This window comes from Notothenia rossii (genome assembly GCF_949606895.1).
Source record: "Notothenia rossii genome assembly, chromosome: 9".
Lineage (NCBI taxonomy): Eukaryota > Metazoa > Chordata > Actinopteri > Perciformes > Nototheniidae > Notothenia > Notothenia rossii.
Window position 1 is genome coordinate 59378808 of NC_136907.1, and position 56065 is coordinate 59434872.

Consider the following 56065-nt stretch of genomic DNA (forward strand, 5'->3'; position numbering starts at 1 on the left):
CTTGACTCTACATCCAATGGTTGTGAGCCAGCTGTGGGTGCGTTACGGCCGAGCCGCGGTAGATCTGTTCGCATCAAAAGAAAATGCTCACTGTCAGCTTTTCTTTTCAATGCGCGATCAAAACGCACCATTAGGCGTGGACGCGCTCGCGCACATTTGGCCTCCGGTCCTCCTGCTTCCTCCACTAGGTCTCTTTATGACTGTAAGTGGAGGGTGTTTGAGGACTGGTGCCTTCAAAAAGGGCACACCTCTTTTCAATGCCCTGTGGGAGTGATTTTATCATTTCTACAGGACCTAATTGATAAACACAGAGCTTTCTCCACGATCAAAGTCTACCTGGCTGCTATTGCTGCATGCCATGTGGGTTTTGAGGGTAAGACGGCCGGCCAACATCCTCTGGTCTGCCGTTTTATGAAGGGAGCTCGCAGGCTCCTCCCTGTTTCCAGGTCACTGGTGCCCTTATGGGACTTGGCAGTGGTTTTAGATGGGCTCACTCGAGCCCCATTTGAGCCCCTGGAAGAAGCTGACATGAAGCACCTGTCACTCAAGACAGTGCTGTTACTGGCCCTGGCATCCGCCAAGCGAGTCAGTGACATTCATGCGCTATCTGTACATCCTTCGTGCACTCAGTTCGCCCGAGGGTTAACGAGAGTGTTGCTGAAGCCCAACCCTGCCTTTATACCTAAGGTGGTTGGTTCATGTACCCCCATTGACATTGAGGCATTTCCTCCGCCGCTGTGTCCCTCCGGGGAACAGCAGCCGAATTTGCTCTGTCCAGTCCGTGCTTTACGCACCTATATGGACAGATCAAAAGAGTTTCGTCATAATGACCAACTCTTTGTGTCCTGGGCTAACCCTCAGAAGGGCAAGCCTGTTACTAAGCAACGGCTCTCTCACTGGATTGTGGAGGCAATTGCTTTGGCTTACGCGAGTCAGGGTCTGCAGGCACCTTCGGGTTTGCCTGCTCATTCGACTCGTGGTCTGGCTACATCCTGGGCTTTGTTCAGGGGTGTTTCCATCCAAGACATTTGTGCAGCGGCGAGCTGGTCCTCGCCGCTCACTTTTGTCCGCTTTTACAGATTAGACGTCTCTGCTCCCAGTGTGGCCCATGCAGTGCTGGGCCCCCTGCTGAGTTAGAGCTCTAACTGTTAAATTCTGGTTGGGTTTGGTGATTTTCGAGATAAGCTCGTCTGGCAATACGGGAGCTACAATATCCCATAGTGAGACATCGAACGGAGTGTTACGAATGAGAACTATAGGTTACTTACGTAACCCCAGTTCTCAGAGTAACATGAAGTGAGATGTCTCACCAGACGGCCCTCCTTGCTATGGTGAAGCGAGAAGAGGTGCTTATTTTGAATGATGCATGCGGCGTAGCGCAAGCTACTTATAGGGGTTAGATTCCCTGACGCTGACGTCAAGATCACCAGCCAATCAGGATTGGCGTAATGAGATTGATGCTTCTGTTTGCTCCGCGATGAGGCGCATCCCATAGTGAGACATCTCACTTCATGTTACTCTGAGAACTGGGGTTACGTAAGTAACCTATAGTTTTCTTGTAATGCACTCTATACGTAATGCACTGTTAACATACGCAGACACAGTTAAGTATTAAATGCAACAGCTGAAAACCGAATAATTTCTCACCACAGATCTGTCCTGATGGAGCCAGCAAGTTATCCAGAGAAGAATCTGATGAAAGATGAAAACAATCAAAATCCTGCTACCTCCAACAGTGCAAAGAGAGGCCAGTGGGCCAACAAGAGGGAGTACATTTTATCTGTTGCCGGACAAATTATTGGTCTGGGCAATGTTTGGAGATTTCCATATCTGTGCTTCAAAAATGGAGGCGGTAAGAACAGTTAAAACTATTGTATTGTATTGTATAAGAATGTAAGAAAAGAAAATACTAGAAAACTGGTATTAAATTAGTAACATTTTGTGTCATTTTTCTGACTAGAATCCCTTACTTTTCTCAATTTGTCTTTTCAGGAGCTTTCCTGATCCCCTATGTGGTGTTCCTGTCCACGTGTGGAATCCCCATCTTCTTTCTAGAGGTATCTCTTGGGCAGTTAACGGCTCAGGGTGGGATCACATGTTGGAGGAAAATATGTCCCATATTTGGAGGTACTATTAACATAACTACATATTCCACAGAGTGCCAAAGTATTTGAAATATGTGTATATTGTTACATTACTTTTGTTTATCAAATGTTAAAATGCAGTTCTATTTTTTCCAAAGGTTTAGGCTACGGCAGTCAAGTTACATTGTTATACAGTGTGGTGTATTACATTGTCATCCTGGCTTGGGCCTTCCTCTACCTCTTCTCCTCCTTCCACACTGTACTCCCCTGGGCCAGCTGCAACAACACCTGGAACACAGGTAAACATCGCACTGATGTTAGTGCAAAGGCCTTATGTAGGTACAGAATGACTGTGAGTGGCCATATGAAGGCAATCAATTAATCATAGGCATGCTCAATTATGTATGGAGAACCCTTGATATCAACATGGTTGCAAATTCTGAAAATGTCAATTTGTTTCATTTTACTCTTTTGCTTCAAGATAACTGCATTGATTGTGGACAGAATTATTCAGTTTATCGCCACATCAATGAAAATGCAACATCATCAGTGAAAGAATTCTGGCAGTAAGTACTCACATTAGCAAAACCGTTTTTAGAGTCACTAAAATGTCTTGACATAACTTTCTTCTTGCACTCAGGAGGAGAGTCTTGGGTTTGTCTGGAGGAATTGAAGAGATGGGCAATATCCGCTGGGACCTGGCTGGATGTCTTCTGCTAAGCTGGATCATCTGTTACTTCTCTATCTGGAAAGGAGTCAAGGCGACAGGAAAGGTGAGATGTATACACTTATTATTAAATGGGTAATTTAAACCTAAAATTATAATTAAAACCTAAAAATTAATGGGCTTATTGACCACAATTAATAACAGTATGTATTGGTGCTCCTCTTTCAGGTTGTGTATGTCACAGCCACTTTTCCAGTTTTGATGTTGATTGTGATGCTGATCCGTGGGCTGACATTGCCAGGAGCTGTAACTGGAATTAGATATTACCTTTATCCTGATCTGACTCGTCTGAGTGATCCTCAGGTGAGGTCTATGTGTGACTAATGAGTGATGTGTAAGTGACACACTGCACAGAACACTACTTGGCTAACACTTGCAATACTAAAATGTATGGACTTTAACTTAGACCAAAACTAAATATTGGTTAATCATACTAGCAAATGTTACTTGTGAAGCCAAAGGCTGATATTAAATAGCTACAGTTTTACACTTGGATTAGAGACACTAGATGGAAGATAAGCATGCCACTTTCAGATGGCTCTAGGTGATCAGTTCAAAAGGAAGGTCTTCATACAAGTGTGCAAGCCGTTTTTGTACTAAGTTGTGCCATTTATTTTAAATTCACTTTGCAAAGTTGAATTCACGTCAAAGCCCACCAGAGCTCAACAAACTTTTGGTCCCTTAAAGACACAGTACAAAGGTGTGGGCAGAGCAGCCATGAATTGTTTTTTTTTTCAACCAATCTGTGTAATTCAGCCTCTCACCTAATCGCATGGCCAAGTCATTGTAATTCTGGACATTAGCGCAGCATTTGACACAAGAGGTTCGTTGTTTCTGGGAAAAACATTGTATTTTGTTAGGTTTGGTGTACCTCAGGGGTTGTTTTTGGTAGCAATTATGTTTTCTTTATACTAGCTTTCCCCCGTTGGCACACTATGTATAAATATATATTTTTTAATTATATTTGATGCTGATTATATGCAGATGTACCTGCCCTAAGATTCACAAACCCTGGAATGCTGTATTCAACGAATGACTTTCCTTGTGATGTCAAAACAGAGATCTTCTGAAATATGCTGTTTTCCCATTGGATCATGACAAACATTTTAAGTTTTAAATCATGTTTTTAGGAATTTATTAGGAATATGTATCTTAGATTTTAAAGACACAGAGACTATTTAAAACGCCTTCATCTGGTCACATCTGCAACGGGAAAAATATTTTTTCCTTGCCCAGACAAAAAATGTATCTATTGACTGCAGGACTCGGATCAATCCTGTTTTTCCGTCTTTGATGGCTCCAAATATATTAAAGAAAATATTTTAGAATATTGCTGATGCTTTTATCTTTGACGTCTTAGCATTCACCATTACGCGCTGTACCCATACATTAATGACCAGAAGCGTTTTTGTCTATTATAAAGGCTTGGCTGAAAACAAAAGGGAACAGGGTATTTCCTGTCAGGCCCCAGAGGCGGAGAATTGAGCAATCACACATTAACAGGAATAAAAGCAGGTACAAGTTAGGTTTCAGGTCTACCAGAGGAAAAAAAGCTAAATTGATGATCTGCAAATGAGAAGGTGGAGAAGGTGAAACTATTGGGAGTAATAGGGAAAGAGGAACATGTGAGCAGGAGGATGTAAGAGTCAGATGGGACATGTGGGAAAGTCTGAGGACATCCGGAGGAAAGATACAAATTGTGTTAGAGAGTTTCTAAGACATGCATGGAAGTGGAAATGTGGCTTAAGAGAGGGACAGAAAGGTAGAATTCTAGATGCCTGAACCAAGTACACAGTATAACAAAGTATAGTTATATATTATACAAGTATAAACATCATATGTATCAATATTTAAAAGCATTTAAAAATCACTGGCACTGCACATTTAACTGATTTAAGGTGTGGATGGATGCTGGGAGCCAGGTATTGTTCTCCTATTGCATTTGCATAGGCAGTTTGCAAGCGATGGGAAGCTACAACAAATACAATAACAACTGCTACAAGTAAGGATAACATTATATCCTATGTTTGTACATTATATGCATTTAACGGTTTATCTCATTCAGGATAAAATAGATAATCGTCCTTTTTAATTTCCAGAGACACTTTCGCCTTGTGCGCACTGAACAGTTTAACCAGCTTTTTTGCTGGCTTTACAGTCTTCTCTGTTCTCGGCTTCATGTCGCATGAATTGGGTGTTGACATCTCAACAGTAGCTGAATCAGGTATGGGATCATTTGAGGAAAAACATTGTGGTGTATATTAGCTTTGTTGTGTTCCTATGAAAAATATTAAGTGATGAATAAATTGTATTGTTTTTTTCAGTTGAAGAGAAAAAATATATAATTCACAACTTAACACATTCAAGTCTCACAATAACATGTGAGAAGAAACACTTGGATGTTGGTCCCCATATATCATGTGGGACCTCACATCAATGTGTGCTGCAGGGTTCTTTCAATTATAATTCACAAGAACATCATTCTTTTACCTGTAAAGTACTTATGAGGACCCTCTACTCTCTAAATGTATTCCTTATTTCCTAAACACAATCCAAGACAAAATCAATTAATCAATCAATTCCTGCAGCACCTGCTATTTTGACCCATTGGCGGGAGCAGAAACTTGCTGTAAACACAACACAGAAATATTATCACCTTTTTTACGACCAGTGTGTAAGATAGTGCCATCTCGTGGTTAGATTGCATATTGCAACCTACTGAATACCAGCTGGTGTACATGGGGCCAGAAATAAAAGATTTAGTTTGAATAACTCATCATCACTGGACACAAACTAAGCAGGTTCTGGTCTAATTCCAACCCTAAAAGCAGGTGCTATATATAGAAATGATAAGTGTACTAATTTCTAAGATATTTGGCTTTCTACTTGCAGGTCCTGGCCTGGCATTCATTGCTTACCCTCTGGCTTTATCCATGATGCCTTTACCTCAACTCTGGGCTGCCTTCTTCTTCATCATGATTATCCTTCTTGGATTGGACAGTGAGGTAAAGTTTTCAAATTCAGCTGTATTTAAAATATACTGTACATAAGAATTGTCCCCCTGATACTTTAATTATAATCAAATCCCTGCATGAAAAGACAACATCAGTATATCTCTATTTCCTTTTACTTTTGATTGATTTGTATTGCTTTTAATGTGCAAATATTCCATAAGATATTTTCAATGGTTGTGTCTTGTGATATCTAGATCTAGAGATATTAAGTATCCAAATACATAAAAGATATAAGCAATCAGGCTTAAGTTACAGTAAATGTTTGGACAGAATATGCACTGCCTTGTTGGTTGAAGGTAATATTCATGAAGACTAAAACATTTCCAAAAGTCTTAAAGGTCTCCTATCATGCAAAATGCACTTTTTGATGTATTTCATACATGAATATGTGTCCCCGGTGTGTAAAGGAACTCACCAAGCGTCAGACAACCAGCAGCTACTGACCCAGAATCAGCACTTCTGATCAACAGAACGGAAAAAGAGGGTTATGAGGGATGTCTAAAATGCATGATCTGTTTGGTATTTTGAGAAAAACACATCATAGACATGTTTTTTATATATTTGTATATATCTGAGAACCATAATATATGCCTAAAAATAGCATAATAGGAGACCTTTAAGACTTGAGAATGGCTAGAAACTTAATTGTTATAATCAGTGTAGAAAAGGTGACATTCATCTTTTACCCACAGTTTGTGTGTCTGGAAGGCCTGGTGACAGCCATATCAGACAGGTTTCCATCCTCCTTTCTCATTGGTCATCGACGTAAACTACTTCTGCTGATCATCTGTGGTGTTTCCTTTATTATTGGCCTGTTTATGGTGACTGAGGTGAGAGTCTACATTTTTTATCTATAAGATTAAGAGTAAAAGACAGCACCATTAAGTCTCTCTTTCCGTGCTAAATATGTTGTGCATTTAACAAAACAATCTCGTTTGTGTTCCTGTTTCTGTCTTCTCTGTCATTTGCTGTAGGGAGGACTGTATGTATTTCTGCTGTTTGATTACTATGCTTGCAGTGGAATACCATTCATGATTTTTGCCATTTTGGAGTGCGTCTGTGTGGGATGGATATATGGTAAGCAACAAGATCATTTTAAGCAAGGAAAATTAGCAGTCCAGCAGACATACAGTATAGATATGTTAAGAAATGTTAGCCCCTAAAACTATGCCATTATGAATAACAGTGATACTGTAAAATATTAAAAAACATTGTATTGATATTTGCTCATTTTACTCACTTATCAAACATTTTTTCATCTGCACTGCATAAGTAACCAGAGGGCACTGCTAAAGCCATTAAAACATTTGAACAACTGCCTGGAGGGCAGAACATTTCCCGCCTATCTGTGAGGCCAGTACTATCTTACACATTAACTTAGCTTTCATTCCTCTTGGACCAAAAGAAGAAAGACTTGAGACTGTTCTCAGGAATGTAATGGACTCAGTAGTAGTGCTGAAATTCTGCCCCCTTTTCCTTATGAGCACGTGGCCAGGCATCAGACCTTTCCCTTTTATATCTTAATGTAGATGAATCCCAGTGTTTGATCATATTCTTGAATGACTCCCTGACTACAAGGTGCTGATCGTTATTATGACAATATAAAGGAAATGATTGGCTACTACCCCTCATCGCTTATGAAATATTGTTGGAAGTTCATCACACCATGCCTCTGTTTTGTAAGTAAATGTATTGAGTATTGGTCTATCTATTTTATAAAAGGTCCCATGTCATGCTTTTCTGGTTATTACCCATCCCCTTGTGTGTTATGTAGCTTTTTCTGCATGTAAACGGTCTGCAAAGTCACAAACCCTCCAAGTACACCCTGTAACGAGCAAAACTCTAACACAGAAAATACCTGTCTATGCTGCCCCAGAACACCTCGTTGGAGATTTTTCTTTTTCCATTTTTTTCTTCCTGAGTTTAGTGACGTAACGGTCATAGTGACGTAACGCAGCTCCGCGGATTTCCGCAGGCTGTGAGTGTGTGTGTGTTCAGGCTGAGTTCCACGGTGTCTCGCTGTCTCGCAGACCCCACACAGCAACCAGAAAACTAGACCAGTAATCCACCTCAGACCGTCCGCTCCTCGAGCCTCAAAGGGCGCAGCAGCGAGCCCCGCAATGTCCTGCCAACACGGCACCCAGACCCCATGCAGCATTCTCATCTGTTTGTCATTACTGGTGTCTATTTCTGGTTGATAACAAACGCCATTGTAACACATAACACTGATGTTACGCTGTAACGGTGATGGACTCATCAGAACAGAGTGGGCGAGCTGACCAATCAGAGCACAGTAGGCTCATAGGAAGGGGGGGGGGGGCAGGAGCTCCAACAAGCCGTTTAGGACAGAGAGTGAATACACATAGCCTACTATACAGAGATGCTGTATGAACAATGTAAATCTATTCTAGTAGACCTCAACAATGGAATTATGATCAGTATAAATGGCCATGTCATGGGACCTTCATTCACCGGAAAAATATCAGAATGAAAATAAGAAAAATATATTTATATATCAATTGATGAAAATGTAAGCTGCTCCTCTGATTTTCTTTTTATTCAACTTATTTTGTCATAGGGAACACTGATATTCTCTCTGGTCAAGTTCACCCCGCTGAAATACAACAACACCTACGAGTACCCCTGGTGGGGCTTTGCCATTGGGATGGTTCTTGCTTTATCTTCAGTTCTCCTGACTCCTCTGTGGATTATCTATTGTATGGCTGTAACCCCGGGAACACTGAGACAGGTAAGGTTAAGGTTAGTTTATTTATATAGCACATTTTCAGACACAAAGGCACGTAAAAACTAAATGCAGCTTCGACATGTTTGGTTCTGATCCAGGGAACAATTAGTAAGCCCGTCCCCAAACATCTGAGAGCTCATGGTGGCTCGTAAAAGAGCAGCATGTCCGACTTATATTAGGGTCCCAAACCAATTAGTGCTTTATAAGTTAGTAATACAATTTTAAAATCGATTCTGTAAGTTATTGGTAGCCAGTGCAGAGATCTAAGAACTGAGGTGATGTGTTCTACTCTTCTGGTTTTTGTCAGGACTCTGGTCGCAGTGTTCTGGATCAGTTGCAGTTTTCTGAGTGATTTATTACAGAGACCTGCTTAACAGTCTAGGTTTAGGTTTATTTCATTTAGGTCTACTTCGATACTCTGTCGATATATACAGTATGTTATATGTGAATGGACTGAACAAAATTGGAATCATCACAGAAGCTAACTTGGTGGATTTCAGTGGGGTACTGTTATGTTGTAGTTTATGCTTTGTATGCAATTATCTGGCAATTGTTTTTCTTTCCATAGAGACTGAAAACGTTATGCACTCCTGCATCCGATCTGCAATCTTCTCCACCAAAGAAGAATCTTTACCCTGAAACCCCTACTCCTGATACAGAGCTGCATGCTTTAACTTAAAAACTAAAACATGGCATGAAGGTAAGCCACCTTTAATCAGAGTCAACAGTGATTGATGTTCTCAGATTAAAACACCATGGTGTTGCTAAACATTGCTTTTCTGTTTCAGGACCTTCATTGTTTCTTAGTACACTTACGCTTCAAATGTACTATGCACTCATCTAAACACAACTTGGGACAGTAAAATAACCATCCTGCAATTTGAGTTGATCCACACAGGATGATTGAATTTCATATGATATTGAATGCCAATGTTATGTCTTACAGTATATATTTATTGACGCTTAAGCATAGAGCTAGTGAAAGAAAACCAGAATTATTTTGTTCCTACCCTGGGATTAGTGTTATATAATTTGGTTCTGATTATTAAATACCCTGAAACTGAAATTCCAGTACATGTAGTAAATTAATTGACCAGTGTAGTAACAATTGCTTTGTATCTCCATCCTCACAGAAACTGATTGGGTTTTTAATCCTTTATTAACTGATGAATGCATCACCAAAGAAGAGTCTACAGCCAGTTACAAACTCAACGCAGGAGATCTTTACATCCTTGGTGTCTGAATGTTCTTGTTTTAAAAAGTCCAACTCTTGACTTAAAATGAATACTATGTGGACAGCCGTGTTAAAAAGTTACAATTGTAAAAATACCTTATCATCTTATATAACTTTTGGTGGTGAATATTATTAGTTTAATTGTTCCTTTTAAACTACATGGGTTTTGGTTGTGCAAATAAATGAATCTTGATTGAAACTCCATGTTAACTTTGCCATCGACTTCTATGTAATCAATAACCCCTCAGTATACCCATGCTGTTTTTTTATCCAAAGTGTTACCCAAAATGATTGTATACTGCGTTTAATAAGTGACCAATAAAGGAAATACAACATGGTGCAGTAAACAAATCAATCCCAAATTGATTTGGTGTAGAAATGATCATAATACATCATAAAGTAGACACCTACAAAGCATGCTTAACGAGAGGGTCTCCATGTTTAAAGACGGTCGGGTGGTTTGAGGACATCGCCTCAGCCCCCTGGCACTGAGGACAGCTCGCTACGGAAAGCAGTGAGGTCTGGGCGGCAGGGGGTGGGTGCTGTAAATGGACGAGGCAGAAAGCCACATTCACCAACCCTACCAACCATAGAAGGCTCATGTTATAGGCATTGGAGCCAAAAGGAAATGCTTGGAGGGTATTGCAAGCCTTTTCTTTAATGTTAAAACTGTTTAAAAAGCAACTAATCATGTTTGAGGTAAGACATTACAGGTGAATATAGTAAGGTTTAAAGAATACATTTCACCAAAAAGCTAAAGGATCATTTACAATTACACAAATATTTCTTTATATTATAATACGTTTTATAAAATGTGATGTTTGAATATTCAAATAAGGCATTAGCTCATTGAATGTGTGCTAATTAGCATATATTTCCATAACTGAAATCTGAACATTTAATAAAGCCAAGATCAAAATTGCTGTATCAATCCATTGAGACGATTACTTAATACACTGCTGGTAGTAATGAATCATAGAGTATATTTGATTCGTTCATAAAATGTTTATATTTGTTGATAAAATGCTGATATTCTAAATCTGCTATATTCTAAAAGTAACTAGTGATGTTTTCAAGGCAAATGCTTGTAAATCATGCCAAAGGGGAAATTTATCACAGTATGTTTTCCTGTTTTATTTTGACATGTATTTTCTCTTGGTGTCTTACTTCCTGTGATTTGCTTCCTGTCCCCGATTGTCTCATTATGTCCACTTGCTGCCCCTGTGTTTTCCACCATTTTTCAAGAGGGCAGCCACTGATGGCTTATCATTTATTTGCTATAAAATCTCTTTCACTTGCCCTATATAAATGATTTTGGGGTCAAATCACACTTTTTGGACCACGTAGAAACTGGATTAAAAACACAAATGGTATTATTATTAAAGACAGCAACAGAGTTGACAAAGTTTCACCCCCTCATATTTTTTTATTTATATGAGTCTTAAAAAATAATTAAAATACCAATTTCATTGTAACTATATTGTGCGATATGCAGAGTGATCACTAGAGGGCGATAGCGCTCGGGTGGAACCAAAAACTATAAAGGCAGGCGCTGCAGAATAAACACAAGCTCAACACAAAGAAACATCTACTGCCTCTTCGTGTTCTTAAACAGGTAGGTTTAAGGTCCTTAAAATCTCACAATTGTAGCCCAGTATAATGAATAAGAGTGTTACGAACATATTGTGATAGAGTGCATTGTTTAGGATGGGCGGTTATTTTCAGTTATGTATGTAGATTGAAAACTGCAATGTCATTCTAGCAGCTAGCCGCCAGCGGTTAGCGGATAGGATGCTTATGTTAAAGGTCACCTATCATGCTATTTTTAGGCAATAACATAGGTCTCAGATATATATATTAAAAAAAACATGTCTATGAAGTGTTTTGCTCAAGATACCAAACAGATCACCAATTCTAGCCATGCCTCATTATCCCTCTATTTTACTTCCTGTTTCAAACTGTTGATTTTATGTATAAAGCTTTAAAAAAAAAAAAGATTTGATGAAAAACAGGGGCGGAGCTTATGCCTGCTCGTGCGGAGATTCTACCAGTAGATACTGCGGTGATGAAACGCCATATCATGGATTATCAAGGATTATTTCTGAAACAGTATGGAGCTCAAAGGCTTTCTCGCTTGCCGGTTATACCACAAGGTGAGTTCCTTTTTATTTCCTGCTTCTTCACACACATGCTCTCTCCAGTACAGGTTAGCTCTGAGTGTTAGCGATGCTAATGTAAACACCGACCATATTACGTCCAAAAATAGTCAGGCATTGTTTCTGATAGCCAAGTTTCTGATAGTGCTGTGGGTCCGCATTGCCGATATGACGTCAAATCGCCGCAAATCTGGATCAGCTCCGTTTTCGGACGCTGCGTGAGTTCCCTGACACACCGGGGACCAGTGTTGGGACTAACGCGTTACAAAGTAACGCCGTTATTTTTGGCAGTAACTAGTACTCTAACGCATTATTTTTTTAATTCAGTAACTCTGTATACCGTTACTACATGGTACGTTACTCTGTTATTTTTTTTATATAGTCTCGGCTCCCAGACGTTGGTGAGCGGCGCCAATAGCGAGGCGAACAGAGATGAGAACTGTACTTAAGTACAGTACTTGAGTAAATGTACTTAGATACTTCCTGTGTCACATGCGGAGACGCGCTGTGGGCGTGTTTGTGTTTACTAACAAGACTCATGGCGGCGGAGGTGCTCAAGTCGAGTTTCTCCGCCTGGAGATATTCTCACTATTTCACTTTTGTCGAGCACAAAGAAAAGAACGTTTTAGTTAAATGTAAGTTGTGTCTTGGCGGGTCAAAGATCCTATCTACTGCCCAAAACAGCAATTCAAATCGGTTGAAACATCTGCAGAAACAACATGCTGGGACGAAGCTAGTAGCTAAGACCACAGACCCAGACTGCTCCGACGCCATTCCATCTCCACCTAAGCAACAGCGGCTGGATTTTAACCAAGGAACTGCTAGCCAGGGAAAAGCTGATAAAGCCATTGTATGTTGTAGAACACATGCAGGCTATTTCTACTATTTCTATTGCTATTTCTTGATCAACAGATTGTATTATTCTCCAATGCAATAACAGTACTGAAATGATAAGGGCATTAATGGGAGCCCTTTTTTTAAGTAACTAATGCGTTGCTGTTCACAGTAACGCATTTTGGGTGCAAGTAATCAGTAAAGTAACTGAGTTACTTTTTAAATGAAGTAACTAGTAATGGTAACTAGTTACTGGTTTTCAGTAACTAGCACAACACTGCCGGGGACACATATTTATGTATAAAAGACATAAAAGAGTGCATTTTGCATGATAGGTCCCCTTTAAGGTAACACAGTACAATGAAAATGCTAATTAGATACATGTGTGCTTATTGTGTTATGTTAATTGACTGTGAGAAATAGTGTTTATGCATATGGTATATGTTACATTTGATTTAAATATCTTGGAAAAGGCGCACACACAGTACTTTTGACAAGGCAATGGATTTAGCTAGGAATAATATGAGTCCTAAATTCAATGGTTACTCAAGGTAAATTTGTATTTTATCTTAGAAGACTTTTACATATTTGAAAATGCTGTTGCCTGATGCTGTAATGAGCATAGTTTTGAGTTTTGCTTTTGTTTTGGAGTGACTTGTGGAGCTCAACATAAAGCTAACGTTTTCTGCCTCTTTTCTAATAGAGAGAGGTGGAGAGCCGGAGGCTTGCAAAAATCATACAGGACTTAATTGGCACTCTGACAAGACCGCAAATTCAGTTCCAGTTTCATCTCAATGTTAAACTGACGAAGAAATGTTGTTTATGCCGAAAAAAAGAAAATGAAGATCTCAAATCAACACAAATCATACTCATGAATATGATGCCTACAAAATGATTGCAACCAATGTTCCTCTGTTTTACGCCCTGATTGACCTACCCATTGTTCTGGATCTGGCAAGACTGGATGAGGGTGGTGGAATAGAGGAAACACTGAGAAGGAACAAGGCCAAGTAATACCAGAGCTGTCGCCTTCAGTTCAATAACACCAAACTTGAAAGGGTGAGAAAGAGAATCAATCAATCAATGTTTATTTATATAGCCCAATATCACAAATGTTACATTTGTCTCAGTGGACTTCACAGTTTGTACAGAATATCAGTATGACAATACGAGAGAGAAGAGTTGATGCAAAGAGTATTGAGACAGTAGGAGGCCAAACTAAGCTGTGAAGAACCAGCCATGAAGGTCAAGAGTCTAATGCTGCGTACACACAGCGGCTGTCAGCTGTGTTTACTCAAGTCCGTCAAACAAGACGCGCTGGCAAGGGGGCTGGGCTTATCTCCATGTTGTTAATATCCGTGTAGTCATTGATAGATACCAATGACAACACGGATGAACATATTTTAACGTTTTAACGTTTCAAAATGATGCCGAAATAGCAACATAGTGATACCGGTTTGTAAAATATATATGAGTTAATGCTTTGATAAATGTGCAGACAAGACGACAGGCAAAACACTTTTAAAATGTGTGTTTTCAGCCGCGTCATGCGTCAGCCGCGTCATGCATATGCCGCGTCATGCGTGCGCCCCGTCATGCTCGCCACCTGGAGCCAATTCACGTCTCGCCGTGTCTTTGCATTGACTTTACAATACATTTAATCGCGATGCGCCCCAAGATCGCATCGCATCCGGTGTGAACAAACCCTAAGTGCTTTCTCTGTGAAAAAGAAGCTCCAGTATCTGAATTCAGACAAGTCATGACCATGTTTCTGAACGAAAGGTTGAATGAGCTTTGTGATGGAAAACTTATTTCAAAGCTAAGTGCTGGACATGCCATTGCACTGGAATGTAGGTACCATTAATGCTTAGCAGACCTGTACAACAGAGAGAGAATATATAGCAGAACAATCCAAAGAAAGGAACGGGAACAGACACCAGGACACAATGCATACCAACAAGCATTTTCTGAACTAATAATTTACTTAGTGGAGACAAAATCAAGCACAGAAGGTCCTGCAGTCTTTCGACGTAAACTTCCCCGGCAACGGTTGCAGTAGCTAGGGGTTGAAGTACCTGAGGTCAATTCCACCAGACTAAAGGACAAGCTGCTTGCTGAAATACCAGAACTGGAAGCTCACAAGCAGGAAGCTCACAAGCAGGATAGAGATGTACTTCTGGCTTTCAATAACAATGTCGGCTTAGAATTATCACAAGCCTCTGACTACAGTGACGCAATCATCCTTGGTAAGGCAGCCAAAATATTGCGAAGGCAAATGCTTAACCACAGATCCACATTTGATGGGACTTTTCATGAGGGATGTATTGAGGAGGCCATTCCATCAAGTCTGCTACAGTTTGTGGGCATGGTTGAACATGGGGCTGATATCAAATCTCAGATGAGATTTGGTGCATCAAAAATGGACCTTGCAATTGCTAGTGCTCTCTGTGAGTTTGTCGTCGTTGGTCCCTGGGCAGGGTTCCTGATCTCTTGCCTCATGTTCTGGATCTCCCTCATCTGCCCTCCTGTTTCTTTTAAGTGTTCCTGGTTTGTTCTAGTTTTCCTTTTGTTCAACATCGCCTGCTCCTGCAGTTTGTGTGTTTTGTTTTGTACTAGCTTATAATTTAATAAAAGCTTGATTTAAGTTTATATTCCTATATCCACCTCCCCTGTTGTTGTACTGCATTTGGGTCCTGCATCCTTACCCTCACCAGTGCGAACTTACCACAATGGACCCAACAGTACTTTTTGAAGAGGAACCGTCTGGGTTCCGTTCTATCAGGGGTACCCCAGATGCCGGCTCCTTCTGCCCCTCCTGTTGTGTCAGGGTTCCTGCAGACGCTGGATCCCGCTTCCTCTCCAATCCAGTCGGCGCCCTGGTCGACTCCTGCCCCCTCTCTGCTCTTGAGGCTGCTCGGCTCTTGTTTCCTCTCTGCTCCCGAGGCTGTCCCTGCATCCCCCAGGAAGGTTTCCCCGCCATCCTCAAGATAGGCACCACTGTGCTCCAGGCCGTCCTCTAGAGGGGCCCCGCCAACCTCCAAGCCGCCCCCAAAGTTTGCCTGCCGCGGCCTTCGCCTTTTGAGCTTCCCCAAAGCGGGCATGGGCGCCCTTTTGCCCAGCCCCCAGAGTTTCCCCGCTACGTTTAGATCCCCTTCTCTGCCTCTGCCTTGCCCCCGGGCTGTCTGACCGAGACCCCCTTCTCAGCCTTTCCCCCGGGCCGTCCGCCCGAAACCACCTTCTCCGGCCATCCGCCTGAATAAAAGCTCGCTTTTTGTTTATATTCCTATATCCAATATTTTTGTCCTGCATCCTTTCCCTCACTGTGACATAATTGGTTGAATGTTTTTAAAGTATCAAATCGCACACAGCCAAGCAAGTGGACTCGGAAGCATTTTAAACATTAAATAATCTCAAGCCAGTGTCCCAGATGAAATCATTAGTATCAACTGCCAGCTTTTCAGAAAAAAGGCTTAAGATGATGAAGTAAATATTGTAAATCAGACTTTGAAATGCATGATTGCTTCAGGAGGAGGTGTCAATTCTGCTCTCTACATTACCATTTATAACCATAATCTTAACCTTGGCATGAAAAGTTTCAGTAGAAATGTGCTGAGACACGTGAAAACTTTCTGTTACAGATCCAGTGGATATTTGCTGTCATTATTTCAGTTCTGTGAGTATTCTGACATCAGCTTCACTGCTACATATCTCCAGCTTAACCGTTACAATAACTGGTACAATTTGTATGTATTGGGAATGTATGTATCTATACTAGAAATTACTCAAATTAATACATGTGTAGCCTTCTGCTAATACTCATAAATAATCCACAGCTGCAATAGGTTACTGCAAGGCTGCATCAATTGAGGGAATGTTTTGTGACATGGGTTTTGGCCATAGGCAGCGAGTGGAGTTCAAGATATGGAAGGCTATTATTTGACCAACTATCATACTTGTTACAACATCTTACAATGGAACAGAAGATGTTTTTATGTTTATAACAGCAATTGTATGCAGCTGCTGACCCAATAAGGGACAGCACTAGAGCGACAGGGGACTGGATGTTTTTTGCTGGAGCTAAGGCATTTTGACACAAATAACAGCAATAATAATATGATATAATAGCTTACTAGGATACAGAAGGATGAGATTCTACAATGCCAGACTAATATGCAACCCTAGGCTCACAGCACATGAGAGAACTTGATAAATATACGTTGACCCTGCGGCACTAACTGACAGTGTTGATGCAGCCCATGAGACAAAGACAAGTTTCTAAGGCAACATTTTGTGAGTAACGTTAGGCTAAACGCGACACACGACATGCTGTTACAGTTTCTAAACGCGTCCCTCTGATCCTTCTGACATAGTTAGTGCCCTGACAGTGATACATTATTATTATCTCATCACTCACTAAATTTGTTGATTATAAAAAAATGTAGCCTTATACTACAGCCTTATATTTGGAGCCGCTAAACATAATGGAGCGTAGCAGTAGCCTGTTTAGGGAACATTGTTGTGCACAACAGAAACAGGACTAATAATTTAGGGAAGGCTTCACCTTCTCTAAACTTCATTACCCGAAGCCTCTGGTTTTGGCCGTGTTCCACTGCAACACTGTCTCTGGGCCTTTTTTTCAGTACAAAGAGCAGCTGCTTGTTAAACCTATAGTGTCTACCTTGGTTCCAAGAAACACCAATGACACACAGAGCATTTCAATTACACGTTAGACCTGTTTCAAATTCATGAGTACAAAGAGTAAAGCAAACTAATTATTTGTGGGATAGGCAGCGCAGGCTGTTGAACTTGCATGTACATCAGTGGAGTTTCACAGAGACACCAACACCATATTTAGCAATATGAACCTAAACTCAAAAAGATACCTTTACATCTATCAACTTGAAGGTACCAAATCTTTCAAATGAATTGGTCAGTACCATAGCTATTAAAGATGAACAATAAGAAACCGCATTACCCTAAGATCTAATCTGGAGCTTTAGGTGTATTTAGTGTTCTGAAGACTTTGCACAAAAATATACTTTTGAACATGCGCATGGCAGGTTAAGTATAACACACACAAAGAACAGCTAAACTGAATCTTTTTACTTACATTTCAACAGATGTGTCCTGATGGAGCCAGCAAGTTATCCAGAGAATCTAAAGAATAAAATAAGAATGAAAGATGAAAACAATCAAAATCATGCTCCGTCTTACAGTGCAAAGAGAGGCCAGTGGGCCAACAAGAGGGAGTTCATTTTGTCAGTATCCGGACAGATCATTGGTCTGGGCAATGTTTGGAGATTTCCATATCTGTGCTTCAAAATTGGAGGTGGAAAGAGCATTTAAAACATCTTATTGTACTGCCCAGGAGGAAGTTAGATAAGTAAAAGCTGGAAAATGTATACCCTTTCATGCATGATTTATTAAAAAAAAGTGTTTTTATTGCTCTTGGGGCATGAAAAACAACATTTGAACTTTAGTTTTTTTAATCTAGTTTTTTCAAATTGTCCACTCAGGTGGACAGTATGCGTTTAAGTTGAACTGAAGACATGCACATTTTGAAAAAATTATAAATAAAGATGTGCAAACTTAAAATTACATTATAATAACATAAGTATATTGATTTACGGCCCACAAAGATATTGCAGATGACATTTTCAAGAACAATAGCAGTAACAGTATGAATTGTAGTTTAAATATAGCCAGTAATGCATGACGTACACTTTAGTGGACAGGTGATCAATCATAATTTCCTGCAAACATAAAATCAATACTTGAACAACTTATGAAGGATATGATTCCTTAGTTTTTACTTGATGTCACCAACATTTTTATACCTGCAGGGTCCATAAAAGGATTGGCAAGATATCGACGAGTGATTTAGTCCATCTGGCTTTCTGTCGTCCATCTTGGTTTAGAGAAATGTATCATGCACTTACTGACTTGGCACTGAGTGGCAGTGTATGGGATGATGCAATTGGGTCCTATGTAGTGGCTGGTGTTCAACTATGCCATCAAAACCCATGCATATACATAAAAACACCTTTTGAATAGTTGTCCACTGGTAGTGACCTCTTTGCGTGAAAGGGTTACATAATTTATTCTTTGTATTTTTGTCACTATAGTTTATTACTTGGATACATTATTTTCTTTTAGGAGCTTTCCTGATCCCCTATGTGGTGTTCCTGTTCACGTGTGGAATTCCCATCTTTTTTCTGGAAGTATCTCTGGGGCAGTTAACTGGTCAGGGTGGGATCACATGTTGGAGGAAAATATGTCCCATATTTGAAGGTACATAACTTCAGATTCCATAGAGTGCCAAAGTATTTGAAATATGTATATATTGTTACATTACTGTTGTGTATCAAATGTTAAAATGCAGTTCTATTTTTGTCAAAGGTTTAGGCTACGGCAGTCAAGTTACATTGTTATACAGTGTGGTGTATTACATTGTCATCCTGGCTTGGGCCTTCCTCTACCTCTTCGTCTCCTTCCACACCGTTCTCCCCTGGGCCAGCTGCAACAACACCTGGAACACAGGTAAACATCGGACTGATATTAGTGCAAAGGCCTTATGTAGGTACAGAATTACTGTGAATGGTCATAAATGAAGTTTCTATAACGGGTGCGCAAATCTTTTTAATTTTGTCTCACTAAGATGACTTAAAGGTTATATATTTGGAGCATTAAGACAGCAGCAAACATCTACTTTCTATATTAAGATTGTTGTTGTTGTAGTATAGTAATGGCGTCCTGAACGGAAAATGAAGTCACAATCCCTTTATGTTTAATTGTAGTTTCTCTGTACTTTTTACTGTACTCAAGTTCCCCACAAGGTTAACACTGCAGCTCTGTCAGCACTTTCCTGTTGTTTACAATGTTCAAGATGTCCATCCATCTTCTCCCACTTATCTTTTATTTTAATTAATTTATTGTAATCGTTTATTTGAACCGGGACAGTGCACATTGATGAACACTTTAAAACCAAAATAATGCTTACAAGTGTAAATGAGCCGGATTATAGCTTTGAGCTAATTTCCATCCGTAGTCCCGTCACATAGAACATATAAGAATATGACATTTATATACATAGCAAAAATAAATTCATGATTTGCAGAAAGAGCATGAGCAGCATACAAGCATAAAGTGCAAGAGAAGATAAAAGAGCTACATAAAGTGCAAGAGGAGATACCCCTGTATTAAAGTGCATTTAGCCGTGATTACACGTCTGTTTGTTGCTCAACCATTCTTTAAGTTGTCCTTTAAAACTATTGAGAGTGGGACAATCTCGTATCTCAGTTGGGAGGTGTTAGAAATTAAAATCAATGTTTTGATGGTATAATGTAGCTTAAACATACCGTCAGTTCAAACGCTCTTTTATACTGAAAAACCAGAAATTCTTGTGCACAAGCAGTTAAGCTTTTATTCTGAAAATCCTTCATCTACGGTTAGCATGTAGCATGTGGCTAATATACGATTTCCTAAAGAGGTGAACTGAGGAGCGAAATGACTTGGTGTGGTGAAAACCGAAACCTACTGATTTAACACTACAACGATAGATGTCGAGATACTACCATGTTGAATATTAAATGAAAGTACAGTTTATTTGAATACATTATTGTTTACAGACGAGAGTAGCATGTGACAACATCCGGAATGACCGGCAACCAAACGAGCCGAGAAGTATTGTTTAGAGTATTGATTACAGCGTTTAGAATGTGTTAAATGAAAAGTGATGAAAGAGAATATGAGGAGAAACGGCGTGTTAAGCATATATTGAATGTGAAAAGAACCTATCCTCTGTTTAAATGCAATAACGGACATTGGAGACGAGGTGAGCCGGCTGGCGGGGAGGAGCCAGCAGAGGATATATATAGCAGCGCCGGAGGAGAGATCCGCTGTCTTCTTCTTGCTCAGGAGAACCGGATCACAGCTGTTTGTCTGACGGAACAATATTCTGTCTGTAACACAACCGCGCCTTTTTTAATTAAAGTATCCCATTTGAATCTTTTCAGAGACTCCATTTAGTCTCATTTTAAAGTTTCTCTCCTGGACGCGAGAATAAAGAACACATTTAACAATTGGCGAGCTAGCCAGGATCTCGCAAAACCGGGAGAGACTACAGCAGGCTGCTTGCTGGACCCGCTGGCATCCGTTCAGCACACAGAGAGCTCAAATCAACTAGGTATGGAGAAACCTGTTATATCGAATTCTTCAATAGTTAATGTAGGACAATGTTAGTTCTGTGTGTTTGACGGCGGCCAGCGGATCCTGAAAATAGCTGTGCAATTTAAGTTAAAACAAGCCTAAATTGATAAATATTGGTAGCATTACCACGTGGCGTTGCTTTGTTACAGGCAGGGTGAGTTCAATTTATTTTTTTCTATTTAACCCTGCATGCTATTCGTTTGTCTGTTAGTACATGTCGGCTAGAGGCCAATCACTATATGTGTCTTTTGTGGCGTTTTACGTTTTACGTGAATGGTTTTAGGCCATTAAGCAGTCGGGACTGCTTGAGGCAAAGACACAGCCAAAGTTTGAAGCTAAGGTTATTGGAGTGAGTGTTTTGTGTAACAACAGCGTGAGGCTGTTTTAAAAAAGTCCTATTTCAAGGGAAAGGCCTGAGTAGTTTGAAGCTCTCAGTGGTTACACCATTCTGTTTTTCAAGACATTGCGTTGTGGATTACGGCAGGAAGTGCGACATTCGTGCGTTAGATAGACGATATTCTTCTAATTGTGTTTGCTTAGCGTCCTATTTGTCCCATAAATAGCGTGTTTAAACAGAAGAAATGACCATACTGGCTCTTAAAGTCAAAACATTTACGTACATGGGTAGAGGGCTATGACGTAAGGGTATGAGGCCCATTTATCATTGTAAACTAAATAGAAATGTTATTTTAAACTACAGTGTTGTGTGTTGAATTTACTAGACAAAATATCACCTCACCAATTTCAACTCCAGGTGTTTTCTCAAATCCCTTTGTTCTTCAGGTCAAAGGTTGGAAAACCAGTTGCCATCTTGTCTTGACCTCATGTTCACGGTGAGCCACACGGCAGTCACCATTTCATGAAATGCTAATTGAAGTACTCTGTTTGCTTTAACACACTGAGGGTAGGCATTCCATCTTCTAAAGAACATCATACTTCTTGTTAGAGTTAGAACTATTGGAAGTACTTCTGCTGGTAAATGTGTATTGGCGGCATTGTGAATATTCTTCTTTGCAAATGTGTTTTGGCGGTTATGTGTTGTGTTGTTTAACCATAGTGTAAATTCCTATTTTAAAGATATTTTTGAGGAAACTAAGTTTCTCCTGTGTTAAAAACGAGTCAGTTTTGAAACAGCTATTCCCTAGTGGATTAAGCTGGAATTTAAAATAGCGCACTCTGGTGGTAGTACAGAATTATTACCCAAATAGCGGAAACACCATAGCATTGTGAATATTCTTCTTTGCAAATGTGTTTTGGCGGTTATGTGTTGTGTTGTTTAACCATAGTGTAAATTCCTATTTTAAAGATATTTTTGAGGAAACTAAGTTTCTCCTGTGTTAAAAACGAGTCAGTTTTGAAACAGCTATTCCCTAGTGGATTAAGCTGGAATTTAAAATAGCGCACTCTGGTGGTAGTACAGAATTATTACCCAAATAGCGGAAACACCATAACATTGTGATTTTGAACCAAATTCATATTTCAAAGTCAAAACCATACACGGTACAACTTTATTTTAACATTTCATATTTTAATTTTGCATATTTTTTATATATTAATTAACTTTATTAATATTTTACCTTAAACTTAAAAAAAAAAAAAAAAAATCTATAAAAATAATAAAACTTTGAGCAAAAAAAAAAAAAAAAAATTTTTAAAGTTCGGACGAACAGCAACGAAGGTGCTTGTCGGAAGATTAGTGCTTCATCTTTGATAGGTTATTACATAATTAGAGAACATGTCACCAAAACAAACTAAGTTGAGACTAGACGCAGGGCCAGGCTCAACTGCAGATATCAAGGAAAGGGTAAAAATCAGATCAGATGCCATAACAGCTCCAAATCTTAGACAAAAAACATGGAACCACATGGAGAAACTGTTGGAACAATGGCAAACAAGAGGACTGTATCCAGCTGATGATCAACCAGCACCAACGAAAGCCCATAGAAAAGCAGTAATTGACCATGAAAATGGAGAATACCTGCGAGAACAACAAGCATGGATCAAAGCCGGACAACCCTCTTGGTATGGACCTGCAAAGATTGCTATGAACAAAGCCGAAATAAGGAAAGCACAAGTTACAAGTCTGATGCTCCATTTAAAGTATTCTGCTAGTGGGATGGCAAACATGTGCGTCGCCAAAGAAGCAAATTCGCAAGCAGAAGAAGAAAAAAAAATAAAAATGGAAGAACCAGTAATCCAAACTCCAAAGCTCTATCCTAACTTGGTTGAAGAACCTCCTCCCTACATTTCAGATAATAAAACTCTCCTTCAACCCTCAATACAAGCCCCAACTTTTGGTATTTCGGGAGGAGTATTGGAATTGGAAGGAGTCCCCACAGAAAGAAGTCTCCAAGAATTGGAATACGGAGTAAGAATGCTCACGATTCAATCAAATCAGCTGCTGGAGGAACACAAACGATTAGCCGAAATGCAAGCATTAAGAACTATGCCTAGAGATAGACAACTTCAGCGAGACATGCTACAAACACCTATGTCATTCCAGTCAATCAACAGATCATCAAGTGCAGATCCAGGAAAAATGGCCGCTTATGAGAGAGCGGCAGAGCCTATCTTCTCTCTTCAACCACAAACAGCAGAAGAATGGAGACAACATCTCATTCACCACGATACCAGACACCAGGCGGCTCTAAAGGGACTTGATGAAGACGATCAAATCCAAGCAAGGAGACTCGTGAAGATACAAATAGCTGAGAAAGATGCCGAAGCTAATAAAAACAGGAAAGTGGCAAGGCAAATGACAACTAAAGCAGATAAGACCATAGAAACAGAGACAGTAATGCAGACACCACTAACAGTTCAAGCTCAGGTGGCGCCAGAAAATCAGACGCAGTACCAACAAAGAGGTGGAGGAAGTTTCAGAGGAAAGGGCAGAGGAAGAGGTTTCCAAAAAGCGGGATGTTACACATGCGGTCAGGTGGATCATTGGGCCAGAAACTGTCCGCATCAACAGATGCCATACAATCCTACACAATTCCAGCCCCAGACACAGCAGTATTATCACCAAGTACAGCAACCGTTTCCGCTTGTGTATACTCCTGTCCAACCAAGCCACGCCCCCCGCAGGATCCTCTACATTGTACGTACAATTATATAAGGCGACCGGATGAAGAATATCAAGATGCATGGATGGAAGATAAAGAGGGAAGGATGGAAGATTTGACTGTAGACATCTACGTCGGACCACAGGGTGTAGCAGCCGCGGTAAAATTCACACCAGAACAAAAACAATGGTACAATTTATCTGAAGAAGCTGTTCCTCATGTCACACTCGCCATGACCATAGGAGCTGAGTCCAGATCATTGGGTCCAATGATAAAGACTGCATTGAACACAGAATGGTTGGCGACGGAATCACCTATTCTGTGGCAATCAACAGACCAGACCATCAGGTGATGCATCTTCAGCACTAGAGTATTTGGAAATCCAGCTACATAGAGCCACATATGTCACCACAGGAGGGAGAGGTTGAATGTTATTTAAAAGATAGTGAGTAGAATATTGCATTTACACAGAGCATCCACAGATTAGAAGTAGCAGAGTAGAACATTTAGTAGACTATTTTTGTAATTATGAGAAGGAAAATACATTACGAGTGATGTTGTTCCCCCACACAGAAAACTATTGTGTCCACACAACTAGTGAGGTCAAGAAGACGGGCTTCCACCCAAAATATGCAAGGGGCGGCGATACACCTGACGTGAAGCTGTCCAGACCTGAAAACAGAAACTCGATTCTGCTGTGGTGAAGTCTGGCTACAAAGGGAGGTGTCCGATAGGGTCGCTTGTCTCAAACCAGTGAAGAAGTCAACAAGAACCCAGCTGAACTAGAGAGTGACTGTTAACGGGAGAACAGTGACGGAGCGACGGAGACTGGCCCAACATTTTCCAGCCAGTACATAGATGGACCCCGTCAGAAGACCGGGGCTGTGTTTAAAGGGGAACTTCATTTATTGTTAGCCAGAAGTGCAGTTTTTAATCAAACAATTATTTGATTTATGGAGTCAGATTACATTTTTCTCATAAACACAATTTTATAATCGGTCTGAAGTATCTGTTTTAAGGCGTGAGCTGCAGATTAGATAACATAACACTGATTGAGAGCTTGGATGAAGAAGTTGTAGGGTTTTTACAACAGTTTCAAGAATCAGTCTTTATTTATTTATTCTTGAGTAACTTTACTGATTTGTGGTGTTGTGCGTAAGGCAATATCTCGTTTGAGTGAGGGGCACCAGCCCTTCATGCAGGTCACTCTCTGAGAGAATAGTTCATATTTTCCCTCCAGTTTGGAGAAATATTATTTTATCATATGTTAGTTCAGCAGTGTCAACCAATCCTCTAATCCTAGAATTATTGAGACGCATTAGCGACACCAGGGGTATTGTTTTTCGCAGCAACGATGATGCATAATACCATGACAAAAGCCATTATTGAAACAAGTAAACTATTAGAAGTGCTAATTGCTGATTTTTTTATAGTGAATATGCATTTATACCATCAGAAAACCATAAATCATACGATATTTTTGTACCCCTTGTGGGTACACGGAGAAGTTATATTTCTTTAATGCAACGTTATGGGTTTTACATGTCCTGTTCAGAATAGGGTAATCATTGCAATATTAATTGAGCATTTTATGCTCAAAGGAGGGAGTGTCATGATTATACAGAGATGTTGATTTCAGTGACGTTGTAGTTAATAAATAATAACATGTAGTCAACAAGAGGTATGCCGAAGCTCGGGCCTTCTCCAAGGAGGGAGTGGTCCAGTTTGAGATATTAGACAAATAGAAGTGGATGAATATGTCAGAACTCTGAGTAATATTATGCAAGTTTTGTCTACACAGCAGGCTAGGAAAACTACAGAGATACCAGACGAGACACCAGAAGAGACTCCTGTTCGGCCAGGTGATTGGGTGAGGGTGAAAGTTCACAAAAGACAGTGGGCTGATCCCCGGTGGACGGAAGCGTGAAAGGTTGTAACAAACTTCACACACGCTCCGGTTTAAAGGTAAAGAAAAAGGAGCAAATTGACACCACCTCACACATTGTCACCCTTCACTGGCAACTTCCAGAACATTATTGGGAGTTAGGACTGATTTAACAGAGCTGGAACAAAACAATAAATAGAAATAAGATAAAGATAGAAACAGCTCAAAAGACAAATTGTCTATAGATTTTTATAGATTGTACATTAATGTGAATACCTATTTTTTGTTTTACATCTGTAAAAAGAGTCCAATTTGTTATGTTATTTTTGTACTCATTATTTAAATTCTGTAACGGACACAACCAGGTTTAAAATAGAGATGAGAACAAAGCCAAACCAATTGTGGGGTCCCCTAGGGATAAGAGTCAGAATAGCATTGTTGATTGTGCTCATTACACTTGGCACCTTTCTGGTTGGAAGGGGAGTACAATATTATGTAAGACATGGATCCATTAGTTCACTCATAGAATGCCCACATCACTAACAAGACTCCAGCTGTGTTTCAGAGACTTTCACTTATCCCCAGAGCCAAAAGATCAGCTGAGCAACAAGAGGAGGAGTTAGAAATACTCGGTCCCAAACAAGAGGCGGTTATAATCAAGATGATTCACCCCCTTATATGCAGTTCTTGTATCAAATGATGAGATGGGTTTAAGTGATTGGGATATGTAAGTGATGGGGATTTACAGATTAGGGGAATCTCTAAATACACTGGATCCATGTTTTAGTCTGTACCAGAAACACCCCCTGTTAAGCTATGAACAACCGATCGGTGACCTGAGCACAATTATTGAAAATGATTGTTAGACACAGGCTACTAACCCACAAGTACAGCTTTGTACGTACAAACTCTATGAACAAGATTCCCCAGCAGATAGTGGCGACATTGCAGATATGTCCAGTCACCAAAGTTACTACGGTTCTAAATAACAGTGAGATTTAAAGTGATGGAGAAAATATGGAGACGTTCTTTTATAGTGTGCGAAATATGTGGTGCTTGAAACATCTAGGTATTTAAATTTATAGAAGAAAATGGTTTCCTGAAAGAGTTAATTGGAATAAACATGTTACAGTGGGTGAAGGCAATGTTTAGGGATATGGTAAAATTATTAGTAGACATGAATTGTGTTTAGATGGCATTTAACAACTAAGATGGATAGTAAGATTAGGAAAATAGAGTGGAAAAGGTTGGATTTATTTTACCTCAGTGTGTTAGAATTTAACTATACGTAATGCCTCCCGAGATCTCTCTCTCTCTCTCTCTCCGCCTATCAGAACGCTACGACCCCATCGTCCAAGCAGACAAAAGACCTCACCACGGAAGACTCCTCCTCCTCCATAGAACAGACAGAGAACCAGAGCTGAACCAACAACTCCAACGCTGCATCCAGAACTATCTCCACCTGAGGCACCAAGAACCAAAACCAGGTGACATAAAAAGGCACACTCTCATCGGTCCCCCACAGGACATGAAGTTCCAAGCTGAGCCACAAGATTTGGGCACAAGAGCAGAGTGTGGGACATGAGAGCGGAATACGCCCTCCATGCAACAAAGTAGAGACTGTAAAGGAGGAGATGAAAAGCAAAGCAGATGGGACACTGAAGAGAGTTACAGCGGAAGGATCCAAGAGCAGATGGACTGAGGAGAAGGTGGACGGAGGAGAGGAAAGAACGGAGGAGTTGGCATGGTCCGGCAGAATGTGAGGGGGTCGTGGCTTGACAACCAGAGGGGGAGAGAAGGAAAACGGGAGTGAGTGAGTTTACACATAAACATACTTATTCACCAATGAGAAATACGTAAAGAAAAAGATTTATCAGCCATGAATTAATAAATTGGTGAATTTATAAAGAAAAAAGAGGAAACTATTAAATAACCCTAAAAACACACTGAGGGTAGAACATATTATTCAATCTTTTCATCATATGAACAAATTATTCTTTAAGAGTTTTTTTATTCATGTGTGAATTTGGGGAAGATTGAACTTGTTACAGTATAGATCTACAGTTTAAAGGGATGGTTTTAGTAACCACTCTATAAAAGCAGACAAATCTTTATTTGTATGGAAAATGTTAAAGGTAGAGCTAGTACCAAGCCAAAGATGGTGTTCCAATCTAGAGTATTGATTTCTCCATTGTAGCATGGTTATTACCTCAGGAGGGAAGATTAAGGTGGAAATAACATTTGTTTTTCGTCCAAGATGTAGAGTTTTAAAATGACACTGGGCAAAGAGCGAAAGCAAAGTTTAATTTAAAAAAAAAAACTAATGTAGTTGGGAGTAATACATGCGGGGCCTTGGATCACTCATTGTGATGGTACATATTTGTTACAACAAACATCGTTTAGGGAGAAGGGGTCGCTCAACCCACCCTGCAGATGTTTTAAATCTTACTTGCAGCTTCAGAGGGAGCGCACGGCACCAGAGTATGAGTTTTAAAAGACAAGCGCCACCAGCTCCTAAAGGTCATCCATTCACCAGATGACCTGACTTTTAGAGATGTTATTTAAAGGAGAAACATATCTGCCATAGGTGTAAATTCCTGAATTAAACTACAAACCATTAATGAAATGACTTCTGTTTTTAAAATCCTTGTTAAAGGAGGGAGTAATTATCACATGCTCGGGCACCCAAGGTTCCACACACTGTAAAAGGGGTTAGCATAGTTATTTAAGTAGACCATAATTGAAAATAAATTAGTATAATGAGTTATTGATATTCCACCGGTTTTCACACCATTTCAGGGACTTTATCACTGCATTAGAACAGACCACCCAAAGGTACTGAGTAGGAACTTTTAAGTGATGAAACTCTACAACTGTTGTAACTGACCAAAATCTTCTCCCAGAAATGACTGTCTAGAATGCCGTACCCCAGAGTAGAACGCACAACGGCCCCTTCTAGAGAACATATTACTTTCATACCTTAAATGGTATGAAAGGAGGGAGGGTAAATTTCTCAGGAGGAGACAGTTACAAATGCTAGCAGAACAAGACGACCCACCCCGTATACAGATGTGGATGACAATGATGAGTTAGTTTAAATGATATGGATGTTCGGAGATGAGATTGATCAATGAATGTCCAGCCGATGTGATTCTTTAAATGATGAAATCATGTGAAGAAGTGAGCAAAATTAAAATGGAGTGAATCCATTTCAATTTACTTCATACTATTCCAAGATAGTATATTTTTATTATTCCAATTAATTTTACACTATTCTAAGATAGTCCATTTTATTTGACTTTATTATTTTATACTATTCTAATATGGTAGATTTCATGTTGTATAAATCATTGCTATTCTAAAATGGTTTGTTTCTTTTCACTTTGTAAAAACAAGTGCCTTAACACTGAGCGTGGTATGAGAACGGTTTCTGTGAAAGGAGGGAGGAAGAAATGTTCTGATACCAAGCCATTGCTGCTATTTTGAAGAATGATATTGAATGTAAACACTAGAAGTTATGCACAAGGGAAAACTTTTATGTTTGAACACAGACAATCATTTATTTTGTATTTTTGTAAAGCCGGCTGTGAAACCATTCCATTTGATTGTATGTTTGTTAATATGAGATATGTAATATGCAAAGTTCAGATGAAGAACTCATTGATTTCAGTATTATACACACCTTTTAGTTGTGTAAGGAGGGACTGTTAGAAATTAAAATCAATGTTTTGATGGTATAATGTAGCTTAAACATACCGTCAGTTCAAACGCTCTTTTATACTGAAAAACCAGAAATTCTTGTGCACAAGCAGTTAAGCTTTTATTCTGAAAATCCTTCATCTACGGTTAGCATGTAGCATGTGGCTAATATACGATTTCCTAAAGAGGTGAACTGAGGAGCGAAATGACTTGGTGTGGTGAAAACCGAAACCTACTGATTTAACACTACAACGATAGATGTCGAGATACTACCATGTTGAATATTAAATGAAAGTACAGTTTATTTGAATACATTATTGTTTACAGACGAGAGTAGCATGTGACAACATCCGGAATGACCGGCAACCAAACGAGCCGAGAAGTATTGTTTAGAGTATTGATTACAGCGTTTAGAATGTGATGAAAGAGAATATGAGGAGAAACGGCGTGTTAAGCATATATTGAATGTGAAAAGAACCTATCCTCTGTTTAAATGCAATAACGGACATTGGAGACGAGGTGAGCCGGCTGGCGGGGAGGAGCCAGCAGAGGATATATATAGCAGCGCCGGAGGAGAGATCCGCTGTCTTCTTCTTGCTCAGGAGAACCGGATCACAGCTGTTTGTCTGACGGAACAATATTCTGTCTGTAACACAACCGCGCCTTTTTTAATTAAAGTATCCCATTTGAATCTTTTCAGAGACTCCATTTAGTCTCATTTTAAAGCTTCTCTCCTGGACGCGAGAATAAAGAACACATTTAACAGAGGCTATTCCAGAATAAGCTGCCTTTAATGGAGATGAGATTTTGTCCAAAAGTTGTCCGTCTATGGCAGGGGTTCCCAACCTCTATTGTGCCAAGGACCGGCAGATACATAAAAAAAAAATCGCGGACCGGTTGTCAATTTTAGCTGATTTGAATATTTACTCACCAGGTGACAACAGAGGCTAATTGTATTTAACAGCCTGAAGAAATACCAATATGCATCCAAAACATATTAACAAAGTTTAAAACCAGGATACAATTAAAACAAATCAGGACCACACACATATTGATATAACTGAAATGTCAGTGAGACCCCTGGGCTTGTTTGCCAGCCATAATAACCTATGGAGTTGGCAAGATGTGTGTAAATTACTGTTCATGGTAATTTGAAAACAAATGCCGTTGTTGGACACACACAAACACACCGAACATACACACACACACAGCGGAGCTGAGCAGAGCACATACAAACACACATCATGCGCCTTTGTGACCGGACATTTCCTTCATACAACGAGTAATAGGGGGAATAATCGGGCCATTCGATGTGTGTGAGTGTAGAGGTGTGTGTGGTTGAAACGTAGCAGCCTGCAGTGGGGAACACAGTGAAGGCGGTGTGTACGCGCTGGTGCTGCACTTCTCAGAGGCTGCATCCTGATGCTGCAGCCATTTCATGAAATGAAGGAGGTTTTACAAATAAACAAATAGCTCTACACCCCTGGCCGCAATGTCCTTAAAATGAAGTCCGAGTTCGAAATATATCTCAAATAATGAATGCACTGCCATTTCCCCACATAAACATAACAGTCTGCGATGAAACGGTTGTCTCCTGTGCTCCACTTCCTATTGGCGCACCGGTAACTTTCTCTGCGCACGAGAGGATGAGACCTTATGCTAACCAATTTTGATTTATTTTGTATGTTTTGGATGAAATAATATGACTATTTTTTTTTTAATAAAATATTTTTATATATTCATGATTCTGCAAATATTACGATAAACTCACACCTATTTCGCGGCCCAGCAGTAACACCCCGGTGGTTGGGAACCCCTGGTCTACGGTGGACTTCACAGTATCCTCTGGTTTCTGACCTAGTCCAGTGTGTTTTTTGTGGATGAATGGCCAGTCGATGTAAACATTTATAAAAAAAACACATACTTTTAAAAGACTTAAAAACGTAAGTGGTCCTTCTGTGGTCGGGTCGCGGAGGTAGCAGTTCCATCAGAGAGCCCCAAACGTTCCTTTCCCTGGCCACATCAACCAGCTCTGACTGGGCGATTCCAAGGCGCTCCCAGGCCAGCGACAAAATATAATCCCTCCACCTGGTCCTAGGTTGCTGGACGTGTCTGGAAAACCTCCCTATGGAGGCGCCCAGGAGGAATCCCATTTCGGCCGCTTGTATCTTGTATCCGCTTGAGAACTTGTTCTCTCGGTCATAACCCATCCTTCATGACAATAGGTGAGGGTAGGAACGAAAATGGCCTGGTAGACAGAGAGCTTTCCTTCTGGCTGAGCTCTCTTTCGTCACAGCGTAAAGCGTCTGTAGTACCGCTCCCGCTGCCCCGATTCTCCGGCTCATCTCACGGTCCATTGTTCCCTCACTCAAGAACAAGACCCCGAGATACTTGAACTCCTTCACTTGGGGTAAGGACTCATTCCCTACTTGGAGTGGAGAGTCCATCGGTTTCCTGCTGAGAGCCATGGCCTCAGATTTGGAGGTGCTGATCCTCATCCCAGCCGCTTCACACTCGGCTGCGAACCGATCCAGTCAGGGCTGAAGGTCGCAGACCGATGAAGTCATTAGAACCACATCATCTGCAAAGAGCAGTGGTGCAATCCTTAGCCCACCGAACTGCAGACCCCCTCCCCTACGTTTGAAATCCTGTCCATGAATATCACAAACAGGATCGTGACAAAGCGCAGCCCTGGCGGAGGCCAACCCTCACCGGAAATGGGTCCGACGTAATGCCGAGGACCCGGAAACAGCTCTCGCTTTGGGAGTCCAGAGATTGGATGGCCCTGAGTAGAGACCCCCTCACCCCATACTCCAGCAGCACCTACCACAGTAACTCCCTGGCAGTGGTGGGCCGTCAGGGCCAGAAAGGCCTTCTCTGCTGGCCTAAACATCATCAGAATATAAATTAAATGTTGATATATTTTTTCCACAAATATGTATTAAATTATTCCCTGTAGTCTATTCTCTTCATTTCATAGCTTTCCTCTTGGTTGCGCTGCTTCCAGCCTCAGAACGAGATTTGGAGGGTTGGCCTTTATGTTAGAGCTTTTATCCAATCATATTTCAGCCATAATGTGTTGCCAGGGTCCAAGAAATCTGCCCTTAGGCCTTCAGAATCAACAGTGCGGGCGCCTGTAGATTAAAGTGAACGGAAACAAAACTGTGGCGTTAACCAATCAGATTTTGAGTTGGCGACAACGGGCCAGCTAGCAGGCGTACGATGACGTTAGCACGTGCACGTCTTTTGATTGGATACGCACTATTGAGAGGCAGAGCTATGTAGAGCTAGCAAACTGAACTTGAATTTGAACGAGCTAATTTGTGTAGATTTCTACAAGCTGTTTTTTTTCAACCCACAATGGCTGAAGGAGGAGAAGAGATCGATTTGGTCGCAGATATAATTACAACGCCATTTTCAAGACGAACTTTTCAAGAAAAGCTAGACATCGTGAGAAGAGAACGGCCAACCCCGACGCTAGCGAGCCTATCACAGCGGGGGAAAGGGTTTTTCCGCCACTTTCAAATCACTAACTACGAGCGGTACCCCTGGCTCACAGCCTCCGAGAGGCACTGCAAATTGTACTGCTGGGAATGCCTGCTATTTGCAACTGATCGATTTGGTGTTTGGAGCCACACTGGATTTGCAAACTTGAGTTGTCTAACCAAGGCAGCAACGAGACACCAAAGCACGGCTGGGCACTTACAAGCAATGGTGCTTTTGAAAACCTTTGGGGACACCCGAGTGGATCTACAGCTCAACGAACAAGTGCGCCGGGAAACGGAGCTCCACAACGAAAGGGTGAACAAAAATAGGGAAATATTGAAAAGACTGATTGATTGTGTCCTGTTTTTGGGTAAACAGGAACTTTCATTTAGGGGACACGATGAAAGCGCCGAGTCCAGAAACAGAGGAAACTACGTGGAGCTTCTTTCTTTGCTTGCTGAGAACAACACAGACTTGCATTACCACCTGTCCACAAACAAAGTGTTTACTGGGACGTCAGGCAAAATACAAAACGACCTGATTTATGCTATTGCTGAAGTGATTGGAGAAGAGATCAAAATGGAGATTAAAAAAGCACCCTTTGTCGCTGTTATGGTGGACGAAACGACAGACGTGGGTAATGTAGCACAACTGGCACTTGTCCTGCGTTATGTGACGGACACAGGTGTCAAGGAGCGGTTTGTCAGATTTGAAGATGTTACAAGCGGCAAGCGAGCTGATGACATTGCCGCTCTTATTTTCCGTTTCATGGAGGAATATGAATGTAGTCTGGATAAAGTTGTGGCACAGTGCTATGATGGCGCAGCGGTCATGGCATCTGGACTAAACGGGGTGCAGGCTAAAGTTAAGGAGAGGGCACCTATGGCCTTATTCATTCACTGCTATGCACATCGACTAAATTTAGTACTGACTCAAGGGGCCTCAAAGCTTAAAGAATGCAAGGTCTTTTTTGCCAGCCTCAATGGCCTTGCAGCATTTTTCTCCAGATCCCCTAAGCGCACGCAACTGCTGGATGACATTTGCAAGCGTCGTCTTCCTAATGTTGCACCAACGCGGTGGCAATATACATCAAGATTGGTCAATGCAGTCTTTGAGAAGAGAGTTTCCCTAAAGGAGGTGTTTGACCACATACTGGAACATCATGAGGAGTATGATGGGGATACTATGCTTAGCGCTGATGGATTTAATGCACGTCTGGATGATTTTGAGTTTTGTTTTTTGCTTGAAACATTCAATGGGATTTTTAAGCATTCAGATGTGCTCTTTGGAATACTACAGAAACAAACATTGGATGTACAATTCTGTCTGACAAGGGTGAACGAGTTTTGTGACACAATTGAGCGAGAGAGGTGCCAGTTTCGTCAGATCTACGAGGACACAGCGCGCATCTCAAGTGGTCCGAGCGCACGCAGAGGCCCACGTACAGCACAAGGAGACCTTCGCGCATACTACCAACAACTCCACAGCAATATTCTGGACAACATTCTTTGCCAGATGCGGAGTAGGTTTCAAGACCACGAAAAATTAATGTTTCTCTCCCTCCTGGACCCCCAGCACTTTCAGACCTACCGGAAAAAATTCCCGCATACAGCCTTAGCCAAATTAACACAGAGTCACGGAACACTGTTCGATCTGTCCCGGCTAAAAACAGAACTGACTGTAATGTATGCCATGACTGATTTTGAAGGGAAAAGTCCCATTGATCTCCTTGATTTCCTTAAGCAGAAAAATCTGAGTGAGAGCATGGGGCAGCTTTACACATTGGCATGTGTGGCAGTGACTATCCCTGTGTCCACTGCTTCTGTCGAGCGGTCATTCTCGGCCTTAAAGCGAATTAAAACTTATGCCAGAAATTCTACTGGACAGACTAGGCTTTCATCATTAGCCTTCATGTCTATAGAAAATGACTTATTGGTGGAACTGAAACGCACAGATAAACTGTACAACAGAGTCATTGAAGTCTTCTTGAGGAAAGAAAGGAGGATGGATTTTGTATTCAAATAATCAGTTGTTTTGGTGAGTACAAAGCATTTTATTTTTTATTTCATTTTAATATATTTTTGTCATTTTATGTCGTTAATATTAAATCAATATTAACGAATTAATATATATGTAATTAAAATGACAAATATATAAAAAATAAATGTTTGATGCTTCTGCAAGAGATATAGAGATGTGTGTGGCGCACTGGCTCAGCTGTGCAGTAAAAGTACTCAAGGAGACTTGTTGAATTGTTTTGGTTTAACCTTTATCAAAGTGGACATTCAGTGCTAGGAATACACTTTCACCACTGTCGCAAATATATCCTCATGAACAAATGCAAATTATTTGTTTGTTTTCTTTTATTTTCAGTGAATAGTTTGTGTCTTTATCGTCACGTTTCTTAAATGAAACTGCTTTGGGTGCGACAATGCGCTGTTTAGTGAACAAACTTGGTTTGGTGGACTTAATAAAACTTTGTAGACTAATGCCTTAAAAGCCCCTTTTATTTTTAAGTTTTGACCGTATCCAAGCGATCTTAAAGCTGGTAGTTTAACACTCTTAATTGTAAATGCGGATATATTGATTATAAATGCTTCGGAAATATTAATATAACTCTGTTGTACTTGACTATGTTAAGGTGATGCAACGCCCGGTTATACTGCGTTTCTGTCTAAATGTATAGTTTCTAGAGCCATGGCGTCATAATGATGGTATTAAGAGGTGGAATAATTCAGGTAGGACTGTGTAGGACATCACTGAAGGCCTAGGTGTGAAATGCACGGCCCGCCACTGCTCCCTGGGAACCCGGTCATATGCCTTCTCCAAATCTACAAAACACTTGTAGACCGGAAAGCGTACTCCCAGGCCCCCTCTAGGATCCTTGCGAGAGTAAAAAGCTGATTTACACACACAGTGTGTGTGTTATCTGATTTTCCCGCTGTCTGTTGGATGGAGGCAGCCAGAGAAGCTTCGTTCATGGGAATGTAGTTAAAGCACTAAGACTACCAGTGGTAAGGCAGGAGATGCTACATCTTCACACTTTTGGAGCCACCTCTCCAATAATAGTACAGCGCAACGTTGTGAAAGTGTCCCTAAAAAATGTGTGGAATTCACAGCAAGGAATAGAGATTGAAGCAGTGGAAACCCCTCAAGTGTGCAGTGCTGTGATAAAAGTGCCAGGCGAACCGATCCAAAACGAATTACAGAAAAAGGGTCTGCAGCTTGCTGATTTTCCATTGGAAGGCGCTGATGATCCAGAACTGTCTGTGTTAATAGGAGCAGACTATTACTGGAAAGTAGTGACAGGCAAGGTCCAGAGGATAACAGAATCGCTGGTAGCTGTAGAAAGCAGCTGTGACACACTGACACTCAGATCTCCATACAGCTACACGCTTTCTGGGAGGTGGAGTCACTGGGCATCGTTCATGAAAAAGCCCAGAGGAAACAGAGGCTCTTCAAAACTTCGAACAGACTGTAAAATACAAGGATAGCTGCTATCAAGTCGAGTTGCCATGGCGACCGGAGAGACAAGATCTCCCAAACAACTTCAGAGTAGCAAAGGGGAGGTTTGACGGTCTTAAGAGGAGACTTAAAACAGATGTGACCCTGTACACAAGGTACAATGATGTCATACAGGATTACCTGCTGCAGGGCATCTGTGAGGATGTACCAGTGAACACATCAGCAGAAGAGCAACCGGAGGCTGTGAAATATTACATGCCACATCATGCTGTTATCCGAGAAGATAAATCAACAACTAAACTAAGAATTGACCTTTCGCAAAGCCACGCCCCCCCTTGGTTACTGTTGCTAGTCCGACCAGCTGAGAGCCAGATGCGTTAAACAAAGCCATAATGGAGGGTCTCCGTAACGTCGGAGTCGCCTTAACAGACTCATTATGGAGCAATAACGCAGCAATATCCTCCAGGTCCCGACAAAAGGGGCTACAATACGCTATGGAGGGTTATATCCACAGTATAAACATTAGAAAAGAGGGAGGCACAACATCAATAGAGGCACTTGCATACAGGTCGCAGTGCAAGAGTGAAAAACCACATGAGCTGTATGTCAAATTCGACGGAATTATTATTATTATTTTGGAATAAAACAATACAATCACAAGAGGCATTAAATGTTGTAGTTTGTCTAAAGTTAACTATCGTTTCCTTGGTGGCTTTCTGCATCCACCTTGTTGTTCCTTTGTGGGGGTCGGGGTGCCCACTTGTGAAGCAGGATTAGGGAAGTCGGCAGTAGGCTTTCCATTAACAAAATGCTACAAAGATTAAAGCAAAATATAAATGAATGATTGCCTGTTGGCTTTCTTGTTTGTGCTTTGACCACAGGTAGACTAATAACGGAGCTCAGCTGTTCAGACATTATTATGCATCAAGTGATATACATGGTCAAAACGACCGAGACGCACACAGCTTACAGCTGTAGTCGTGTGACTTTAGCTAACGTTGATTAGTTAATTAAATTAGTTAGTTAATTTTTGAATGTAATCTTTGCTAGCTAGCTAGCTACGTTAGCACGTATTTACCTTGGAGCAAACGTATTTGTGTTTGTTGATATTCGCCATATTCAGCTTTGCATGGGGCCTGCCGCATTTCTTTATCCACTGGCGGCATCTCTCCTCTCGGGTTTTGGGTTTAGGAAACGGGTAAAATATCACCCCCCCCCCCTCTAAGCTTATGGGATATCTGCTATCCGATTTCCAAAGACCATAAGCACAACGCTTCACCATTTTCGCAATGAATTTGAACGCTAAGCTTGTCGGACTTCCACAGGGAGCCGCGCACGTGATCGAATATGATTGGACAACGGGCATTTAGGGGCGTGGCTTTGCGAAAGGTCAATTGTGTTTGATGTATCATCACATGAAGAGGGTTTCCCCTCACTAAATGACTGTTTGCTGACGGGTCCAAACCTTAACCCAAATCTTTTAGATGTGCTCATTAAGTTCAGACTCCACCAGATAGCCTTTACTGCAGATATTACCAAGGCTTTCTTGCAGGTAGCTCTATCAGAAAAGGATAAAGATGCTGTTAGGTTCCTTTGGCTACATGGGCCTCCAACCAAAGACGGTAAAGATGAGCTGCGTATCATGAGAATGAATAGAGTGACATTTGGAGTGTCACCTAGCCCTTTCCTGTTAGCTGCAACAATAAGAAACCATATCAATCAGTATGAAACAGAGCAGCATGTAGCAGTGGAAGCACTGAGAGAGTCTCTCTATGTTGATGATTTCATTTCCAGCTCATGTGATGTGGATGAAGCCTTTTCTGTTACCACAACAGCAAAGGGGATTCTGTCTCACGCCGGCATGAACCTGTGCAAATGGGGGACAAATTCACCAGATCTGAGAGCCAAGTGGACAGAAAATGGAGTGGAGCACACAGCAGAAACAGCCACTTGTGGAAATGTACTGAAGGTGTTAGGGTTAGTATGGAAAGCAGAGATGGATCATTTTGTATTTGACTTAAAGGGACTGCTGGACATTTTAAAAGGCAAAGAAAATACAAAAAGAAGTGTACTACAGACATCAGCTTGAGTATTTGACCCTATCGGTTTCCTGACTCCCTTCACTATAGGAGTAAAGTGCCTGTTTGTTACGACTGGGGCACACAAAACTGATAGGACCCAAATGCACGACTCCAGCCAAAAGATAATTCAATAAAAAGGTTTTTACTGAGGTGTTAAATAAGGTAAGCCATTCACAAGGTAAGCCATTCACAGGGTTCAAAACGATCTGGCACTGAGCACAGGGAACACACAGAATATATACAAAAGCAAGGGACTCCACAGGTGCAAACAATAAGGGCGGGGCAGATAATCAGGTCAGTGAGCAAACAGGCAAGGTAGGAGTCAAACTACCTGAAATGAGAAGGGAAATGACAAAGTAAAACAAGAAATGGCAGACACGGAATTTGACAATAAAGACTCACAGAGAAATAATACTAACAGATCTGCCGAGACACAACACTGTTTCAAGAACTGTGGGAGAGGGGAATCGGTTGGGATGAGCAGCTGCCTTCATACTTGGCTGAAAAATGGGATCAGTGGTGTGCAGAGCTGCCAAAGCACCACCTGGTGGCCATTCCGAGGTGGTACCAAATTGAGATCCAACCAAACTCACAGACAATCAAACTGCATGTCTTCTGCGATGCCAGCGAAAAGGCATACAGTGCTGTTGCCTATTTACAAGGACAAAACAAAGATGGAGAGGTTGTAACAAGTTTTGTGGCCTCAAAGTCAAAGGTAGCTCCATTGAAGAAAATGTCAGGACCCCGCTTGGAGCTTATGGGTGCACTAATCGGGGCAAGGTTAGGGAATAATCTTCTAAAGCCACTCAACATGGAAAAGATTCAGCTTTACATGTGGACAGATTCAATTATCGTTTTCCATTGGATTCCCAGCTCAGCACAAAGGTGGAAGCCGTTTGTGTCAAACAGAGTAACTGAAATAAAAGGACTCACAAATCCAGAGTTGTGGGCTCACTGCAGCGGCAAAATCAATCCTGCTGATTTACCCACCAGAGGCCAGAGCGTCGAGAACCTCATCCAAAGCAAGCTGTGGTGGAGTGGACCCACTTCACTGTTATCCACAGATGGAGCAGGAGTCATTGATGAGAGCTGTGATGCAGATGAGGTGAACGCTGGGCTTAGGTCTAAGTTTCAGGCTGTAGTACAGTTTACTAGCACTGAAGAAACTGAACCACTACTAGACCTAGAGAAATACAGCAGGTTAAAAACTGTATTGAGGATAACTGCATGGGTGAAAAGGTTCATAGCTAATGCCCGTTCTAATCAAAGGATTCAGGGAGAGCTAAGTTCAGAAGAGCTCACAGCAGCAGAAGTGTACTGGGCAAAGGTAACCCAAGAGCAACATTTCAACCAGGAAATGTGAAATCTGGACAAAACATAAAGAGAGATTCGAAAATCAAAGACTTGAAACCATTCTGAGATGAAAATGCCCTTATGAGTGTAGGAGGTAGGCTACAGCACTCTGATTTCAGTTTTAGGGAGAAACACCCATGGGTGCTACCTAAAGATCACAGATACACTGAGCTATTAGTTCAGCGTTGTCATGAGAGAGTGATGCATTCAGGGGTCAGAGATACTCTGGTTGAGGTGAGAGAGAGATACTGGATTTTAAGGGGGAGACAGCTAGTCAAGCGGGTGGTATCACATTGTTTCATTTGTCATTTGTTTGGAGACTGAAAGCTAAACCAGCACAGCAGGTTACAGCTCCACTACCCAGAGACCGAGTGACTGAGTCACCACCCTTTGAAGTAACTGGGGTAGATTTTGCAGGGCCATTGTATGTCAAGTCTAGCAGTCAGGCTAAGAAGGCATATATTGCACTTTTCACTTGCGCTGTCACCAGGGCAGTGCATTGAGAGTTAGTGTCAGATCAGACGACAGAAAGTTTCCTCTTAGCCTTAAAGAGATTTATAGCAAGACGAGGACTGTGTAAAGTTATTTACTCAGACAATGCTAAAACATTCAAACGAGCAGAACAAGATCTAAAGGAACTATGGAAGTCATTCAAGGGCTAAGAGCTCACAGAGTTTTTCACTGACAAGGGGATCAACTGGAAGTTTATTGTCGAGCGAGCTGCTTGGTGGGGCGGCTTCTGGGAGAGATTAGTGAGATCTGTTAAAACATGTTTAAAGAGGGGCATGGGGAAGGCTTCACTGAACTTTGAAGAGCTAACAACCATGCTTGCAGAGGTTGAGGCTGTGTTGAACTCCAGGCCTCTATCCTATGTACACAATGATGCATCAGAGCCTCAGCCACTTACCCCCTCTCACTTCCTAGTGGGGAAAACACTAACCTCTCTACCACCAAAAACTTTGCTTCCACTATCTCAGGCCAACAATGCGAGCAGAGAGGACATGAGCCGGAGATGGCGGTACGGGCATAGACTCTTAACCAGCTTTTGGAACAGCTGGAAAAAGGACTACTTGATGGAGTTGAAATCAGCTCACAGGTGTGAAACACCTACACCCACTTTGCTGAAGGTGGGAGATGTCATCCTTATCGGAGAGGCCAACACTCCCAGGCAGAATTGGAAAATGGGTAGGATAACAGACCTGTTTCCAGGGAGAGATGGACTCATTCGTTCCTGCGTTGTCCGGACTTCTACGGGCAGTTTGTTGAGGAGACCTGTTCAGTTAATATATCCATTAGAGATAAGTTAATGGACTGAAAAGTGATGAAAGACTGTTCATCGTGCGGGAGAATGTTGTAACTTGTTATTTAAGGCAGTAAAGCATTTGATTATTTGATTTCTTGATATAAGTTAAAAGGTACGTTTTACAAGAAATGCTTTTATTTTGAAGTCCAAGTATGTCTCTTCCTCTAACTGCTTCCTGTTGTTATCAAAATTGAATACGAGCATGTCGAGTGCATTTTTTCTGTCTTCTACTGTTCTTTTTGGAAACTCTTTAAGGAATATAAAGTAAAGGTTCAGTTTGAAATAGACTGCTTGGTTCTTCAAGATATTTAAAGCTATCAACTTTATGCAGAGAAGTGCCATCCTTACATGTTATTACTACATTAGGTTTGGATTCGAGATTCTGCCTGGTACCAAAGACATGGTATAAGATTTTGTTTTGTTAAGCAGTAGTTTATTGTGTGATAGCCAGTCCTGTAAGATATTAAAATCCGATTGAAGAGAGATCTCAATTTGTGAAAAATCAGATTTGAATGTATATATGACAGTGTCATCAGCATAAAGGTAAGTACAACAATCAATGAGACAAGAAGATAAATCATTTATGTAAACAGAGAAGATAAGTGGGCCCAGAGTTGATCCTTGGGGTACACCCTTTTGTTGGTCAGACTGTTTTCCATTAACAACCACACATTGCTTTCTACTGTGAAGGTACGAGTTAAACCATAACACTGTATTATTAGAAAGGCCAATGCCGTGAAGTTTATCCAAGAGCAGATATCGATCAACGAAATCAAAGGCTTTTGTCAAGTCAATAAAAATGGCACCTGTGAGTTCACCATCATCTGCAGCAGAGTACAAGTCATTCGTAAATTTAAGTAGGGCACTTGTTGTGGAGTGATTAGGCCTCAAACCAGATTAAACCGGAGATATAATATTATAAGTATTGAGATAATGTGACAGTTGATTATAAATTATTTTCTCCAAAACTTTGGAAATAAAACAGATTATAGAGATTGGTCTATAATTATTTGTATCAAGTAAATCACCACCTTTATGGAGTGGAATGATGCCTGCACATTTCCAAATAGTCGGCAACTCACAGGTGGACAAAGACAGGTTGAACAAATCAGCAAGTGGGTACATGAGAATATGGGACGCAAATTTTATGAACCTGTTTTCTATACCATCGAGTCCTGCACTGCCATTCACTTTTAATTCTGTGATAGCATTATGAATTTGGTGTGGTAGAATCTTCTTAAAAGAAAAAGAACTGTTGCAGTATGAGTTACTATTAGAAATACCAGTCGTCAAATAGTGTGGAACATACATTAGCGAAATGCTGATTTAATATTTGGGCAATGGATAATGGGTCATGAATTATTGTATCAGCAGTTCTTATTTTATTAATAGAATGTTTACCTGATTTATTTCAAATAGATTTAATTTTAGTCCAAAATTGCTTGGGATTCTTAAAGTCCGATGTGAGAGATTCTTTATCGTAGTTCGATTTAGCATTTCGGGATTTGGTATACCTCAGATTTCGAAGATGCCTGTATACTTCCTAATCGGCTATAGTTTTGAAAGACGATATATCGACCATGCTTTATCCCTTTCCCTAAAGAGACTGATGAGTTCAGAATTGATCCAAGGGAGATGTTGACCTTTGACCTTAACCGTTCTCACAGGTGCATGTTTGTTCATGACATCAGTGAGCTCTTTATCCAGAAAATCCCAAGCATCCTGTACAAAAGGTATTAGTTGGAATCTGTCCCAATTAAGGGCAACAACATCATTAATAAATAAATCAACATTCAATTTTTTATATTGTCTGATTTTGACTAGTTTTGGAGGTAGTTTAATTAATTTGATTTTCCATATGCAATAAGCAATTGAATGATCGCTGAAGTAATCCGACATGACACCAGCTTTTAAGATTCTGTCAGGGTGTGACACCAGTATGCAGTCAAGCAGAGATTGGGTTCTAAGAGTGATACGAGTTGGCTCATTAATTAGCTGTTTAACATTTAGACTACTGAAAAGTTTTTTTTCTCTATCAGATGATTTATCCAACCAATCTTTGTTGAAATCACCAAGCAAGATTATTTCATTTCCACAGGAAATGGAGTTGATAGTGTTAATTATGTGGTTAAAAGACTCTGCAGGTGAAGAAGGTGGCCTATAGATGCTACCAATAGTTAAGCATTTATTTTCATGAAAAATTATTTTAAGAAAAATGCATTCAAAATGTAGAGGCTCTATAGAAGTAGCAATTAGCTCAGTCACAAGGTCAGAGGAGAGCTAAATAGCCACGACTCCACCCCTGCTGCATCTATCAGATCTGTAAGGCAAATAATTTGTGATTTGTAGTTCACTATCGGAAATGTTGATATTAAGCCAAGTTTCAGAGAGTGTGATGATTTTACGTTTATGTAGAACAACCCATATCCGAAGTAAATCAATTCTGGGCAATAGACTCCTGATATTCAAATTAATGATTTTTATACCCTTTAATTCAGGGGTGGCAAACTCATTTCAGTTAAGGGGCCACATACTGCCCACTCTGATCTAAAGTGGGCCGGACCAGTAACATCATAGCATAATAACCCACAGGCCCTACATAACGACAATATTTCTGTTTAAGTCAAATAAGTAGCTACAAGTATTCGGAAAATGTCCACATGTAATGAGACGCAAAACGTTATGAACAAACTGAAATGTACTGTATTAAGACAAACAAGTGCAATTTCAAGTGCTACACACATGTTCTTTACAACAGATCACAGTTTCCACCTGAACTGACTCACCACAAAATGCAAATAAAAACGTGGGAGCTATTAAGTGAGGAGTTTGAGTTACCTCCCTTGCCTTGAAAATATAGAATTTTTATATTGGCAGTGCAGCCACAGTGTCACATCAAATCAAACTTTTTTTTGCCTATTGAAGCTGCTGATTGACATTATAATACACAATGTTCAGTGACAGAATAATATAACATTTTCAAATATTTCAGTAGGTTCTTATTTTCACAGAACTGAGGTCACGGAACTGATTAATTTGCTCCTGAAACTTGACATCTTTTAGCCCTCACAAGGGCATCAATATCAGGCTTAAAATCCTGACTAGCAGCCAATTTAATTATTTCATTCAGGCACTTGTGTGTGAGTCTTGAGCGCAGCTTTGTTTTAGTAATGTTCATTACAGAGAAAACCTGTTCACAAAGGTAGGTGGTCCCAAACATGCTCAAAACCGTTGCTGCCAGGGCTGTCAATTTGGGGTATCCTGGCAAAAGATACCGATAAAATGTGGACAAGTCCGACGAGGCAAATTTGTCCTTTAAATCCTGATCACATTGTAAGTCGATTATCTCAAGTTGTATGTCGACGGGCAGATCAGCAGCCTTAACTGCAAATGGCGAGCGAAAAACTGCAAACTCTGTCTCAAGCTCACCAAAGACCTGAAACCGCCGCTCAAACTCCCGCAGCAATTCCGTAATTTTGTCTTTGTACCGTCTCATGTCAGAAGTAACTCCGGTCGTATGCACATTTCTTAGATGAGGGAAATGAGCAGAGTCACCACTTGACAGCTGTGTCTCCCACAAAGCCAGCTTCAACTTAAATGCGCTTATGCTGTCATAATATTCTGTGACAACTTTTTTGCGACCTTGCATCGTTATGTTCAGATTATTCAAGTGCTCTGAAATATCCACCATAAATGCAAGGTCCTGCAGCCATTCTGGGTTTTTTAATTCATGCACTGGCTTACCCTTTTTCTCCATGAACTGTCCAATTTCCTCGCGTAGATCAGAAAAACGCTTCAGCACGGCACCTCGGCTCAACCACCTTACTTCAGTGTGATATGGTAGGCTACAGGTGATGTCTTTATCACTGAGGAGGCTGTCGAACTGACGGTGATTCAGCCCTCTGGCTCGGATGAAATTAACCGTTTGAACAACCACTTTCATGACGTGATCCATTTTTAACGACTTGCAACACAATGCCTCCTGGTGCAAAATACAGTGGAATGTCCAAAAACGATCTCCTCCATTTGCTGCTTGTACTTTCTCCCTGAATTTCGTTGCAACACCTGCTTTTTTCCCAATCATTGATGGCGCGCCGTCTGTAGCCAGACTGACAGCACGGGTCCAGTCCACTCCAACCCTGTCCAGTGCTTCAACGAGAGCGCTAAAAATGTCATCCGCTTTAGTGGTGTCTGTCATAGGAACCAACTCAAGGAACTCTTCGGTGACCGTCAAAGTCTCATCAACACCACGAATGAATATGGCCAGTTGAGCAACATCTGTAATGTCAGTGCTCTCATCGATTGCAACTGAAAATGCTACGAATGACTTGACTTTTGTTTTTTTCTGGCTATCCAAATCTGCTGAAAGATCGGCAATCCTATCCTTCACTGTATTCCTCGTTAGACTAATGTTGGCAAAAGCCTGTCGCTTCTCAGGGCACACCATTTCTGCAGCCTTCAGCATGCATGTTTTCACAAACTCACCCTCAGAGTATGGCTTTGAGGCTGATGCTATTTCGTTAGCGATGAGATAGCTGGCTTTCACTGCTGCGTCACTTATATCTCGGCTCCGGGTAAAAATGGCCTGTTGTTTCTTTAGACCTGATAGCAGGTCATTTATCTTTTCTTTTCTCCGTTGTCCTTGCAAGCAGTCGTATTTCTCTCCATGGTGAGTCTCATAATGGCGGCGAATATTATATTCTTTGAGCACAGCAACTTGCTGCGAACACACCAAGCATACAGGTTTTCCATTTACCTCTGTAAAAAAATAGGATGCAGTCCATTTTTCTTGGAAAACTCGGCACTCCGTGTCCACTTTTCTCTTTTTTGACAGAGACATTTGGGGATGAGGCTGTCAGAGGTTATTGACTGCATTCACTACTCTTACTCATCACTTGTTTTACAGTCTGGCTGCGCTCTCACTGGTACCGGTGCGGTAGTGCGCCCACTAGTGGAAGGATTCAAAATAGCAGTTTTTTTTCCTCCTCTCACAGCCTACTTAGCAAAGTCCTTCAGCTCCGTGGGCCAAGCTGAAATGCTTCCCGGGCCGGATCTGGCCCGCGGGCCGTATGTTTGCCATCCCTGCGTTTAATTCATCCAATCTGGAAATAATAGCAAATAATGTTCCTGTCACTTGTTACGCATAAGTGTGATTCATGATTGTAAAGATTGCTAGATTCAACCATTAATGTAAAACAGACATACAAAACATTCAAACACAAAAAGAAAGAGACAGAAAAACACAAAACAACCCTTAAGAAGGCCCAGCAGTCCTGGACACCAAATCCCGGAGCATTACCATGAATAAACTTAAACATAATAAATCATTACACAGAGCTCAGTCTGCATTACGAAGAGGATAAAGAAGTCGTAGCTCAAAGAAATTCTTCCTCGGGGCAATATTGCAATAGTAGTGGGCTCTAACGTGCCAAAGAAGAAGAAGTGACGTCACTGTAAAATCTAAACAAACCGCAAAACTGAAAGAGCATGGAATAAAACATGGTCGTAGGAAGCATCCTCAATGTGGGTGAGACAATTTAACAGGGTGTGTGGGCAGGTGGTGGACCTCACCTCCTCTAGGGGGGTCCGGGGGCATGCTCCCCCGGGAAGATTTTTTTTTTAAATGTTGAAGTTAAATGCGTCAATCTGGTGGACTTTGAGAGCAAAATTAGGGACTAAATCTATGGATACATCTCTCAACACCCATATGACACAGAACTGTAAACAGATTTACTTTTTCTTTCAACATTTATTTGAACAGCAAGTGGAGGCAAAAGTGACTGCACCCAAAACAATAAACCTGCTAGCTAACTAGCCTAAACTCAGTAACAGAATGTGGGCAACAACCTTATCGTTCACTGCGCAGTGACAGCTGCTACGGAGCTGTAAGTGTTGTGGCCGGAACACTTACAAATGTGGACCGGTAGGAGTCTTTTTTGGCCCTCCGGCCCACGCACAGCAGTGGCCCACCGGGAAAACTCCCGGTATTCCCAATTGCCAGTCCGCCCCTGCCGGGAAGGCTGAGTAGTGTGATGCCTCTATAATTGGCACACACCCTCTGATCCCCCTTTTTGAAAAGGGGAACCACCACCCGGGTATGCCATTCCTTCGGTACTGCTTCCGACTTCAAGAAGTTAGAATTCTTATATGCTTTCCACCGGGTCAGAACGTTTATGGAGAACCATTAATATCAAATTCTGAAAATGTCAACTTACTTGCTTCTTTTTATTCTTTTGCTTCAAGATAACTGCATTGATTGCGGACAGAATTATTCAGTTTATCGCCACCTCAATGAAAATGCTAAATCATCAGTGAAAGAATTCTGGCAGTAAGTACTCACATTAGCAAAACAGTTTTTAGAGTCACTAAAATGTCTCTTTACATAACTTTCTTCTTGCACTCAGGAGGAGAGTCTTGGGTTTGTCTGGAGGAATTGAAGAGATGGGCAATATCCGCTGGGACCTGGCTGGATGTCTTCTGCTAAGCTGGATCATCTGTTACTTCTGTATCTGGAAAGGAGTCAAGGCGACAGGAAAGGTGAGATGTATAAGCTTATTATTAAAGGTGTGCTAATAGAACTGGATTCATCATTAAAACCAAAGGTATGGGTTTATTGACCACCATTAATTACCCTCAGGTTGTGTACAGTACATCACAGCCACTTTTCCAGTTGTGATGTTGATTGTGATGCTGATCCATGGGCTGACATTGCCAGGAGCTGTAACTGGAATTAGATATTACCTTTATCCTGATCTGACCCGTCTGAATGATCCTCAGGTGAGGTTTATGTGTGACAAATTAGTGATGTGTAAGTGACACACTGCACAGAACAATACTTGGCTAACACTTGCAATACTAAAATTGATGGACTTTAAAGGTGACCTATCATGCAAAATGCACTTTTGTACGTCTTTCATACATGAATATGTTTCCCCGGTGTTCTAGGGAACTCACCAAGTGTCAGAAAACACAACCCTCTCTATTTTCCTCCATACCCAAATCTCTTAAAAAGGGGCTGCAACGGATCTGATACAGACTGATCCAGATTTGAACACTTCTGTGACGTCACAGAAGTGGTGCTACGGCTATTGGGCCAACTCCACCAATCAGGAGGAGAAAGCCGTGGACATTGCCGTTCGAAAGCGCTGGAGACGCTGTAGTACATATGCCAGGCCTGTAGATGGTGCTATTCTCACAGAATCATTCCATGCAAAGACAGTGTTAAATTGAGCGAAATGAGGTATGGCTAAAATGCATGATCTGTTTGGTATTTTGAAAAATAAAAAGTATAAATATGCCTTATATAGGTATGGTCCTACACTATATTATTCAAATATGGCATGATAGGTCCACTTTAACTCAGGTTTGGTGTACCTCAGGGGTTGGTTTTGGTACCAATTATATTTTCTTTATACAAGCTTTCCCCTTTGGCACACTATTTATAAATATGGTGGGTTTTTTTTATTTGATGCTGATTATGCAGATGCGCCTGCCCTAAAATTCACAAACCATGGAATGTTTTATTTAACGAATGACTGTCCTTGTGATGTCAAAACAGAGATCTTCTGACATATGCAGTTTTTCTATTGGATCAAACCAAACATTTTAAGTTTTAAATATTGTTTTTAGGAATTTCTCAAAAACAAAATGTATCTTACATTTTAAAAACACAGAGACTATTTCAAGCCTTTATCTGGTCACATCTGCAACGGCAAAATACTTTTTTCCTTGCCTGAACTCAAGATATATTGATTGACTGGATGGGACTTTTTTGAATATTGCTGATACTAAGACGTCAAGATTTTACATGAAAACTAAGATGACATGCTGTATCCTGAGATCAAGTAGCAGAAGTGTGTTTGTCAGTTATAAAGGCTCAGCTGAAAACTAAAGGGAACAGGGTATTTGCAGTCAGGGCCCAGAGGCTGAGAATTGAGCAATCACACATTAACAGGAATGTGTCATGTTAGCAGGTACAATTTAGGGTTCAGGTCTACCAGAGGCACAAAGCAAAATTGATGATCTGCCAATGAGAAGGTGGAGAAGGGGAAAATACTATTGGGAGTAATAGGGAAAGAGGAACATGTGAGCAGGAGGATGTAGGAGTCAGATGGGACATGTGGGAAAGTCTGAGGACATCCGGAGGAAAGATGGAAAATGGTACGTGTTAGAGAGTTTCTAAGAATTGCACGGAAGTGGAAGTTTGGCTTAAGAGAGTGACAGAGGTAGAATTTGTAATGGGTAAACCAAGTAAATAGTATAATATAGTATAGTTGTACATTATACAATTATAAACATCATATAAATCAATATTTAATGGATAACTGGTTAACTGCTAATTTAACTGATTTAAGGTGTGGATAGATGCTGGGAGCCAGATATTATTCTCCTTATGCATTTGCGAAGGCAGTTTGCAAGCAATGGGAAGCTACAACAAATACAACAACAACTGCTACAAGTAAGGAAAACGTTATATTCTATGTATGTACATTTTTTGCATTAACAGGTTGAGTTTATGCAGGATAGAATACATAATCGTCCTTTTTAATTTCCAGAGACACTTTCGCCTTGTGCGCACTGAACAGTTTAACCAGCTTTGTTGCTGGCTTTGCAGTCTTCTCTGTTCTCGGCTTCATGTCGCATGAATTGGGTGTTGACATCTCAACAGTAGCTGAATCAGGTATGGGATGGTTTTTGGAAAACATTGTGGTGTATATTAGCTTTGTTGTGTTCCTATGAAAAATATAAAATTATGAATAAAATGTTTTGGTTTTTTCAGATTTAAACAAGGACATATAATACATGACTTTACAAATTCAAGTCTCACAATAACATGTGAGAAGAAACACTTGGATTATGGTCCCCAGATTTCACATCGATGTGTGCTGCAGGGTTCTTGAAATTATGATTTACAAGGACACATTATAATCATTGTACCTGTACAGTACTTAAGAGGGGAGGGCCCTCTAGTTACTAAATGTATTCCTTAATTCCTAAACAGATTCCATGATAAAATAAATGCAAATCCTGCAGCACCCGATATTTTTAGCAATTGGTGGCAGCAGAAGCTTGCTGTAAACACAACTCTGAAATATGATCACCTTCTTTAGGACCAGTGTGTAGGATAGTGCCATCTCGTGGTTAGATTGCAGATTGCAACCTACTGAATACCAGCAGTAGCTGGTCTACACAGGGCCAGAATTAAACGATTTTGAGTTTGAATAACTCATCATCACTAGACGCAAACTAAACAGGTTCTGGTTAATGCCTGCCTTCAAATCCGCTGCTATATAGAGATGATACATTTACTAATTCCTAAGCCATCTACTTGCAGGTCCTGGCCTGGCATTCATTGCTTACCCTCAGGCTGTATCCATGATGCCTTTACCTCAACTCTGGGCTGTCTTCTTCTTCATCATGACTATCCTCCTTGGACTGAACAGTGAGGTAAGCTTTTCACATTCAGTTGTATTCAAAAATATACTGTACATCAGGATTGTATAACTTTTGGTTATAAGCCTACCTGATACTTTAATTATAATCAAATCCCTGCATGAAAAGACAATATCAATCTATCTCTATGTTTCATTTGACTTTTGATAGATTTGTATTGCTTTTCATGTGCAAATATTCCATAACATATTTTCAATGATTGTGTCTTGTGAGTTCCACTAAATGAAAAACAATTATGTAAGAGATATTAAGTAACCAAATACATAAAATACATAAACAATCAGGCTTAAGTTGCAGTAAATGCTTGGACATAATATGCACTGCCTTGGATGAGGGTAATATTCAGAAAGACTAAAACACTTCCCAAAGTATTAAGACCTGAGAATGGCTAGAAACTTAATTGTTATAATCAGTGTAGAAAATGTAAAGGTGACATTTATCTTTTACCCACAGTTTGTGTGTCTGGAAGGCCTGGTGACAGCCATATCAGACATGTTTCCATCCTCCTTTCTCATTGGTCATCGACGTAAACTACTTCTGCTGATCATCTGTGGCGTTTCCTTTGTTATTGGCCTGTTTATGGTGACTGAGGTGAGAGTCTACTTTTTTAATCTATAACATTAAGAGTAAAAGACAGCACCATTAAGTCTCTCTTTCCGTGCCAAATATGTTGTGCATTTAACAAAACAATCTCGTTTGTGTTCCTGTTTCTGTCTTCTCTGTCATGTGCTGTAGGGAGGACTGTATGTATTTCTGCTGTTTGATTACTATGCTTGCAGTGGAATACCATTCATGATTTTTGCCATTTTGGAGTGCGTCTGTGTGGGATGGATATATGGTAAGCAACAAGATACATTTAAGCAAGGAAAATCAGAAGAAGAACTGACACATATTTATGTGAAGTAATGTTAGCCCCTAAAACTATGCCATTATGAATAACAGTGATAATGTACAATATTTAAAATCAATGGAAATTATAATTACTATGATTATTAAGCTGTTTGAGAAACACTGAAGGGTGTTTCAGTATGAGCATGACATGTCCTCTTAATGCTGTTATCTTGCCTAAATTGAACAGCAAGCCTAAATGACCTCAAGAGTCAAGGTGTAACTTTCTAGCTCTATGTTTAATGCAGACTCTTGATGAACATTTAGCAACAACAACCGTTCATTTATAAAACTAAGGCATGTTGTACTCGTTACATTATAATGTATTCCCAACTACCAATACTGTACCAGTCAATCATAAAAGAAACAACCCACTGCTGACAAATACTCTTTAAAACTGGACGATAACCTTGCAAACAATAACAAGTTACTTACAGGCAATGCTTACGAAGGGTGAATTCACAGGATTGCAACAGATTAAGAGAACATTATGTTGATCTGTTGAGATCTCTGTTGCAACTGAAACATGTGGTTCTAGTATACTTTTCATACTATTGCAATACAACATTTAACCAGAGGGCACTGCTAAAGCCATTAAAACATTTGAACAACTGCCTGGAGGGCAGAACATTTCCCGCCTATCTGTGAGGCCAGTACTATCTTACACATTAACTTAGCTTTCATTCCTCTTGGACCAAAAGAAGAAAGACTTGAGACTGTTCTCAGGAATGTAATGGACTCAGTAGTAGTGCTGAAATTCTGCCCCCTTTTCCTTATGAGCACGTGGCCAGGCATCAGACCTTTCCCTTTTATATCTTAATGTAGATGAATCCCAGTGTTTGATCATATTCTTGAATGACTCCCTGACTACAAGGTGCTGATCGTTATTATGACAATATAAAGGAAATGATTGGCTACTACCCCTCAGCGCTTATGAAATATTGTTGGAAGTTCATCACACCATGCCTCTGTGTTGTGAGTAAATGTATTGACTATTGTTGCATCTGCTAGTCGTAAAGACCAATTTAAGACATTCACCATAAAAATATCACAATGACAATAACATAAATATATTTATATATATCCATTGATGAAAACGTAAGCTGTTCCTCTGATTTTCTTTTTATTCCACTTGTTTTGTGACAGGGAACTCTGATATTCTCTATGGTCAAGTTCACCCCACTGAAATACAACAAAATCCTACGAGTACCCCTGGTGGGGCTTTGCCATTGGGATGGTTCTTGCTTTTGTCTTCAGTTCTCCTGACTCCTTTGTGGATTATCTATTGTATGGCTGTAACCCCGGGAACACTGAGACAGGTTAGTGTGTCAACCCAGCTTCAATAAAGGAAATTAGCATTGTATTATTTAAGTTTAACAAGTGTAACAATTTGTTGAATATGTACATACCTGAAAGCTACATATATCTATATCCAAACCCTTCCTTTTGAAGTTCCTTTAAACAAAACTTTATGTTCTTTTTAGTTTATTTCTATACTGTGTCAATACGTTGTTACGCTGACCACAATTTGAACCATTACACAAGCCACATTTGTGGATTTTAGTGGGCTACTATTATCTTATGGTTTATGCTTTGATGTATGTTTCCCATGCAATTCTTTTTTTTTTTAGAGACTGAAAACGTTATGCACTCCAGCGTTCGATCTGCATTCTTCACCAAAGAAGACTCTTTACCCAGAAACCCCTCCTCCTGATACAGAGCTGCATGCTTTAACTTAAAAACCAGAACATGGCATAGACATCGGAGATTTGATGTTCTCAGATTAAACAGTTACAAACTAAATCAAGGAAATCTCTACCTCAATTTGTTCTGAATAATTTGTACAATTTTGTGGCTAAATGTTTGTTTGTACTTGTTCATATGTGTTGGCTAGAATCAACATTGACATATTTTTTGTTTCAACGATGGCAAAGTACAGTATCACGTTTATGTTCACTGTGGGTCAAAATTAAGTTACATGACATGTGTTCAACAACATCTACCATCACTGACAGCCTGGCACGGTTCTCAAGTGTGTCCAGCAGAGGGGGATAGATGTTAGATATTAAATCACAAATCCACTGTCCCATCCAGTCTGAGTACTGTAGTTTGGAGAACTTCCTTCATATTATGTACATTATCATCAAAGCTCTCCATTTCAGTGTGTTGGTTTATTTTGAATAAGGGTGCATGATAACCAAACATGTTACTGGCCAGTTTGTTTTCACTGTGAGGGAAAAAAGAAGAAGCCTAAAGACCTAAACAAAAGAAAAACCAACAAACATCTTGCGCTTTGCATTATTTTGACATACCACAGAATGCATGATACAACAAGGATGATGTCACAGCATCATTTACATTTCCCAGGAGATTGGGATAGTGTTGGTATGTACAAAATAATAATATAAAAATATATATATGTCTGCATCGACTGCATCTCGCTGTCATCTGGCATTAATCTATATGCAATACAAAATACTAAATTATTATTATTTTCATTATTGTTATGAACAACTGATGCACCTCAACTTAGTTTCCCATAATTCAAATAAGTAATTATTAATAATAATGGGGGGGAAAAGTGAAACATTGCTTTATAATTTAATACAAATGCAACATTTATCTGTTCTGTGAACAAAGTGCAAATTAATTAACTTTAAGGTAAATACACAAAGTTGATACTACTATAGTTATTTTACATTGAATATTCTTTAATTTCCTCTCCTCTTTATCTGGTTGTCGAACTTTGATATCATACTTTTAAATATCACTAAGCATCTATAACACCATCATCTACCAAATTGTGTGCTAAAATGTCAAAGCAACTGAAAAACTGAATCACATTTTGTTAAGATCCAACTGATAAAAATAAAACTGAAGTATACAATACAAATTCAAACAAATGCACTTGTATCCGACAAGCCTACAAATTATCAAGGGACACTTTCCAATAACGTACTTTTCTTTGCAAATTTAACACGGACCAACCGCTGGGAGAAAAATGGGACAAGGTGTGCAAGCTGAAAGATTTAAGACTGTGTGACAAACGTGATAAATGCAGCAGGCACTGACACGGCTACGGAAAAAAACAAAGGATACCTTTGTCTTGTCACAATAATCCTAATCTGTTTGAAGATATGGGCCACATTACCAGAGAGAAAGTAAGAAAGAAAAAAAACATACAGGAGTGGAAGCAGATTTGTGTTCAGCAGTGATAAATGTTGCTACATCAGAAACCACGCTCTGTATGATGTTTCTTTCTAATGGCCTGATTGCTCAATTAATTCTGCGGCCCGTTCTTTGCCAGCCCCCTTTAATGTGGAAACGGCTATATTTTCTCCCAGCTTAGTATAGATACAGGCTGACAGTCTGCACTGCTCAAGGTATTTGGGAGGTATAATTCATTCATAATGCCACAATGTGCCCCATCTATCATCTCAGCTTTTCCGTCCGCTAACTTGCCGCTTGCTCCCTCCTCTCCTTGCAAGCTCCTGGCTCTTCTGGGGCAGCAGGGGGGGGGGGGGGGGGGGGGGGGGCGGTGGAGGATGTGTGTTTTTGTATGTGTGCATGAATATATGCGATTTAGCAATGTGAGGTTGAAATGTGAGAGGTGTTAAGACATGACTTGTGTATGCATGTTTGGGGCATGTGGGGGCGGTGGGGCATGCAAGGTTGTGAGGTCGGCAGCTTCTCTTCTCTTGATGAATTAGCTGGCATATGCAAGCGATGAATTACCAGGCAACCAGAGTCAATTATCCTGAGAAAAAAAAGCGAAACATGGACTCTGTGCTTGTGGCCCCAGGGTCCTTTTTCCAATTCAAAGAGTGATTTCCCCCAAAATGTAGAAGGGAAGCAGACTTGAAGTACCCAGGGTTAGATGATGAGGAGTTGGAAAAAAAAGAAGAGAATGAATGCAACTGCATTATATGTGTCCCCTGCCATCCTACACCTCCCCCCCTCCCCCCCCATCTTTCTCTCGCTCCCCGATCAAATCCAGAAGGCAAAGCACAGTGTGAAAATGCAAAAGGCTATTATCAGGCCTTCAGAGTGCGCAAATGCCACTTATGATGGATGAGTGTGGGATTTAGAGAGGCCTCCTGTCAAACACCAACCATTTACCCTCCTTAACCCACCCTCTCTTTTTCCTCACTTGTCTCTTGTATCAAAACTATATCAGGCCCCTGGTTGAAATAGGCCTAAGTGGAAGACATTTGTAATATATTGAGGAGGGGATACACACAAATGCACTCTGGCCCCTGCTGTTTTTGCCATTTAATTTCTAACCTTTGGGAAAGATGGAGTGCTTATTACATTTCTGAGAACAAGAGGAAAGGTGTCACATCATATGCTGTCCATGTGACACTGGTACAGAATGACCTAGGGAAAC

At 40.6% G+C, this 56065-nt stretch overlaps 2 protein-coding genes across 2 annotated transcripts; both read left to right on the forward strand.

The window, feature by feature from the left end:
- Positions 1 to 1662: 1662 nt before the first annotated feature.
- LOC307019922 (sodium- and chloride-dependent GABA transporter 2-like) lies at positions 1663 to 10134 on the forward strand (the record flags this gene model as incomplete). Its single annotated transcript, XM_079651021.1, has 15 exons — positions 1663 to 1852; positions 1993 to 2127; positions 2243 to 2383; positions 2566 to 2650; positions 2725 to 2857; positions 2980 to 3114; positions 4710 to 4813; positions 4911 to 5035; positions 5704 to 5816; positions 6518 to 6655; positions 6800 to 6902; positions 7404 to 7504; positions 8404 to 8574; positions 9140 to 9271; positions 9705 to 10134. 14 exons carry the CDS (start codon positions 1663 to 1665, stop codon positions 9248 to 9250), a joined length of 1785 nt encoding a protein of 594 aa, XP_079507147.1. The 3' UTR covers positions 9251 to 9271; positions 9705 to 10134.
- An 8824-nt stretch (positions 10135 to 18958) lies between these two features.
- On the forward strand, positions 18959 to 52559 carry LOC307019746 (sodium- and chloride-dependent betaine transporter-like). Its single transcript, XM_079650827.1, has 9 exons — positions 18959 to 19086; positions 19195 to 19335; positions 47581 to 47665; positions 47742 to 47874; positions 49692 to 49795; positions 49893 to 50017; positions 50672 to 50784; positions 51244 to 51381; positions 51526 to 52559. Exons 4-9 carry the CDS (start codon positions 47779 to 47781, stop codon positions 51694 to 51696), a joined length of 747 nt encoding a protein of 248 aa, XP_079506953.1. The 5' UTR covers positions 18959 to 19086; positions 19195 to 19335; positions 47581 to 47665; positions 47742 to 47778; the 3' UTR covers positions 51697 to 52559.
- The last annotated feature ends 3506 nt before the right edge of the window (positions 52560 to 56065 follow it).

Bases quoted from the DNA above. Each gene is read 5' to 3' on its own strand.
- LOC307019746 (XM_079650827.1), top strand. From the start codon at position 47,779: ATGGGCAATATCCGCTGGGACCTGGCTGGATGTCTTCTGCTAAGCTGG. The intron at 47,875-49,691 runs GTGAGATGTATA...AACTGATTTAAG, and splicing joins GAGTCAAGGCGACAGGAAAG to GTGTGGATAGATGCTGGGAG. The intron at 49,796-49,892 runs GTAAGGAAAACG...TTTAATTTCCAG, and splicing joins TACAACAACAACTGCTACAA to AGACACTTTCGCCTTGTGCG.